Below are 60,948 nucleotides of genomic sequence, written 5' to 3' on the forward strand. Positions count from 1 at the left end.
ATAAACCAGAGACTCCATCAGGAGAACTAGATGGTGCCTGGCTACCACCAATTACCACCCTGAAGGGAAACAAAACAGGGAGTCCCTGATGGAGCCAGACAAATGTGGGGTGCAGAACTCAAATTCTAATAAAAAGACCAGACTTAATGGTCTGGCTGAGGCTGGAGGGACCCTGGAAGACATGGCCTCTGAACTCTCTGTTAGCCCAAAACGAAAAACATTCTGGAAGCCAACTCTTCAGACAAAGATTAAACTGGACTGGAAGACATACAATGATATTCATGAAGAGTGTGCTTCTTAGTTCATACAAGAGACTAAATGGGTAGCTTCTGTTCGGAGGTGAGACGAGAAGGCAGAAATGAAAAAATAGAAAAGAGTTTTGGAGAAATAAATCATGGATGAGAATGAAGTGTTCAGGAGCAGTGGAATCCTGGAAGCTCGGGGTGACTTCACTAATAATGTGATATTTGAAGACCATGAGTTAGTTATATACACATCTGAAAAAGAGCGTTCCAAGCTAAGGGAATATTCAGTACAAAGGCCCTGAGGCAGAAGCATCTCTAGTATATTTAAATAATAGCAAAAAGTCATTGTAACAGTACCAGCACAAGTAAGGGGAAAAGCAGTAGGAGAATAGGCCAGGCAGCAAGTTGAGTGGGGAGCAGGGAGGTTATCAAGAGCCTTTTAGGTCATTACAAGGATTCTGGATTTTTTTTTTTTTTTCTGAGTACAGTAAGAAGCCAAGCAGAGAGTAAAATAAGGATTAATTTCGGAGTTTTAAATATTCTGTAGAAAGTATCTTCTTAAAGGAAATGGAGGAAAACTCAAGACATATTAAGATACGTTAAAAATATTCTCAATCCCTGGTGGCCCACTGGTTCAGAATTCAGTTGTTGACCAAAAGGCCAGCAGTTTGAATCCACCAGTCTCTCCTTGGAGACTCTATGGGGTCGCTCTAAGTCAGAATCTACTCCATGATGACAGGTAATAATATTCCACATCAGAGAATATTATGGCTTGGAATAGGCTATTAGTACTGGATGTGTTGAGAAGTGGCCATATTCGAGATATATATTGAAGATAAGGCAAAAAAAAATTATCTGAGTGATTGGATATGAGGAATAGAGCAAAACTAGTCAATGACGTCCCAAATTCTTTGTCATGAACAGCTGGAAGAATGACGTTGCAGTTAAATGAGATAGGGATCAATATGGTTAGAAGAGTTTCAGAGGACAGATATGAATTCCACTCTGGGATATGTTAAGTTGCTTATTGTAAGACTTCTAAAAGTAAATATCCAGTAGACTAAGAGACACGCAAAGCCACTCAAATAAAGACCATGTAAAATATAAACCATGAGATGATGAGCTTAGCCAGGGAATTACAATAAAGAAGAAAAGAGGTCTAAGGATTGAACCCTGGAATATTCCAATGTTTACCCAAAAACCAAAGACATCTTTGGAGCAAAATGGGCAATGTCATGTTCCTCTTTAAAACAGTCACTTCTTTTTTACTCACCACATTCAGACTAAAATCTAACCTCCATACTGTGAAGGGCCCTCCCTAACCTCCCTGTTCCTGCACCTATTATTCTATTTACTTTCTCTGTCCACTCTTATTGAAACCTAAAATTGAAGCTTCCCACACTCCACTTACTCTCTGTTCCCTATTTGTCCAAGGCCAGAATCCCCCCTCCATTCAATGGCTCTTCAACCACCACACTTTTTAAAAATCAACTGAAGTGTATATAGGTTAGCCACCAATTTCCCCAGCAAGTCCTGATCATTAAGACTTCAATGATGTCGCTTTGTGCTCCTGTGAGAAAATCCTGTGGTTTTTATCTGTCATTCTATTCAGCAATTTTATTGTAATGGAATTACTGTGGGAAAATTTGTCATAATGATCAGTTGAGGTACCCCTTCCCTCCTTCTAGTCTACCATGTTCCTAAGGACATCAGGTACTTCTAGTGACCAGCATGGGATTGGGCTGCTCAATAATTTCTTTAAAATAAATGTTGAACCAAATTGTTGAGAAAGGTTAACAAACAAACATATGTGTTAAATGTAGTTGCTGTTTATCCTGCTGATCTGATCTCAAAATGAAGAGTATGAGGCTGGAGGCTGTGCTAGTGAGAAACATGTTTTTCCCATGTTTACCCACAATTTTTCCATGAGGTATGTGACCTTTCTCAGAGTCTTAGAAGCTTCTCTCTTTCTTCATGAGTTTCTAATTCTATGGGAAAGCACATTTTCGCAGCTGAGCATCTTTAACCAGACTCAGCCTTATGAAAATTTAATTTTGGAACCTAGTAGACAGCAGATTTTTTCCAATTCCGGTTGTGAGGACAGTGACTTAACACAGTTGAGATGGAATGAATAACAAAGAAGAGTCTTTTTTTTTTTTGAAGTAACAAGACTTCTCTGAAAACATAAAACGGGGCGAACCAAAGACCAAGTACAGGAATGTGGACTCGTAAAAACAACAACAACAAAATATGAACAAAAACCCGAAAAGCTGTCCTGAGGACGGAAGGAGAGAGCGAGGAGAGAGAGTGGGGAGATTTTTATTTTTTTCCCCCTTCTTCCCATTTCCTTAAAAAACCAACACAAGAAAACACACACACACACACACACAACCAACGTTTGTTCCCCAGTAGAAACATAAATAGGGCAGAATCGAACACTTTTAAAAGAAAAGGGAACGCGGGGTGGTGGCTGCGCCCGGGCGGAAACCTGGGTCGGCAGCGGTGTACAAAGAGGCCGGCCGGGGCTCGAGGGTTTGTGCAACACTCTCTGCCACTCGCGGGGCACAGAGGCAGCTCGAGGGCGAGGAGTCATGCGCTCGCTCTCCGGGGGCGGGTGATCAAGCTTATCGACCCCTGAGCGCCCTCTCCAAGTCCTGGGCACCCTAGGAGATCCGGGGGTCCGCGCCCTCTCCAAGTCCCGGGAGCCCCCTCAGAGTCCGGTGCGCCCTCTGGGGCTCCTAGGGCCCGCGCCCACGACCACCCCGGAAACCCACCCCTCGGGGTTGGGGCCAGCCCATGTGTTCCGGTCACAGGCTCAGTACGCCGGCACCTGGTGCTGGGACAGCAGCTGGCAGCCGCTGTTGACGTGACTGAGGACCTTCTGCTGGAGCTGCGCTACCTGCTAGCGCAGCAGACTGGCTGTGGACGCCAGCTCTGCGTTCTGGCTCTTAAGTGTCTTCACTTTCTCCTCTCGGCGCGAGATGCAGCCCAGCTTGCGCTTGCGGCACTTGGAGGCAACGTTTCGATTGAGCAGCAGTTTGCATTCTGCCTTGATGCCCTCCTGCGTGTCCCAGTCGTTGACGACTGCGGCGGGCTGTCGCCAAAGCTCTATACCACCGGCACCGTCTGCGGATAGTCCTCGAGCGCTGACTGGCTCGGCGGCGGCCCCAGTGCGCTGGGGGAGGGGGCGGCGGCGGGAAGGGCAGGGGCTCCGTGGCTAAAGCCACTGTGGTGTCGCCACCCTCCGCGCCCGCGCAGCCAGCGTGGGTGCTCGAGTTTACACGTTCCAGAGCAGGAAATATTACTGATACAGAACGGAGGAGTTCATTTGACTTCTTATAGATTCACTTGCCACAGATTCCACTTCCGTGAGGTACCCACCACTCCCTCGACCTTTGCTTGGCAAGTAACCGGGCACAGACCTACACCCACACCCTCTGTCCCTCGGTCTCTCCTGCTAGTGCCCAGGCACAAAAGGCAGAAGGCACCCTGAGCCCAGCCCTTTTGTCTTAGTTCCTAAAGGATCAAGTTCAGTCACCTGAAGTTGAAGATCACAGAGTCTTACACAGACAGAGAAATCAGCTTAGAACTTTTCAAGAAATTTCTTGGAACTTGATCGAAATTTCCCTACCTGGTGCTTGAGAAGGAATTGGGACCCTGCAAGAAGCATTTGCTTGGCTATGACTTATCTTGTTCTAATACTCTTAGTTCTAAGAATCGGAAAGTGTGAGGGAAAAAAACGCTCCCCAACGGTGAAAACGTTCTGAAGAAAAGCACAAATTTCAGATTAATCAACTTTAAGACGGAATATTACCTTTTTAAACAAGTTTCCGTAGTGTAGAGGTTATCACGTTCGCCCACCACGCGAAAGGTTACCGGTTCGAAACTGGAAGGAAACTAACTGAGCATTATTTTTGTGAGTTCTGAATTTCACTGCAGAAACTCTTAATCCGAACATTCGTCAACCAAGCCCCTAACCTTCGCTTTCTTTTTGTAGCACCTGACTTTAAATTCAAAGAATAATGTACTTGACTTGCTTCCTCGCCCGCCCCCGGAGCTTGTCAGGTTTTCCATTTCCCATTTGGTTAGAAAAGTTTCTGCACCCGCTAGAAAAGCGAGGTCGCCATCGTTCTCCGGCACAGGATTCAAAGTGAAGAGTCCTGAGAAAAGAGAGTGGCTGCTGTATACAAAAAAAAAAAAAAAAAAAAGTTGCCCTCGAGTCAATTGCGACTCACAGAGATACTATGGGACTCAGCATATCGGCCCCATTAATTTTCCTAGAGCAGCGCATGGATTTTAACTGCTGACATTTCGGATAACAACCAAGCTCTTAAGCAAATCGCGACCAAGGATCTGGACATGAAATAAGCCAAAAATAAAAAAAAAAATTTTTTTAAACCGTTTGCCACGGAATCAATTCTGACTCTTAGCAACCCCACACAACAAGGTAGAACTGCCCCACAGGGTTTCCAGGAGCGCTTGGTGGATCCGAACTGTCAACCCTTTGCTTAGCAGTCATAGCACCTTACTACACCACCAGGTTTCCGGACATGAAATAAGGGATCTTAAAGGTATGTATGTGCTTGGCCAAAAGTAGTGAGGCTGAAGCAGGCCACATAGACTAAAATCTATTTTTATTTACAAGTTCAGTAAGCGGTCATAGTTAATGCTGGAAACCACTGTGTGTGACTGTTAAAATCATTATGGCAAGTTCCGGAAAGAAATAAGAGTACAAGCTGAACTCATTATTTCATTGTTCCCTTACCTAGGGGTGGACTGTTCCATAAAGGGTACTGTATCTTAACCAACAAAGAACTGCACCACAGGGAAGTTATACTCTCACAAAGGAGCTTATTATAATTTCCTTTTGACTGACCTGAGAACCTGCTAAAAGTCACCAAACCAAGAACAGATGTTGCCAGGCTGTTCCCAAGGAAATGGAATCTAGCCAACAAAGATTCCTTAAATCAATCATGTATTCCCATAGGTGATGTTTCCCACCTTTGGCAATAATGTAACTTTTCTTAATTTACTTCCCTCTGTAACAATATATTGGAGACTCCCTGATTGTGATTCAGTGGATTCTGCTAGTCTCTTGTGCCCAGCACACACTGGCAAAATCCTCGTGGCAATGATCATCTTTGTCCTTGTTTAATAAAAATCTCTTTTGATTAAATTTGACTCTGGGGTCATTTTCTCCTATGACAGACAAGATGGTGGCTGTCAAGGGAGTGAGAAATAGTCAGTCTGGATATATTCTGAAGATAGAAGAAAAATTCCTGACAAACTTGATGTGAGGTATGAGAGAAAGAGTGAAAAAACAATGACTTAGAGGGTTTTTTTTTTGTCTCAAAGACTAGAAGAACTGAGCTGTCATTAACTGAAATGGTGAAGCTTGGATGTAGTAGGATTATTAGAGAAAAGTGGGAGTTCAGTTTTAGACTTGCTAACTTTTAGATGCCTAGTACAAAACATCCAAGTGGCAATGCCAAGGAATCAGTTGTATATAGAAGACACAAGGTTAATGGAGTGGTCTAGACTGCAGATACAAATTTGTGAGTTGCATACATATAAACCAAAAAGCCAAAACCATTTTGATCAAGAAGTTAAGGGCTCAGCTGCTAGCCGAAAGGTCACCAGTTCAAACCCACCACCCACTCCATGAGTGAAAGATGTGGCAGTCTGCTTCTCTAAAGATCATAGCCTTGGAAACCCTATGGGGCAGCTCTACTCAGTCCTATAAGGTTACTAGGAGATGATGTAGGCATACAGATGATTTCAACTATGAGAATGGGTGAGATTCCCAGGGAGTGAGTGTATATAGATTACAGGTTCAAGGACCAATCTGTGGGACTTTCTAATATAGAATGGGAGAGGAGAGGCAAAAGAAACACAGGATATTGAGAAGGGTGAGCCAGAGAAGTAGAAAGATGGGACAGTACTGTCTTGGAAGCCAAATTAAAAAGAAAAAAACTTTTAAGACAGTAAGTATGTTTATTGAGAATGAGAAGTTGTCTTAATTTCTTAGTGCTGCTGTAACAGAAATACCACAAGTGGTTGTCTTTAAGGACTAGAAATTCAGTTCCTCACAGTTTAAGAAGCTGGAAGTCCAAATTCAGGGCACTACTGTAGGGGAATGCTCTCTCCCTCTTAGCCCTGGGAAAAAATCTTTCTCTTGGTTTCTATAACCCCAGAGTTCCTGGTTCCTCAGTAATCATCAAGTGTGTTTCTGTCTTCCTCAGTTATGCTCTCTTATCTCAGTGCCAGCCTGCTCTTTTTGTATCTCAAAAGTTATTAAATTTAAGACATACCCTACACTGATACAGCCTCATTAACATAAAAAAGAAAACTGATTCCAAAATGGGATTAAATCTCCAGGTATGGAGGTTTGGATTCTATGACATATTTTGGGGGGACATAACTGAATCCATAACTGAAGGCAAGGAAGATAAGGTCTTGAAATGTGAGAAGAATTCATTAGTAATCTTGACAAGAAGTTTCCATGAATTGATGGTGTTAAAAAAAAAAAAAAAAAAAACAAACCAAACAGAATGTAGTGGATTTGAAAACACAAGGAGAGAAACTGGAGACAGTAAATCTGGATAACCCTTCAGAAGTGATTTTTATAAGGCCATCTGAGAAACAGGGTAGTACCTAGAGGGGTATGTTGGGTCAAGACAAACCCTTTTAAGGTAGGAGACAAATGGCATATTTGAATATTCACGGGAATAATACAATAGGCACAAATTGAGAGATTTCACACATTTAATCTGACTTTGGCACAATTCTAGGCAATGGTGATCCAGAAAAAAAAAATCTGACTTGGAGGACAAATATTATGCTGAAGGTCAACTGGTAGATGAAATTTTAAAAAAGGAAAATATTCATTATGTATGACTGCGGTTATTTTAACAACTAAAAGTATCAAGTTCGACATTATGAAAGGGCAAAGCAAGTGATGAGTTGTGAATCAGGTAGAGGACATAATCAGATAGAGAAAGTGCTTGAGGGCCACATGGTAGACAGTGCGCTGGACACTGAAAAAGGGACAAGGAGAATGGGACGCTCTTATGCACAGCGGCCATCAGGCGCACACTCAAGACCATCCTCACTCCTAGCCTGGTTTTCTTCACTAAGATTTCTATATTAAGGCTTGATGTCACTTGTTCCAAAAAGTTGTTTTTTCTCCCCTCCCCCTCTTTAGAGGGGAGCAAAGGGGGTATAGTCGCCATTACTGTGGATTAAGGAAATAAAGCCCACGTTTGATCCACAACGGGTGTCACAGAGGTTATTTTCAAACTGCAGCTAGGTATACCGCAAGATTTTTTAAATCAAAAACGAACTCCTTTCCTTGGCCCGTACGGGGATCGAACCCGCGACCTTGGCGTTATTAGCACCACGTTCTAACCAACTGAGATAACCGGCCGCTTGCGCAAAGTATCCCGTCATATTCCCAAAGTTTGAAGATTGCTCACTCCCTCGTCGTTGATCCAAAGGATACTCTCCTTTACACGATGTTAACTATGACCAAATGGCACTGTGTTCAAGCTTCTCTTTAGGTTTTCCGTTTTCCCTTTCTTCACTCCCGCAAAAAGAAAAAGGAACAAAAACTCTACCTCCAGCAGAAATGAATTCCTCCTCCTATGGAAAATAAGACGTTCTGGAGCTCGTGGATTTCGTCCCGAGAGAAACATTGGCTGGAGAGGGCTCCCCCATCCTACACCAGGAAGCCTTTGAAAAGGATGCAGACACCTCCGGGAGGGATCTGGTGGATTTGGTCGCCGCTCAGGGCTTGAGGATTTCTTTCCACACGGGAAGAAACATCCCGCGTTGGATCTGACCAGCGTCTTCCTATACCCTGGGGTGTTGCACCTTTGTGTTCTGTGAAAACGCCCTGCCACGTGGATCTCTGTTGGTCCAATTTGCGATTTTATTGTCATTAACTGCTTATGTTCTTCTTTCCTTTCCTTGAGGACGACGACTGTGTCGTGGCATTCTTTCGTCCTCTGGTAGCCCCTGTGCCCTCACAGCACGATGGTTGACTCAATAATTGAAGTTCACGAACGGGAAAAAGCGTACAGAAAATCATGTTTGCTGATGATCAAGTCCTAGAAAAATTAAAACAGCTCTAGATTTTGCTAACCTGAAAATACATTCTTTCAGTCATTACCTGCAATATTCAAACAGTGGAGTTCAAGATGCTCAGATTATTTCGGAGGTGTCAAGCTGCTCTCTCTGTCCCAGGCACCCCCAGAAAAAAAGGGACGCTGAGATGAAGAAGCACAGACATCACCACCATCTCCCACTGCTCTGGGGACAACTGCCATCTCTAAACTCAACCAAGGTGTGTGGGTCTGCCGTGCCAAGTGATGCTTAAGGAAGAACCTGGAAAAAGGCACCTAGCTTCTAGCTAACCAAAAGAAGAAAAGAAATGTTAGGGGAAGATAGTGAAAAGGGAGGGTACAAGAAAGAAAAGAAAAATATATCAGAGTTTTCATTCTCCCCCAGTAAATCAAATAACTGGTACAAGAAAATTGCAGACACAATTCAAAGAATTAGGCATGTGTGAGGCAAAATCTAAGGAAGTTTGTCGTCCCAGAGATAGACGATAAAAAGTCCAGTCTAGGAAACCACCCCAACCCCATGTATCTGGCCCTGAAGCTTGACATTCTGAGGTCATATCCCCCCAGCTGCCCAGCCCCAAGTGAGGACCCACAGACCTCCAGAGTTCAGTCCTGAGGACCTTGAGCCCTGGTTCCTAAAGGCTCATTTTCTTTCACTAGAAAACATACACAAGAGAAACTGCCAAGGGACAATATTGAGGAGTTTCTTGAAATCAAATCCTTCGCTCTTGCCAGCCTGCCTGTGTTTGTAAAGGAATTGGGGACTTGAGTGAAGACTTTGACTGTTATGATTTACGGCATTTGGTTGTTAATTTTAATACACAAATAGTATCAGTGAAAGAAATGTACTGTCACCGCGACAATTTCCTTGAGGAAAAGACGGTTTCAAGATTATTCAGCCCGGGGTATCTAGAAAAACTCTATTTTATCCTGTCAAGGCAACTTGTGACTGAAGACAAATTTCATGGTAGATGAGGTTATTCCCTTTGCTCAATGCAGGAAAGGCCTTGCTTTGAAAGCAAGTGGGAAAATGTCTGTTTTTTCAGTTAGAATTGAATTGATTTTGTATAGGAGATTTTCCCCCCTACCCCCATATAAAAGAGTGAGTATATTTTGACCAACATTCAAAAAAGCTCATGCAGTCCCTGCACTCCTGGGCATGAAAGCATGGCTTTGTTTCCCTAGAGGCCTTGACACCTGCATGTTCGCCCCACCTCCATTGTGGGCTAGCCCCTCCCCTCCCCCATTTCTCTTTGTTTCTGTGTATTTCAAGTGGGTGGAGGCAGGTGTCAATGGAATGAGGTGCCTGCCCCTTAAACCCCAGTCTGCAAGGTAAAGTGGATCAGGCTCCCTTCAGAATCCAGGGAGTGGGATTTACTGCTTTCTGGAAAGTGAAGATTTCATATTCTAGAAGGAAAGGGCTCCTCTTCCAAACTTAACACTAGGACCTTCAGGGTCAAGACAAATGTCATTAGGATTCTCCATCAATTTTTCTTTTCTTGGCAAATGTCTTGTTCATTTGGTCTAATTAATATGATGTTATTAATTAAGTGAGAAAGACGTCTGGTGCATTATATAATAGAATGATGTCTCTGTATTTAGAGTGAGAAATTCAGTAGTAACTGCAGCATAGTGCAATGGGGAGAGTCCTAGGAGAAAAGGTCAGAGAGGAAAATGAGTGGGGAGCAGGGAGATTGTGTAGAGATTTGCAGGTCATTACAAGAATTTTGAGTTTTTCTTTCTTTTTTATTTTTTTGAGTGCAGTAATGAGCTATTGCTGGATTTTAAGCAGTGAATACAATAAGGAGTCCTCTTGGGTTTTTAAAAAGGACCCATTATGCTAAAGGAAATGGAGGAAACCTCAAAACATATTAAGAGACACCAGTAATACTCCACATCAGAGAGTATTATGGATTGGGGAATGTCAGTAAGAGTTAAAGTGAGGAAAAGTGGCCAAATTCCAGATATATTTTAAAGATAAAGCAATGAAAGTTTTCTGAGTGATTGGATGGGGGAATAGAGCAAAAATGGAGTCAGTGAAGATGCCAAATTCTTAGTCCTAAACAGCTGGAGGAATAGAGCTGCAGTTAAGTGAGACAGGGATCAGTATGGTTGGATCAGTTTCAGAGGATACATATGAATTCCAGTTTGGGATATGTTAACCATAAAATGTTTATTGTGAGACTTCAAAGAGGAGATATCCAGTAGGCTAGAGGCACACAGTGGTACTCAGATGAAGACCATGTAAAATGTAAACCATTAGATGTTGCCTCGCCAGGTGATTAGAATCAATAGAGAAGAGAAGAGGCCTAAGAACTGAACTCTGAGAGATGTTCCAGTGTTCATGCAAAGGCCAAAGCCGTCTTTGGATCAAAACGGGCAATGTCATGTTCCTCTTTAAAACAGTCACTTCTTCCCTACTCACCACATTCAGGTAAAAATTTTACCTCCCTACTGTCGAGAACCCTCCCTGACCTCCCTGATCCTGGGCATATTATCCCACTTACCTTCCCTCTCTGCACAGTCTGACTGAAACCTCCAAGTGCAGCTCCCCACACTCCACTTCCTCTCTACTCCATTTTCACCCAAGGCCAGAATCCCCCTCCATTCAACTGCTCTTCAACAACTTTACTTATTTTTTTAATCAAATAAAGTATAGATTAGCCACCAATTTCCCCAGCAAGTTGGGATCCTCAGGACTGGTGTTGATGCCTCTTTTCTGTGCTTCTGTGAGGGAACCTGGAGATTTTTATGTGTCTTTCTACTCAGCAATTTTATTATAACTAAACTACTGTGAGAACATTTGTCATAATGATCAGTTGAGGGGCACTTCCCTCTTTCTAGTTTGCCATTTCCCTAAGGACATCAGGTACTTCCAGTGACCACCATGAGATTGGACTGCTCAATAGTTTCTTTGAAATAAATATTAAAGCAAATTTTTGAGAAAAGTTAACAAACTAATGTATGTGTTAAATGGGATCTCTGTTTATCCTGCTGATCTTACCTCAAAACAAAAGAGAGTCAGGGTTGAGACGGTCCTAATAAGAAAGAAACATGCTTTTCCCCTCCTTTACCCACAATATTTTCATCAGTTTGTGCCACAGATGGAGACATTAAGTGACCTTTCTCAGAGGCTGAGAAATGTCTCTTGTCAACAGTTTCTAATACTTCCCGGACAAGCATATATTCACTGGCCAGCACTTTCGCCAGGACTCTGCCTTGGGAAAGTTTCATTTAGAATCTAGTAGAAAGCCCATTGTTTCCAATAGCGACAGTTAGTGATTTAAGACAGTTAAAATGGAATGAAGAACAAAGAAGAGTCAGGTACATCATGAAGGTCATTTACCCGCTGTAAAACAGTTTGAAAGGTATTGGCAAACACCGAGCTTATCGGATATGAGTGATACAGAACTGAAGAAAACTTCATTTGACCTCTAATAGACTCACTAGCCACAGGTTTCACTTCCACGAAGTCCACACCACGCCCACGACACAGAACTGGGCACAGCTTGAGACCCATACCCCCTGGCCCTCAATCGCTTCCGCTACTATCGGGGCACAAAGTGCGGAAGCCCTACTGAGTTCAGATGGTTCCTACTAGTTCCTAAAGGTTCAAGTTCGGTCACCTGGAGATGAAGATGATTGCATCTTGCACCGCCAGAGAAATGAGCCTAGAACTTATCAAGAAACTCCTTGGAACTCGCCCGAGATTTTTCTCCCTGGTGCTTGTGAAGTAATTGGGTCCCTGGGAGTAGCATTTGCTTGGCTATGATTTATCTTGTTTTGATATTGTTGATTGTAAGAATCGCAAAGTGTAATAGGAAAAAAAAAATGCTGTTCATCCACGAACACATCCTGGAAAAAAGGCACAGATTTCAGATGAAGCATCTCTGAAGCCCAAAAGCATTATCACAAAGAAGTTTCCTATGTATAGTGGTTATCACATAGTGTCGTGGTTATCACGTGGTGTCGTGGTTATCACGTAGTGTAGTGGTTATCAAGACAGCCTAACACCGGAAAGATTCCCAGCTGAAAAAAGGGCGGAAAAACACTGGTCGTTCTTTTCGAGAATTCTGGATTTGCTCCAGAAACTCTTCATCTTGTATCCTCTTACGTTTCAACCAAGCCCCTAACCTTCCCGTTGCCTTTGCAGTCCCAGACTTTAAATTCTCAGAATAGCGTAGCCAACTTGCCTCCTTGTCCACCACAACAGGTTGTCAGGTCCTCGGTTTTCTACTGGGTTAGAAAATATCTTACACCAGCTGCAGTAGCTAGCCATAGGAGGAGGAGAGAACCCCATTAGTTCTCAGTACAGCATTCAGAGTGAAGCGTGAGACTGCAGTGTGGCTGCTGTATACAAGGAGGATCAAGACGCCAATTGTAACTGCAGCAGAGTGAGCAAGGTGCACAGAGAACTGTTGTTGTTGTTGTTAGGTGCCGTCAAGTGGGTTCTGACTCATAGCGACCCTATGCACAACAGAAAGAAACACTGCCTGGTCTTGCGCCATCCTCACAATCCTTATACTTGAGCTCATTCTTGCAGCCACTGTGTCAACCCACCTCCTGAGGGTCTTCCTCTTTTCCGTCACCATGTACTCTGCCAAACATAATGTCCTTCTCTAGGGATTCATCCCTCCTGACAACATGTCCAAAGTATGTAAGACGCAGTCTCGCCATCCTTGCCTCTAAGGACCATACTGTCTGCACTTCTTCCAAGACAGATTTGTTCCTTCTTTTGGCAGTCCATGGTATATTCAATATTCTTCGCCAACACCACAATTCAAAGGTGTCAACTCTTCTTCGGTCTTCCTTATTCATTGTCCAGCTTTCACATGCATATGATATGATTGAAAATACCATGGCTTGGGTCAGACGAACCTTTGCTCTTCAACACTTTGATGAAGTCCTTTGCAGCAGATTTGCCCAATGCAACGCGTCTTTTGATTTCTTGACTGCTGCTTCCATGGCTGTTGTTTGTGGATCCAAGTAAAATGAAACCCTTGACAACTTCAATCTTTTCTCCATTTATCATGATGTTGCTCATTGGTCCAGTTGTGAGGATTTTTGTTTTCTTTATATTGAGGTGTAATCCATACTGAAGGCTGTGGCCTTTGATCTTCCTTAGTAAGTGCTTCAAGTTCTCTTCACTTTCAGCACGCAAGGTTGTGTCATCTGCATAATGTAGGTTGTTAATGAGTCTTGCTCCAATCCTGATGTCCCGTTCTTCTTCGTATAGTCCAGCTTGTCATATTATTTGTTCAGCATACAGGTTAAATAGGTATGGTGAAAGAATAGCACCCTGACACACACCTTTCCTGACTTTAAACCAATCAGTATCCCCTTGTTCTGTCTGAACAACTGCCTCTTGATCCAGGTAAAGGTTGCTCATAAGCACAATTAAGTGCTCTGGAATTGCCATTCTTCACGGCGTTATCCATAGATTGCTATGTTCCACACAGTCGAATGCCTTTGCATAGTCAATAAAACACAGGTAAATATCCCTCTGGTATTCTCTGCTTTCAGCCAGGATCCATCTGACATCAGCAATTATAGCCCTGGTTCCACGTCCTCTTCTGAATCCAGCCTGAATTTCTGGCAGTTCTCTGTCGATATACTGCTGCAGCCGTTTTTGAATGATCTTCAGCAAACTTTTGCTTGCATGTGATATTAACAATATTGTTCTATAATCTCCGCATTCAGATGGATCACCCTTCTTGGGAATAGGCATAAATATGGATCTCTTCCAGTCAGTTGGCCAGGAAGCTGTCTTCCATATTTCTTGGCATAGATGAGTGAGCACCTCCAGCGCTGCATCGGTTTGTTGAAACATCTCAATTGATATTCCATCAATTCCTGGAGCCTTGTTTTTCCCCAATGCCTTCTGAGCAGTTTGGGCTTCTTCCTTCAGTACCATCGGTTCCTGATCATATGCCATCTCTTGAAATGGTTGAATATCGACTAATTCTTTTTAGTATAATGACTCTGTGCATTCCTTCCATCTTCTTTTGATGTTTCCTGCATCCTTTAATATTTTCCCCATGAAATCCTTCACTATTGCAACTCGAGGCTTGAATTTTTTCTTCAGTTCTTTCACCTTGAGAAATGCTGAGTGAGTTCTTCCCTTTTGGTTTTCCATCTCCAGCTCTTTGCATATGCCATTATAATACTTTACTTTGTCTTCTCAAGCCACCCTTTGAAATCTTCTGTTCAGTTGTTTTACTTCATCAATTCTTCCTTTTGCTTTAGCTGCTCGATGCTCAAGAGCAAGTTTCAGAGTCTCCTCTGACATCCATCTTGGTCTTTTCTTTCTTTCCTGTCTTTTCAGTGATCTCTTGCTTTCTTCATGGATGATGTCCTTGATGTCATTCCACAACTCGTGTGGTCTGTGGTCACTAGTGTTTAATGCGTCTAATCTATTCTTGAGGTGGTCTCTAAATTCAGGTGGGATATACTTAAAGCCATGTTTTGGCTCTAGTGGACTTGCTCTGATTTTCTTCAGTTTCAGCTTGAACCTGCATATGAGCAATTGATGGTCTGTTCCACAGTCAGCCCCTGGCCTTGTTATGACTGATGATATTGAGCTTTTCCATTGTCTCTTTCGACAGATGTCATCAATTTGATTTTGGTGTGTTCCATCTGTCAAGGTGCACGTGCATAGTCACCATTTATGTTGGTGAAAGAAGGTATTTGTGATGAAGAAGTCGTTGGTCTTGCAAAATTGTATCATTCAATCTCTGGCATTGTTTCTGTCCCCAAGGCCATATTTCCAAATACTGATCCTTCTCCTTTGTTTCTAATTTTTGCAGTCCAATCCCCAGTAATTATCAATGAATCTTGATTGCATATTCGATCAATTTCAGAGTGTAGCAGCTGATAAAAATATTCTACTTTTTCATCTTTGGCTCTAGTTGTTGGTGCGTAAATTTGAATAACAGTCGTATTAACTGGTCTTCCTTGTAGGCGTATGGATATTATCCTATTACTGACAGCATTGTACTTCAGGATAGGTTTTGAAACGTTCTTCTTGACGATGAATGTCTTTCCCAGAGTAGTAGACTATATGATTGTCTGATTCAAAATGGCCAATACCAGTCCATTTCAGCTCATTCCTGCCCAGGATATCGATGTTTATGCATTCCATTTCATTTTTGATGATTTCCAATTTCGCTAGATTCATACTTCATACATTCCAGGTTCTGATTATTAATGAATGTTTGCAGCTGTTTCTTCTCATTTTGAGTCGTCCAACATCAGCAAATGAAGGTTCCGGAAGCTTTACTCCATCCACGTCATTAAGGTCGACTCTACTTTGAGGAGGCAGCTCTTCCCCAGTCATCTTTTAAGTGCCTTCCAACCTAGGGGGCTCATCTTCCAGCAGTATATCAGACAATGTTCTGCTGCTATTCATAAGGTTTTCTCTGGCTAATGCTTTTCAGAAGTAGACTGCTGGGTCCTTCTTCCTAGTCTCTCTTAGTCTGGAAGCTCAGCTTAAACCTGTTCTCCATGAGTGACCCTGCTGGTATCTGAATACCAGTGGCATAGCTTCCAGTATCACAGCAACACACAAGCCCCCACAGTAGAACAAACTGACAGACATGTGGGGGGAGAGAGTAGTAGGAGCAAACAAATCGAGTGGAGGATTGTTAGGCCTGTCAAAGTGTAAAAATAAGGAAAATTTTCTAAGAAGAGAAATGATAGTTGCATTGCAAAGTGGATAACAAAAACAACAACCCAAGCTGGGATATCATTGGGAAGTGCTCCAAATTCTGAAGAAGAGAAGTGTTTTTATGCATCAGGGCTAGAGACCACACATGGGATACTAAACCTCTTGTTGTCAATTTGATTCAGACTCATGGTGACCCTATAGGACAGAGTAGAACTGCCCCATAGGATTTCCAAGGAGGGGGCTGGTGGAATTCTAAGTGCTGACCTTTTGGCTAGCAGCAGAGTTCTTAACTACTGCGCCACACAACTCCATCAGATACATATGAAGTCCGAATAAAACTTTCATGTCAGTTAATGATCACAGATTTTGAGGGGACAAATGGCATACATAAACATTTTTCGGTGAATATTCTCACCTTTCCCTTTATGGAACATTCTTATCACATGCTTATGCATAAGCCATAACGTTGTCATACATCAGTAACAAGTCTTCTTTCTGAGACCAATAATATTTTTGTCATAATATCACTACATAGTTGTTCACTTAAGGTGGGGCTCACATATTTTGAAAGCAGAAGAAAAAAGGGATAAAGCGCAAAGGGAAGTTTCAGTTCAAACCTGTGACCGTCACAGTCATGGCGGTAACCTCAGTTTTAAGGTGATCTTTCGCATATGCCCCTTCTGATGATGGATCTTCACAGACGTTTCCTGACACCATTATAAGAGTGCTTTCTTTTCCCTGGAGGCCTGGTGGTGCAGTGGTTAAGAGTTGGGCTGCTAACTACATGATCAGCAGTTCCAATCCAACAGCTGCTCCTTGGAAACCCCTTCGGGCAGTTGTACTCTGTTCATAGGGTTGCTATGGCTTGGAATTCACTGAACAGCAACGGGTTTGGGTGTTTTTTGTTTTCTTTTGCATGGATGTACTCTATGGATATTTACTTCTGTACTTATAATATCCTGTACAGACCCCCTGCTTTACCATGCCGTAACTCATATACTCTGCTTCTGTGATCTTCTGGTTGGGGGCACATACAGAGTAAGGCCACATTTGGAGGAATAACTTGACATTTCAAAACATTAACTCCAGGTTTGAAACTAGATTTCCCTACAAATTTGTTTAGGAAATTTTTTTTTTACATTGGTGGGCAAATAGGAGTTGGATTACAAACATTAAAAAAGTAGTGTATATGATTAAGATAATTAACCCAACCAGTAAGAAAGAACACAACTAGGTAACTAAAAAAAATGAAGAAAAGGAATATCAGGCATAGGAGGCACTGAATGAAGTTAAGTAGCTTTTTCGTGAAATTTTTGATATGTTGTTGCATTTCTCCCTGTAGTGTTTACCTAGTCATAATAAGAAATATTCGCAATTGCATGGGCTAATACTAAACAAAATCCTTAAAATTCAGTAACGTGCATGAGGTCTCATTCCTTGATCTTGGGAGGAGTTGTCAGGTTCAGGCAGAGTCTCCTTCTGGCCACTGAGGCCCTTGGATATAATCTTTAAGGCCCCAGAAGGATGGTGTACCCAAAGAGATGTTTTTGGCTTTCTTAAATTGAGATAAAGAGATCCAAGGTTTAATTTTTAGAGTTTGGTTGTACATGGAATGGTGAGGAGAACTAATTATGGTCCTTTTCATAAGTACAACGTGGTAAAATATATCGAAATATTATGTTCAAGCATTTTCAGGGAATTAGCAAAGTAAAATTTACTTGCAAATGACAAACTTCAAAATGGCTATGGATGACTTTAATAATAATTCTAAAAAGTGATGGACACGATGGAAATTAAGTATATAACTAATATAGAATTAAACAATGTCAATTCAAAACAATCTTTAGATGAAAATATTGTTAAATGTAATGAATCACCTGAATTTCAAAGAGCTTTAGATATATAATCATCTTGGAACATAATATTAGATAATTAGGCTATACCAAGATTACTAAGTTTTTTAACATCTGAATAGTCACAAAAAATTTCCTGGATAAACAATGTGAATTTCTCAGTAAAAACCCTTTCATGACATGTGGGATAGAACCAGTCCATAAATATTTTAAGGATCTCAGGTTACTTGGGAGGGTACTTTTCCCACTGAAAGTATTTGCTGCCCTCCAGTGGGGGCTTGATTAATGTTGAAAATATGAAAGAAAAGTTCTTTGGCGAACATTCACTACAGTAGGAGGCTTAGGTAAGAGGCAGTTCTACCACAAAGTGGGATTGGGTCATACTTCCTGGCTTTTGTACAGCTTCATAAGTCTTCCAAGAACATTTACGGCCTTTTTTGGTCAGCTTTAGAGCGTCTTGGCAGCTTTAGATTTTGCGTGTGTGTCATATTTGATAAACCAATGCAACCAAAAGGACTTTTCTCATTTTTGAAAAGTGTTACTTTTGGGGACATGTGTTACTCACAAATGATGCATCAAAATTTGTAATTCAAAACCTATATTCAGAAAGCCTTCTTGATTCAACATGCCTTCCACTACTGAAAACACAAGGCATCAAAATTTTTTCCAAAGGTTAAAGTAACAGGGTCTTGATGATATAAGATTTAAAAGAAGCAATAACTGTAACGAAGTCAGAAATTGAAATTATAAAATTATGACATAAACTTTAACTCAGGTCAAATGTGGTAACATTCTCAGTATGACAATATATTTCATGTAATTCATAACATATTTCATAAAATTCTTAAGCATTTTTCTCTATGAAATGGAAACAAATCTTTTCTGGCTTTCTATGAGATTTGAAAATAGTCAGGATATTCAAATTACCATATTCAGGAATTTATTGTGTTACAACTCTTGCTTTTAAGGCAGATTGTGCAAGAAGAAAATTAAATCTACAACCTAGTAAACAAGGAAAATTTTGTTTTTTTAACAACGAGAAACTCGTTTCTTTCTTTTCTATGTTATTTGATATTCAATTCTTTTTTTTAATTCTCATGGGGAGGCGGGGCCAAGATGGCTGACTAAGTAGACGCTACCTTGGAGCCCTCTTGCAACAAAGACTCAAAAAATAAGTGAATCGATCACATACATGACAATCAAACACAGATCTAAAGAGTTGACCTGAGTGACAGAGACTGAGAACTAACAACCAAGGGGAAGCAGCTACCATTTTCGGAGCGTGGAGCCAGCGTCCCAGTCAGGAAACCTTGGGGCCGGGCTTTGGACTGGGAGCGGAGGAAGTAACTGCGGCTTCTGAGACAGTGCAAGCACGGGCGGGCCTGACCCTCGGGGACAATCTCTACCCACCCAGCTGCAAACAGTCCACGCGCCCCTAGGGAATCTCAGATAAAACAGTCATCCCAAGCAAGATAAGTAACTTTGTCTATGTTCTGGGGTGCTACTCTCTCCTGTTTCTCTGAACCCTCCCCTCCCCTTCCCAGGTGGCTTCATTAACATTGGAATTTCCTGAGCCAGAGGGAGAACTGCTCCACTGTTTTTCTTTTCCTTTTTTTTTTTTTTGGTCTTTTCCTAACCCATTCTTCTGGCCTTAGAGAAGCAAACAAAAAAAGCCAGGGACCAAAAATTCTTCCCTAATTGGACTAAAAACACAGAACCAGCTCTAGCCAAGCATATGTGATCCACAGTCTTGGGCTTTCATCCCTACAGGGAACAAGGTGGCTATTATAATGCAAAGGCATTTCTGCTAGGGATATGACTGCATTTGTTTTAGCGGATTTACTGGAAAGACAAGTTTCCCAGGTCTGATATCTCTGCGTATTCAACAGAACCCTCACTGACCCACAACAGGGAACTGAGGGCTGAAGCTCCCCCCAGACAAGCTAGCCTCCTGCCTTAGGGGTCTAAGGAGGGTGACACCTACCAATCTGTAGAGGTACTTGCATTGGGGACCTAAGGTCTGGTGCACACAACTATCACCACTGCTTCTCTAAAAAAAAAAAAAAAAAAAAAAAATTTTTTTTTTGACCCAAAATCAGATTCTACCTAAGAATAGTGAATGGATTCAGGCTTATATATCTGGTAACAGCCCAAACCAGCTGGTAACAGGACAGTGAGTCAAGGGCTACAACAATCAAGACAGCTCAATCTAGTAGCCCATCTACGTATATTGAAAGAAAACAAAACAAGAGAAGACTCAGTGAGCAAATATAGAATAAATCACTACAATATCTTAGTGATGGCTCAGAGACAGCAGTCGATATCAAACCACATAAAGAAGCAGACCATGACTGCTTCTACAACTCTCCAAACTAATGAATCAAAATCTTTCCCAAATGAAGATACAATCCTGGAATTGCCACATACAGAATATAAAACACTAATTTACACAATGCTTCAAGACATCAGGAATGACCTCAAAAATGAAATAAGGCAATCTACAGAAAAAACCAAGGAACACACTGATAAAGCAGTTGAAGAACTCAAAAAGATTATTCAAGAACATAGTGGAAAAATTAATAAGTTGCAAAAATCCATAGAGAGACAGCATTCAGAAATCCAAAAGATTAACAATAAAATTACAGAATTAGACAATGCAATAGGAAGTCAGAGGAGCAGACTCAAGCAATTAGAATGCAGAGTGGGAGATCTGGAGGAGCAGGGAATTAACACCAATATAGCTGAAAAAAAATCAGATGAAAGAATTGAAAAAACTGAAGTAACCCTAAGAATCATGTGGGACTCTATCAAGAAGAATAACTTGCTTGTGATTGGAGTCCCAGAACAGGGAGGGACAACAGAAAACACAGAGAGAATAGTTGAAGATCTGTTGGCAGAAAAGTTCCCTGACATCATGAAAGACGAAAGGATATCTATCGAAGATGCTCATCGAACCACATTTAAGATTGATCCAAAAAGAAAATCACCAAGACATATTACCATCAAATCTGCCAAAATCAAAGATAAAGAGAACATTTTAAAAGCAGCCAGGGATAAAACAAAGGTCTCCTACAAGGGAGAATCAATAAGAATAAGTTCAGACTACTCAGCAGAAACCATGCAGGCAAGAAGGCAACGGGATGACATATACAGAGCACTGAAGGAGAAAAACTGCCAGCCCAGGATCATATATCCAGCAAAACTCTCTCTGAAATATGAAGGCGAAATTAAGACATTTACAGAAAAACACAAGCTTAGAGAATTTGCAAAAACCAAACCAAAGCTACAAGAAATACTAAAGGAAATTGTTTGGTCAGAAAACCAATAATATCATACCAGCACAACACAAGGTCACAGAACAGAGCATCCTGATATCAACTCAAATAGGGAAATCACAAAAACAAATTAAGATTAAAAAAAAAAAAAAAAAGCTCAAAACAGGAAATCATTGAAGTCAATATGTAAAAGATCACAATAATTAAAAAGAGGGACTAAATACAGGTGGCACAGAACTGCCATATGGAGAGGGATACAAGGCGATATAGGACAATACAAGTTAGGTTTTACTTATAAAAATAGAGGTAAATATTAAGGTAACCACAAAGAGGTATAACAGCTCCATAACTCAAAATAAAAAGCAAGAAAAACGTAACAACTCAGCAAACATTAAGTCAAATACTATGAAAATGAGGAACACACAATTTACAAAGAAAAACGTCTCAGCACAAAAAAGTAAATGGAAAAATGAAATTGTCAACAACACACATAAAAAGGCATCAAAATGACAGCACTAAACACATACTTATCTATAATTACACTGAACGTAAATGGACTGAACGCACCCATAAAGAGACAGAGAGTCTCAGACTGGATAAAGAAACACGATCCGTCTATATGCTGCCTACAAGAGACACACCTTAGACTTAGAGACACAAACAAACCAAAACTCAAAGGATGGAAAAAATATATCAAGCAAACAATAAGCAAAAAAGAAGAGGAGTAGCAATATGAATTTCTGACAAAATAGACCTTAAAATTAAATCCACCACAAAGGATAAAGAAGGACACTACATAATGATAAAAGGGACAATTGACCAGGAAGATATAACCATATTAAATATTTATGCCCCCAATGACAGGGCTGCAAGATACATAAAACAAATTCTAACACAACTGAAAAGTGAAATAGACACCTCCACAATTATAGTAGGAAACTTCAACACACCACTTCCGGAGAAGGACAGGACATCCAGTAAGAAGCTCAATAAGAGACACGGAAGACCTAATTACTACAATCAACCAACTTAACCTCATTGACTTGTACAGAACTCTCCACCCAACTGCTGCAAAGTATACTTTTTTTTCCAGCGCACATGGAACATTCTCTAGGATAGACCACATATTAGGTCATAAAACAAATCTTTGCAGAATCCAAAACATCGAAATATTACAAAGCATCTTCTCAGACCACAAGGCCATAAAAGTGGAAATCAATAACAGGAAAATTAGGGAAAAGAAATCAAACACTTGGAAACTGAACAATACCCTGCTGAAAAAAGACTGGGTTATAGAAGACATTAAGGAGGGAATAAAGAAATTCATAGAATGCAACGAGAATGAAAATAGTTCCTATCAAAACCTCTGGGACGCAGCAAAAGCAGTGCTCAGAGGCCAATTCATATAGATAAATACACACATACAAAAAGACGAAAGAGCCAAAATCAGAGAACTGCCCCTACAACTTGAACAAATAGAAAGTGAAAAACAAAAGAATCCATCAGGCACCAGAAGAAAACAAATAATAAAGATGAGAGCTGAACTAAATGAATTAGAGAACAGAGAAACAATTGAAAGAATTAACAAAGCCAAAAGCTGGTTCTTTGAAAAAATTAACAAAATTGATAAACCATTGGCTAGACTGACTGAAGAAATACAGGAAAGGAAACAAATAACCCGCAAAAGAAACGAGATGGGCCACATCACAACAGGCCCAACTAAAATAAAAGAATCATATCAGATTGTTACGAAAAATTGTACTCTAAGAAATTTGCAAACCTAAAAGAAATGGATGAATTCCTGGAAAAACACTACCTACCTAAACTAACACAATCAGAAGTAGAACAACTAAATAGACCCATAATAACAAAAAGAGATTGAAACGGTAATCCAAAAACAACAAAAAAAAGCCCTGGCCCGGATGGCTTTCCTGCAGAGTTCTACCAAACTTTCAGAGAAGAGTTAACACCACTACTACTAAAGGTATTTCAAAGCATAGAAAATGACGGAATACTGCCTAACTCATTCTATGAAGCCACCATATCCCTGATACCAAAACCAAGGAAAGACATCACAGAAAAAGAAAATTACAGACCTATATCCCTCATGAACATAGATGCAAAAATCCTCAACAAAATTCTAGCCAATAGAATTCAACAACATATCAAAAAAATAATCAACCAAGACCAAGTGGGATTTCTACCAGGTATGCAAGGCTGGTTTTATATTAGAAAAACCATTAATGTAATCCACCATGTAAATAAAACAAAAGACAAAAACCACATAATCTTATCAATTGATGCAGAAAAGGCATTTGACAAAGTCCAACACCCATTTATGATAAAAACTCTCAGCAAAATAGGAATTGAAGGAAAATTCCTCAACATAACAAAGGGCAAGCCAACATCACTCTAAATGGAGAGAGCCTGAAAGCATTTCCCTTGAGAACAGGAACCAGACAAGGATGCCCTTTATCACCGCTCTTATTCAACATTGTGCTAGAGGACCTAGCCAGAGCAATTAGGCTAGACAAAGAAATAAAGGGCATCGGGATTGGCAAGGAAGAAGTAAAATTATCTCTATTTGCAGATGACATGATCTTATACATAGAAAACCCTAAGGAATCCTCCAGAAAACTACTGAAACTAATAGAAGAGCTTGGCAGAGTCTCAGGTTATAAGATAAACATACAAAAATCATTTGGATTCCTCTACATCAACAAAAAGAACATCGAAGAGGAAATAACCAAATCAATACCATTCACAGTAGCCCCCAAGAAGATAAAGTACTTAGGAATAAATCTTACCAAAGATGTAAAAGACCCATGTAAAGAAAATTACAAAGTACTACAACAAGAAACTAAAAAGGACCTACTTAAGTGGAAAAACGTACCTTGCTCATGGATAGGAAGACTTAACATAGTAAAAATGTCTATTCTACCAAAAGCCATCTATACATACAATGCACTTCCGATCCAAATTCCAATGACATTTTTTAATGTGATGGAGAAACAAATCACCAACTTCATATGGAAGGGAAAGAAACCTCGGATAAGTAAAGCATTACTGAAAAAGAAGAAGAAAGTGGGAGGCCTCACTCTACCTGATTTCAGAACCTATTATACAGCCACAGTAGTCAAAACAGCCTGGTACTGGTACAACAGCAGGCACATAGACCAATGCAACAGAATTGAGAACCCAGATATAAATCCATCCATATATGAGCAGCTCATATTTGACAAAGGCCCAGTGTCAGTTAATTGGGGAAAAGACAGTCTTTTTAACAAATGGTGCTGGCATAACTGGATATCCATTTGCAAAAACATGAAACAGGACCCATACCTCACACCAAGCACAACAACTAACTCCAAGTGGACCAAAGACCTAAACATAAAGACTAAAACAATAAAGATCATGGAAGAAAAAATAAGGACAAAGTTAGGAGCCCTAATACAAGGCATAAACAGAATACAAAACATTACCAAAAATGATGAAGAGAAACCAGATAACCGGGAGCTCCTAAAAATCAAACACCTATGCTCATCTAAAGACTTTGCCAAAAGGGTAAAAAGACCACCTATAGATTGGGAAAAAAATTTCAGCTATGACATCTCTGACTAGCACCTGATCTCTGAAATCTATTTAATTCTGTTAAAACTCAACCACAAAAAGACAAACAACCCAATCAAGAAATGAGCAAAGGATATGAACACGCACTTCACTAAAGAAGATATTCAGACAGCTAACAGATACATGAGAAAATGCTTTCGATCATTAGCCATTAGAGAAATGCAAGTTAAAACTACGATGAGATTCCATCTCACTCCAACAAGGCTGGCATTAATCCAAAAAACACAAAATAACAAATGTTGGAGAGGCTGCGGAGAGACTGGACCTCTTATACACTGCTGGTGGGAATGTAAAATGGTACAACCACTTTGGAAATCTATCTAGCGTTTTCTTAAAAAGTTAGAAATAGAACTACCATACAACCCAGAAATCCCACTCCTCGGAATATACCCTAGAGAAATAAGAGCCTTCACACAAACAGATATATGCACACCCATGTTTATTGCAGCTCTGTTTACAATAGCAAAAAGCTGGAAGCAACCAAGGTGTCCATCAACCGATGAATGGTTAAATAAATTGTGGTATGTTCACACAATGGAATACTACACATCAATAAAGAACAGTGACTAATCGGTGAAACATTTCATGACATGGAGGAACCTGGAAGGCATTATGCTGAGTGAAATTAGTCAGAGGCAAAAGGACAAATATTGTATATGACCACTATTATAAGATCTTGAGAAATAGTATAAACTGAGAAGAACACATACTTTTGTGGTTATGGTGAGGGAGGGAGGTAGGGTGGGTTATTTACCGATTAGTTAGTAGATAAGAACTACTTTAGGTGAAGGGAAGGAAAATAATCAATGCAGGGAAGGTCAGCTCAACTGGACTGGACCGAAAGCAAAGAAGTTTCCAGGATAAACCGAATGCTCCAAAGGTCAGCGGAGCAATGGCGGGGGTTTGGGGACTATAGCTTAAGGGGACTTCTAAGTCAATTTCCAAAATAATTCTATTATGAAAACATTCTGCATCCCACTTTGAAATGTGGCATCTGGGGTCCTAAATGCTAACAAGCGGCCATTTAAGATGCATCAATTGGTCTCAACCCACCTGGATTAAAGGAGAATGAAGAACACCAAGGTCACATGATAACTATGAACCCAAGAGACAGAAAGGGTCACATGAACCAGAGACTTACATCATCCTGAGACCAGAAGAACTAGATGGTGCCCGGCCACAACCGATGACTGCCCTGACAGGGAGCACAACAGAGAACCCCTGAGGGAGCAGGAGATCAGTGGGATGCAGTCCCCAAATTCTCATAAAAAGACCATACTTAATGGTCTGACTGAGACTAGAGGAATCCAGGCGGTCATGGTCCCCAAACCTTCTGTTGGCCCAGGACAGGAACCATTCCTGAAGACAACTCATCAGTCATGGAAGGGACTGGACAACGGGTAGGAGAGAGATGATGATGAAGAGTGAGCTACTTGTATCAGGTGGACACTTGAGACTGTGTTGGCATCTCCTGTCTGCAGGGCAAATGGGAGGGTAGAGAGGGTTAGAAACTGGCAAAATTGTCACGAAAGGAGAGACTGGAAGGGCTGACTCATTACTCATTAGGGGGAGAGTAAGTGGGAGTAAGGTGTATATAAGCTAATATGTGTCAGACTGACTTGATTTGAAAACATTCACTTAAAGCTCAATAAAAATTATAATAAAAAAAAGAAAGAAAATACGAGGGGGAAAAAAATTCTCATGGATTAACTCATCAAACTTTAGCTACAGCAGTATAAAAACCCAGACTACATCAAACAAATTCCTTCTTTAAGAAAACTTTCAAATTTCTTGCCTTTGGGATGTATTTCTCATTTTATAATCCTTCAGTACACAAACACAAACCCTCAATACACCTAAATACATACTTTTTTCTGTGGCATACTAGCTTTCTATTTGACCTTCTTGCAACATTCTATAACGCTGAATAATCATCTAAATTCTTTTTCCATCCTTACCTCTTTTTCATCTCGGTAATTTTCTACACCTTCCCTCTAGCCTTCTACAACTTTCTATATGCATCCAAATTCTTTTACTAAAACACATTTCATATATTTAATCTAGCCTTCGTTACTTAAGGAAATGTTGGAAACTGCTTTTAAATTCACATATGACAAAACGTAAAAGATTCTGCAGAGCAAGTTCCTTTTCATTAATTCTTGGGACTATTAAAAATATTAGGATTACTCAATTTGTGTAGATGCTTATTTATCATCAAACCAATCACAGTAAGTTCTTTGAAGAAACATTATAATGTAATTTAGTAATATCATATGGAGGTTGGAAATTATTGTATTTTCATAATGTTGTCTTTGGCATGCAGTGTAGGATCTTTACAGAAATAATTTGTCCTTTTTTAAGACTGCTACACCAATTAAAATAACTTATTTTATTTTCAGGTGTGTTTTTAAACAGAGCCATTGATACCAAAGTTTCTCAGGATAGTTATTAAAAGCCGAGATTATGAAACAGGAGTAAGAGAGAAATGAGCTGAAATTTTAGAAAGCCCTCTGAAAAATCTTTAAAGTGTTCAAAAGGAAACATGTCACTTTGAAGACTAAGGTGCACCTGACTGAAGCCATGTTCTTTTCAATTGCCTCATATGCATGTTTAGTTGGATGGATTTTATTCAGATATTTTGACTAAAGCTGAAAATTAAACAAAAGGTTGCCCAGAGGAAAGAAAAGACAATTGCAAGTAGGAACTCGTTTTCCCAAAGTGATCCCTGAAATTCTCAATTAGTGTATTAGGACGGATTTTAAAAGGCACTTGAAAGAGAGGTTTGTTGCCTAGTTTCATTGAAAAGAAAGTAAGTTCAATCAGCTTTCTTATCAGAATCAAAAGGAGGAGCAGCTGGCAATTCAACAGAGGGGAGTAGGAGTTGAAATTTAACTCTTCAATTTTTTATTTTGTTTAGTAACTTACAGACAGTGTCTTGCAAGAAAGTAAAACCAAAAAACAAAAACTGTCTAGAGGGAGCTCAAATAAAAATCCAAATACAAACTTTGACTTGCAAGAATCAAAACAACAAGAACAAAAAACTAAACAAGAACCCAACAAACAATAAAAACTTCAAGAACCAGAGGAAACCTATACTAAAACTCAAAAAATTTTGATGTAAGAAAGCAGAGCTCATTTTCAAGAAGTTATTAAGCAGACTCTGAGAAATCATGGCATTGGAGACCAGGGTCTGGGTCCTCAGCATTTCAGTTGCCTAAAAGATAATGCACCATCAAATCCCACTTGTGACACCAGATAAGTAAAAGTGCAAGCTAACAAGAGCTCTGTAAGGAGAGAAATGATAGATTTTACTGTAGAATAGAAAATAACCAATGCAACAGCCCAGTTTGGAGGCAGCACTGAGAAGTGCCCCCATGTTGCAGTAGCACTGGGAGGTGCTCCAAACTCTGAAAAGGGAGGAAGGTTTTTATATCTGAGGGCTGGGTGTTACACATGTGTCACATATGTGTCACAAGTAAAGTTTTCACAAGCTCAGTTAATCATCATAGACTTTCTGTGAGCATACTGTGTCCATAAACAACTTTCTAGGGAGCATATGGACATTACCTTCCTGGAACATTCTATTGCTTGCTTATTCATGAACTACGACTTTGTCATACATCAGTTACAAGTGTTCTTTCTGAGAACAAAACAAATTTATCATAGTATGACTACATAGGTCTTCACTCAAGAGGTGGAGGGTACACATATGCTGAAAGAAGAGGACAAAGGGGACATAAGACAAAGGGAAGTTTGGATTCAAATCTGCATCAGTTACACTCTGCCTTCTCCACCTTGGGTTCCCTATTGCCAGCTTTCCTGTCCCCTCCTGCCTTCTAGTCTTTGCCTCTGTGCTGTTGTGCCCCTTTAGTCTTATTTTGTTTCATGGGCCTGTCTAATCTTTGGCTGACGGGTGAACCTCAGGCATGACTGCATTACTGAGCAGAAAGGATTTCAGGGGGCCATACTCTCAGGGTTTCTCCAGCCTCTGTCAGACCTGTAAGTCTGGTCTTTTTTGTGATTTACGATTTTGTTCTACATTTTTCTTCAGCTCTATCCCAGACCCTCTATTGTGATCCCTGTCAGAACAGTCAGTGGTGGTAGCCAGGCATCATCTAGCTGTACTGGACTCAGTCTGGTGGTAGATGTGGTCCGTTAGTCCTTGGGGCTAATCGGTCCTGTTTTAGTCTTCTTCATTCTTCCTTGCTCCCAAAGGGGAGAGACCTGCGGTGTATCTTAGATGGCTGCTCACAGGCTTTTAAGACCCCAGATGCTAATACCCAAAGTAGAACATAGAAGATTTTCTTTATAAACTATGTTATGCCAGTTTAGCTAGATGTTCCCCGAGACCATGGCTCCCACAGCCCTCAGCCCAGCAATTCAGTCCCTCAGGGAGTTTGGATTTGTATGGAGCTTCCATGACCTTTTTACATGCCATTTTTTAAGGCCACTTTTATTCTGGCAAAATGAGTGGATGATGGGTTTTAAGCAGTGAAGTAACTCCATGTGATTATGTTTTTTAAAGCGTCCCTTTTGCCAGTTCTGTGGAGAATGTTTTTTACAGGGTTTTTTACAGAGAGAAGAATAAATACTGGAGATTTGTTAAGTCCCTTTCCTCGTGCTACATGTAAGAAATGACAATGACATGAATGTGACATCCCCCCCCCAAAAAAAGTCAAACTCATTGCTATGGAGTTGACTCAGCCAAGTAGCGACCCTATACGACAGAGCAGAACTGCCCCTACACAGAGTTTCCCAGGAGTGTTGGTGGATTCAAATTGCCAACCTTTTGGTTAGCAGCCATAGCTCTTAACCACTGCTCCACCAGGGTTCTGGGCATGACCTAGGGAGCCTTAAATTTATATAGGTGTCTTGCCAGAAGTAGCGAGGCTGAATAAAGTCGAAGGGCTAGAGTCTATTTTTATACAAAAGTTTCTTAAGGGGTAGTAGTTAATGCTGGAATCCATTTTGTGTGAACATTTAAAATCATTATGAAAAGTTCCAGAAAGAAATGAGAGACAGTACACACAGAAACTCATTGTTTCATCGTTTCCCATACGTAGGGGAGGGATGTTCCACCAAAGGTACTTTATCTTAGCCTACGAAGAGGATATGCTATAGGGAAATTATGCTCTCACAAAGCAGTGTATTGCAACTTCCTCGTGACTGACCTGAGAACCCATTCCAAGTCACTAAAGCAAGAGTGGATGTTCCCAGGTTGTTCCCAATGAAACATTCCCCTAGTAACTAAATGGTTATAAAGCCAAGGAAGACTCCTTAAGCCAATCATGTATTCCCATATGATACGTTTCTGACCTTTGACAATAATGTAATTTTTCTTAATTTACTTCCTTCTGTAGTAGTATATTAGAGACTCCCTGACTGTGATTCAGTGGATTCTGTTAGTCTCTTGTGTCTGGTGCAAACTGGCACATCTCTCATTGCAACGATCACCTTTGTATTTGTTTAAGAAATATCTCTTTTCATCAAATTTGATTCTGGGGTCTTTTTCTCCAACTCCAGACAAGATGGTGGCTGTCAAGGGTAGTAAGAAGTAGTCAGAGTCTGGATATATTTTGAAGGTAGAGAGAAGAGAAATTCCTGACACACTGGATGTGAGATATGAGAGAGAGAATAAAATAAATGATGACTTCAAGGTCTTTTAGCCTGAAAGAGTGAAAAAACTGAGTTGAAACTAACGGAAATATGGAAGACTGTATATAGTAGGATTATTAGAGAAAAATGGGAGTTCAGTTTTACACATGCTAACTTTTAAATGCCTAGTATAAAACATCCAAGTGGTAATGTCAAAGAATCAGTTGTATATACAAGATGTGAGGTTCATGGAGTGGTCTAGAATACAGATACACATTTGTGAGTTGTAGGCATATAAACCAAAAAACCAAACACATTTTCATCAAGTGGTTAAGGGTTTGTCTACTAGCCAAAGGGTCACCAGTTCAAACCCACCAGTCACTCCATGGGAGAAAGATGTGGCAGTCTGCTTCCAGAAAGATGATAACCTTGGAAACCCTATGGGGCAGCTCTACTGTGTTGATGATTGAAAGCATGAGAATGGGTGAGATTACCAGGGAGGGAGTACGTATAGAGAAAATGTTCAAGGACCAATCTGTGGGACATTCTCCTATAGAATGGGTGAGGAGAGGTGACACCAGCGAAAACTATTGAGAAGAATGAGCCAGTGAGGTAGAAAGGCAGTCAGGACAGCAGTGTCTTGGAAGTCAGAATAAAAAAAAAAAAGCTTTAAGTTAGTGTTTACTGACATTGAGAAGTTGTCTTATTTCCTTTGGGCTATTTTTTTTTTTTTTACTGTTACAGGAATACCACAACTGTTTTCTTTAAGAAGCAGAAGTGTATTTTCTCACAGTGTAGGAGTCTGGAAGTCCAAATTCAGGGCACAGTTCTAGGGGAATTCTTTCTTTCTGTTGGCCCTGGGGGAAGATTCTTGCCTCAGTTTCCATAGCCTCAGAGTTCCTGGGGTCCTTGTTGATCCTCACATGTGCTTCTGTCTTCCTCAGTTTGTCCTCCCTTGTTTTGTCACAGGGCCTAATCTGTTCTTTTTGTATCTCAAAAGTCATTACACTTAAGACATACCCTACACTGATTATGGCCTCATTAACAGAACAAAGAAAACTGGTTTCCCAATGGGAATAAATTCCCAGGTATAGGGGTTTGGATTTCAACACAAATTTTAGGGGGACACAATTGAATCCTTAACAGAAGTCAAGGAAGAGAAGTTCTTGAAAAAGTGAGAAGTCATTGCTAATCTTGACAGGAAGTTTCCGTGAACTGGTGGTGTCAAAAACCGGAAAGTAGTGGATTTCAAAACTGGAGCTAGGAAATCTGGATAATTCTGTAGGGGATGTTATAAAGCCATCTGAGAAACAGGGTAGTAGCTAGAGGAATATGTTGGGTCAAGAGAAACCTTGTTAAGTTAGGAGACAGCACATGTGAATATTCATGGAAATAACATAATAGTCAGGAGACTACCCAGACGTTTCCCGTGTTCACCTGACTTTGGCACCGTTCTAGATCGTGGAGATACAGAAAAAGAAAAAAAAAATCTGTCTTCATGGACATAAATTGTATCATGGACAGAAGCCAACTTGGAGATTAAAAAAATGGAAATATGCATTATATTTGACTGTCCTTATTTAATAAGTAGAAACACCATGTTCAAGAGTAGGAAAGCGCATTATAAGGGATGAATAAACACTCAGGTAGAGGAGATAATCAGGTAGAGAAAGTGCTTGACGGCGACACAGAGTCAGAGTGAGCTGGACCCTGAGAAAGGCACAAGGAAAATGAGATGCTGAGATGCACAGCGGCCATCAGAGGCACACCTCATCTCCAAAACCATCCCCACTCTTACCCTGGTTTTCTTCACTAAAATTTCTGTCTAAAGGCTTTATATCACTTGTTTCAAAAAACTGGCCCCCCCCCCGCCCGCCCGCCCGCCGTTAGAGGGGGAACAAAGAGTGTATAGGTGTTACTACTGAGGATTAGGGAAATAAAGTCGACAATTGATCTAGATTTGATATCACAGAGGTTATTTTCAACGTGCAGCTGGGTGTACAGTGAGGATAGCAAGATATTTTTTTTTAATCAGAAAACTTTTCCCCTTGGCCAGTACGGGGATTGAACCCGCGACCTTGGCGTTATTAGCACCACGCTCTAACCAACTGAGCTAACCGGCCACCTCAGGGATAAGACTTTTTTATGTTCAGACACTAGGAAGATTTTTCACACCTTCTTCACTCATCCAACGATACTTGCGTTTACATAATCTTAACTATGAATAAATGACACTCCTTTTTCAAGCTTCTCTGTATGTTTTTTATTTCCTCTTTCCTCACTCCCGCAGAAAGAGACACAAAATCTCTACCTCCAGCAGAGATGAATTCGCTTCTCCTATGGAAAATAAGAAATTCTGGAGCCGTCGATTTCATCCCAACAGAAACATTACTAGAGAGGGCTCCTTCAGCCTACCCCAGGAAGCAAACCTTTGAGAACGATTCAGACACCTCAGGAGAAGGACCTGGTTGATTTGGTCCCTGCTGACGTCCTGAGAATTCCCCTCCTGACAGGAAGGAACGTCCCGGTGGATCTTCCTTGCCTGTTCCGAAATCCTGGGCAGATGACCCTTCTCTGTATTAGAGAAAACGCCCTGCAGCGTGGATCTCTGTGGGTCCTTTTTTTTGTTGTTGTTGTCATTCACCGCTCATGTCCCTCTTTCCTTTCTCTAAGGACGAGGACTGTGTTGTCTCGTTCTTTACTCCTCTAGGGTCCCGGGTGCCTGCACAGCATGGTGGGTTGGTCAATAATTTCAGTTCAAGAATTGGAAAAAGCGTACAGAATATCATCTTGGCTGATAATCAGGTTTTGGAAAAATAAATAAAGGCTCTAGATTTTGCTAACTGGCCAATACATTCTTTTAATCATTGCCTGCAATATTCAAAAAGTGTAGATCTTGACGCTCAGATTATTTCGGAGGTTTCAAGCTGCTCTTTTCTAGCCACCCCCATAAAACATGGACGCTGGAATGGAGAAGCGCAGATACCACCATCTTCTCCCTACTGATCTGGAGGCAACTGCCATCTCTACACTAGGTACTGAGTGTGTGGGTCCGCTATACTAAGCGATGCTTAAGGCAAAACCTGGAAAAAGGCGACTCCCTTTACATAAGCAAAAAAGGGAATGTTAAGGGAAGGTAGTGAAAACGGCAGGAAGAAGAAGTAAAGAAAAACATATCACAGTTTTCATTTTCCTCCAGTAAATCAAGTAAATGCAACAAGAAACTGTAGACTAACTTAAAAGAACTAGGCATGTGTGAAGCCTAATATAAAGATGTGTGATGTCCCAGGGATGAACAATATAGAGTCCAGTCTTGCAAATCACCCCTCCCCTGTATCTGGCCTGCAGCTTAACATTCCGGGGTCATATCCCTGCAGGTAGCTGCCCGGCCCCTAGTGCGGACTCACGGGCTTCCAGAGTTCGGTCCTGAGGGTCTGGTGCTCCGGTTCCTAAAGGGTAATTTCTTTCCCTAGAGGGGCATACACAAGAGTAATTTCCATGGGACAATACTGAGGAGTTTCTTAATATTAAATGCTCCTTTCCTGTCGCCAGCATGCCTGTGTTGTAAAGGAATCGGGTCTATAAGGGAAGACTGTTGTGAATAGTGGAGTTTACTTGGTCGTCTTAATAGGCAAAAAGTATGAGTGAAAGAAGTGTACCGTCACTAGGAGAATTTCCTGGAGGAAAAGACGACTTTGAGATTATCCAGCCTGGGGCATCTAGAAAAACTCTATTCTGTAGAGGGAACTTGAGACTGAAGGCCAGTTTCATCATAATTGCGGTGATTGGGTTCGCACAATACAGGAAAGGCCTTGCTTGCTATGAAACACGGTGGGAAAACATCTGTTTTCTGAGCTTAGAAATGAACTAATTTTGTACCGGAGATCCTTCCTCCTTACCGAACATACAAAAAGCAACCACCCATTGCCATTAACCGAACACAGAAGAGCGTATATATTGTGACCAAGGCAAGAACTCTCCTGCCCTCTGTGTTGGCCTGGGCTTGAAAGCAGTACCTCATGTCCCTAGAGGCGCTGACACTCAGGTCTTCGCCCAGCCATAGCTGGTGCAGCGCCTCCCCTGCCCCGTTCCTCTCTGTTTCTGTGGTTTCCAAGAGGGTGGAGGCAGGTCTCAAGAGAAGGCCCCTGCCCCAAAGATCCCCGTCTGCGTGGAGCCGGTGGTCCTGGCTCCCTTCAGATTCAGAGCGTGGAATGTACAGGTTTTCTGTCAAGTCAGGACCTCAAAAGCTTACCGGCTTTGAAATCGACCCCTAGGGACTTCTGGTGTCAAGTCAAATGTCATCAGCAGTCTCCATCAATTTTTTTCTTCATTCCAAAGGTCTTGTTCATTTGGTTTAATCAACATGGTGTCATTAATATGTTGAGAATTCTTAAAAGTGAAAGACTTTAGGGGAATTATTTGTATAACTAATGTAAGGCTAAATAAAGCAAATTTTAAAGTATTTTTAAACATAATGATTACCATTAATTTCAAAGAGCTTTCAACAGAACATCTAATAATCTTGGAATATTAAATAGTTAGGACATACCAAGAATACATCAAGATTATTAAGTTTTTTCTAACTTCTGAATAGTAATGAAAAATTTCATGGGTAAACAATGTGAATTTCCCAGTTAAAACTCTTTCATGAAACGTTGGAAAGAAAGTGTCCACAAACATTTTTGGGATCTTAGGATTCTTACTCTGTCCTATAGGGTCGCTACGAGTCAGAATTGACTCCATGGCAATGGGTTTGGTTTTTTGTTTTTGGTTAGGATTCTTGGAAGGGGATTCTTCCACTGAAAGTATTTGCTGCCCTCCAGTGGGTGTCGGTGTAATGTTGAAAAATAAAAGTTCTTTGGGGAATATTAGCTTAAGTATTAGGCAATGCTCCCAGGAAGTCTGGTTGGGTCAAACTTTTGTCTTTTTTGGCTGTTGTACAGCAGGATAAGTCTTATAAGCACATTTACGATTCCTGGGTCATAGTTAGAGAGGCCTGGTGGCTTTGGGTTGTGCATGTTTGTGTGTGTATGTTTGGGTGGGGGGACGTGGAGTATTTGAGAAATCAATGCAACCAAATAGATTTAGCAGCATGTTTGAAAAGTTTTATGTTTTTTGGAATATGTGTTGCCCACAAATTATGTATCAAAATGTTTCAAAATTTGTTATTTTAAGGCAGGAGACAAATGGCATATATGAATATTTATGGAAGTAACTTGAAAGTCAGGAGAAAATTAACAGATTTTATACATGCACTCTGGCTTTGGCATCATTCTAGGTCTTGGAGATCCAGAAAAGGAAAAAAGAAAAAAAAATCTCTCTTCATGGACAGAAATTAGAGTGGAAGTCAATTGATACCTTAAAAAAAAAAAAGAAAGAAGGAAGGAAAATATGCATTGTGTCTGACTGTGATTACTATAAATCTATAGGGATTAGTTTCAGTGGTAAGAAAGAGCAGTGCAAGGGCTGAGGTGACAATCAGGTAGCAGAGATAATCAGGTAGAGAAAGTACTTGACAGTCCCATGGAAACACAGCGCATTGGACCCTGGAAAAGGGACGAGAACAAGATGTCAGATGGACAACGGCCTCCATGCACACCGCCCATCCCCAAGGCCATCCCCACTCCTAGCCTCCTTTTCTTTACTAAAATTTCTATCTTATGGCTTTGTGTCACTTGTTTCAAAAATCTCTTTGTTTCTTCTCTTTATGATGCCCATTTTTGAGGGGGAGCAAAGAGGGTAGGTGTCACTACTGAGGATTATTAAAGACATACAGTTGACATTTGAACTAGATTTTATATCAGAGTGCCTATTTTCTCAGTTTAGCTGGGTGTGAATTGAGTGCAAAGGTATTTGTGTATTTATTTTTAATCAACAGAAATCTTGTTTTCCTGGCTCAAACAAAGCTGGGAACTTGGCATTGTTAACACCACACTCTAAACAAACAAGCTAACCAGACAACTGTTTAAAAAAAAAAAAAGTACTCTTTTACATTCTGATAGATCTGTCCTTGTTGTCCTCCTCTTCACTCATCCAAAGGAGACTGTCATATGCATAATCTTAACTATGACTAGATGACACTATTTTTTCAAGCTTCTCTTTATGCTTTCTATTTCCCCTTTCTGCACTCCTGCAAAAAGAAAAGAAACTCAAAAACTACCTCCAGCAGAAATGAACTTCGCTCCTGCATTGGAAAATAAGACATTCTGGAGCTTGTCTATTTCTTCCCTAGAGAAACATTGACTAGAGAGTGCTCCTTCATTCTTCCCCAGGAAGCCTTTGAGAAGGGTACTGCAACCCCTGGAAAGGATCAGGTGGATCAGGGCGTGAGGATTCCCTTCCAGACAGGAAAGAGGATCCCCGTTGGATCCGCCCCGTGCGTTCCTATATCCTGGAGAGACGGCCTCTTCTTTGTGCTCCCTCAAAGGCTAAAGTTGATTAATTTCCAATTTAGGGCAAAACATAATAGGCAGAGTACCTCTGTGAAAGCACCTAAAGAGACTTTTTATCTCCTGAGCCTTGTATGGTCCATGGATATTTAGATTCTCAGGGCACTTGTAGGGGATAACATTGGTTCACTATATTAATGACATATGATTCATTGCCATATGAATAGAGAATGATCCAGCTCCAAAATCCCATTCAATGTATGGTTTCTTGACCACTCCTGGCACAAGCTGTATTCATGTGGATTAGATATTTGTGTGCAGGAAGTTTATTAGGGAATGATATGGGAACAACACCTGTAAAGGAGTGAGGGAAGCAGGGTTAAAGGGGGAAAGTCGACAGGCAGGAAGAGAGGCCTGAGCTGATCCCATGAGGAGCCTTGAAAATGGGATGGCCCTTCAGAGTTAAGGCAAGAGAGTCAGACCTTTATAGGTATGTATTGAGTGTTCATTACTGTGGGCTGTTCAGAGAGGGAACATGGCCTTGACTGAGGCAGTTCCTTTCAGCTGAGGGCAATTCCTAGAGAGGGCCTCAACTTTGTGCCATGAGGGAGCAACACTTGTGGCAGCTGGGGAAATGAATGCCTTGTTCCTGAAAGGAGGGAACCTGGGTGTCACAACCCAGCACACAACACAGAGAACAAGGTTGGAGGCAGGCTTAGCAGGCAGCTGCTAAGCAGCAGTAGGAAGGTTGTTAGGTTACTGCAGTAATTCAGGCAAGAGATGCAGGTAGTTTGGGCCAGATTGGTAGCAGTTCAGAAGCTGAGAATTTTGTATCATGTCCCAGGAGCACCAACAGGACATCCCAACAGGAGGAAATGTTGTGATGCCTAGGTAAGAAGTGCATTTCATTATCCAGCTTTTGATTTTAGAGGACACTTGAGTCATGAAACAATATTATATCCAATTTATGAATAATAGGCACATGAACCTTCATACTAAAAAGAAATGGAAACAAAATTAGAAATTCTACCATTGATCCAATTCTTGAAAAGCTCATAGGTAATAAAAATGGAAAAACATAATAGCTAAAATTATAATCATGCTATGACTATTTCTTTTATTTAGAATTTTAAAATATGGAAGTTATTACTAGCTTAAGGTAATAATTTCAGATGAATATGGGATTAGATTAATTGATTACTTTGCTAATGGCTTGCTCTCATTTAAAATGGTAAAGATTAACTTATATTTTTTTAAATGGCTTCTTTTCCCACAAGGAAGAATTAGTAATCTTTTATCAGGACCAGTGGTGCCGAGGAAATCCATGTGACTGTGGATGAAATCAATTTTGAAGACAGTGTCTAAAGCAGAATCTCTCCTAACAGGCTGTAGAACTCTGTGTCCCTAATGAACTATTTTAAAAATATTTTAAAGAATAAAACAAAGAAAAATATTGACCAAATTATGCTAGTACTATTTTTTATGCCCTAAAATATTTATTTTAGAAAATGAAATCAACTTCTATAAATGAAAAGTAGGAATGGATTTTTTCCCCAAAGTTATTTAGCTAGTGAGAGCGAAGCATAGAATCTTGTCATTCATAGCCAAGTGGTGCTTTCCAATTCATAGCGACCCTTTTCAGAAAAATACCCAGGCAAACCAAGACAAAAAGGATAGCTTTTCAATAATTAGTGCTGGGACAATTGGATATCCACAAACAAAAAGAAGAATTTAGAGCCTTCCCTCAAACCATACACAAACGTTAACTTAGAATCCATCATAGACCGAAATGTAAGACCTCAAATTATGAAAGTTTTAGGTGAAAACACTGAAGAAAATCTTTGTGACCTTGGACACCAAAAGCACTATCCATAAAGAAAAAAACTGAATAACAGGACTAAATCAGAATTAAAATCTTTTGCACTTCGAAAGACACCATTAGGAAAATGAAAAGACAAACCATTGGCTGGGAGAAAATATCCCTGAATCAAATATCTCATGAAGGACTTGAATCCAGAATATGTAAAGAAATCTTATAAATCAATAACACTAAGATAATGAACCAAATTTAAACGCACAGAACATTTGAATAGACATTTGTCCAAATAAGACATGCAAATGGCTAATGAGCACATGTAAAGATGTTCAACATCATAGTTATAAAACCAAAAAAGAAAAAAGCCCAAACTCTTTGCTGTCGAGTTCTAACACATAACCACCATATAGGAAAGTAGAAGTGCTACATAAGGTTTCCAAAGACCAGCTGGTAGATTTGAATTGCAAACCTTTACTTAGCCGCTGTAGTACTTAACCACTATACAACCAGTACTACTCACAGTCATCATGGATGTATAAATTAAACCACATTGACATAGCACTTCACACTTACTCTGTGCCTATACCAGAAAACATAGATGATAACCTGTGTTACTGATGATGTGGACACATTTGAACTCTCATACAGTGCTGGTGGGAATGCAAAATGACACAGCCACTTTAGAAAACAGTTTGACTGTTTTTAAAAAGGTTAATAATAATTTTAACATATTGTTGTTACACGTTGAATTGAATCCTCCAGAAATATGTGTTGAAAAATTTAACCCCTATATCTCTGGACGAAATCCCATTTGGCAATAGGATTTCTTTGTTCTATCAGTGAGGCCGTATCGCTGTAGAATGTGTCCTAAACCTACTAACACTTGAGATGAAAACATCAGGTTAGAGTCAAAGAGAAGGGAGCACACGCTGGGTGGAAGACAGGTGCTACCAGAAAACAGACGCAGGTGAATCTACTTAGAAGCACATAAAGCAGCACAGGAAGTAGGATTGCAGGCTGCTAAAAGGTTAAGTTGGCTCCACTGGGGATTGAACCCAGGATCTTCTGCGTGTAAAGCAGATGTGCTAACCACTACACCATGGAACCACTATAAGTATAGTCCCATGGACATCCAGAAGAACTAACAAATCTGTATTGGAAGAAGTCCAGCCAGAATGCTCACTAGAAGTGAGGATGGCAAGACTTCCTCTCACATATGACGTGATATCACAAGGGATCAGCCCTTTGAAAAGGACATTCTGCTTGGTAAATGAGAGGGTCAGTGAAAAACAGAAAGACCTTCAATGAAATGGACTGACACAGCACTGCTACAATGGCCTCAAGCATAACAATGGTTGTGGGGATGGCACAAGAGCTGGCAGCGTTTTGTTTTCTTGTAGGGTCTGCTGTGAGTCAGAACCAGCTCCATGGCACCGAAAAACAACAAAATCAAAAAGTTGAACTAGACGAGAAAGAACTTCCTCCCAGAGACACATACTGAAGTTGGCCTTCTAGCCTCCTGATCTGTGAAAAAGAAAGAAAGAAAGAAAAAATCCTATTCTTTAAGCCACCCAAAGGACTGGTCCCTCCTGATAACATGTGGAAAGCATTTAAGAGGAGGCCTCACCATCCTCGCTTCTAATGAGCATTCTGCTTGTACTTCTTCCAAGACATTTTGTTAGTTTTTCTGGTAGTCCATAGGACTGTACTTGTTGTGGTTCCATGGTGTAGAGATTAGCATATCAGCTTTACATGCACAAGGTCATGGGTTTGATCCCCAGTGGAGCCAGTGGTATTTCAGTCACAGCAGCACTAAGAAACTAAGACATCATTATGTCAGGGACCACATCTGTTTTGCTACCTTTGTATTATCGGGGACTGGCACAAAATAGTACATCAATACTTGTTGCCATCAAGCCAATTCACTCTTCCATAGGGTTTCAGTGGAGCAGCTGCTAACACTTTAGTTAGCAGCTGAGCTCTTAACCTCAATGCCACCAGGGCCTTTCTGTATCAATGTATCTGCTACATTTGGGAGAAATCCTTCAGCTGTCTTGGGGAGGTGAGGCAGGCACAGAATTTTAGTATGATGTGAGGCCCATGGAGCTATGGCTAGTCTAAAGGTTAAATCTTTACTTCGGGAGCAATTCTCGTGGGGCCAAGCATTGTCCAATATTCTCTCAGAATCAGTTCCTCACTGATTTGAAAGTCCATTGAACTAAACATGTCTTTGGTCTGGGATAGTGACAACTAGACCAATGACCAACATAATGATAAATGGAGAAAAGATCGAAGTTGTCAAGGATTTCATTTTACTTGGATCCACAATCAATAGCACTGGAAGGAGCAGTCAGGAAATCAAAAGATCCATTGCATTGGGTAAATCTGCTGCAAAGGACCTCTTCAAAGTGTTGAAAAGCAAAGATGTCACCTTGAAGACTAAGGTGTGCTGACCCAAGACATGGTGTTTTCAATCGCATGATACGCATGTGAAAGCTGGACAATGAATAACGAAGACTGAAGAAGAATTGATGCCTTTGAATTGTGGTGTTGGTGAAGAATATTGAATATACCATGGATTGTCAAAAGAAAGAACAAATCTGTCTTAGAAGAAGCACAGCCAGAATGCTCCTTAGAGGCAAGGATGGCGAAACAGCGTCTTACATACTTTGGACGTGTTGTCAGGAAGAATCAGTCCCTGGAGAAGGACATCATGCTTGGCAGAGTACAGGGTCAGCGGGAAAAGAGGAAGACCCTCAATGAGGCGGGTTGACACAGTGGCTGCAACAATGAACTAAAGCATAACAACGATTGTAAGGATAGCTCAGGACCAGGCAGTGCTTCGTTCTGTTGTGCATAGGGTCGGTATGAGTCACAACCAACTCAACAGCAAGTAACAACAACAGTGACATTACCCCAAAAGTATGAAGGATAAGTAGTTAAGTTGTTGGGTTGAAAAACCAGCAGCATCTCAGTGGACTTATGTTTTTATATGGCTATTTATCTAATCTGGAAATGCAGAAATAAATCCTTCATACTGAATTGTTGTGAAACACAAACCTTTCAGAAGGATAGTGGGCCATCCCAAGTTTTGTATTGAGTTCCTGTGCTAATCAGGCCTCTTTATCCTCATTCACCTCTGAAATGAGCTCAATCTGTTCAAACTGTATTTCCAGCAGCCTGAAAACTTTGACACTTTTATTGTGTAATTTTAGGTCAAAGAATCTGTGAGCTCCCGATGTACAGGGTGCTAATTCAGCCTAGCCTCCCCACATAGTAGAGCCTTCATGTTCAGAAATGCTGGCTGTGATATGATGAAGTTGTTACACATGATAGCTGCTGATGGGAAAGCTGACCCCAAACAGTGTGAAGGTTAAAACAAGTTCAAACTCTCGTTCTGATAATAGAAACTAACATGGAAGTGAGGGATGTCCTGGGCTGAAATCATCATAAAGTTATAATAAAGCAAGAAGAAAGAGTCTATTCCGCAAAGGTTCAAAGAGGCAAAAATGGAAAACAGACAAGCAAACTGCCAGATCCATGTCTGCCCGAGTTCAAGGAATATTACAGAATCCAGTATATATTAACATTACAAATGGGTAATATCATTAAAAGTTTCACCTTTTCAAACTGGCTAAAAACTGCTAAATATACATGATTCTACATTTTGATTTGTCTTTCTTCATAAGCATTGGTTCAGATTTGAGTAATGGCAGTCAGGAAGGTCTTCACTGGTTCAACACATCTTACTATTTACTAAATGCTAAAAGACAAAGAAAAGAGTGGAAAATACGTGGATCTTTTGTGCTCTGTTTAAGATTTGTTTATATGAAATTTTCCCTAAAGGATGCTTTCCAGGTTTTCCTAGCTATGGTTTTTATACTTCAGGACCCAGTTGATGTGTCCTTGTGAGTTCAGCTCCAGCTAGGTCACTTTATACTCACGGACGGGGAATAATGGCCCCAATTTGAACTCCTGGGTCACGAGGACCGTGTCCCTTCACCTCTTTGGCCAACACACTTATTGGAGGTCAATAACCTTGGTATAGTAGAAGGAACCCGAGGTATGACATCCAGTCACATCTGTTTCCATATAATATTTATTACATTGTTACAGAAAAGGGAAAATCATTGATCTTTCAAATCTCATTTTCATCATTTGCTAGTTGAAAAAGTAAGCCAGAATACTCCTCAGAAGGGAAGATGTTGAGACTTTGTCTTATATGTTTGAACATGTTATCAGGCGGCACCAATCCCTGGAGAAGGTCACATGCTAGGTAGAGAGTCAGCAAAAAAGAGGAAGACCCTCAATGACATGGATTGACACAGTGGCTGCAACAATGAGCTCAAACATAGCAATGATTGTGAGGATTGTGCAGGACCGAGCAGTGTCTCATTCTGTTGTACATGGAGTCACTATAAGACTGCACCTAACAGCAACAACTACACTCTGTGCCAGACACGGTTCTAGTAACAAATGCTACAGTAGTAAACAAACAAAAAAAGCCTTTTGAGTTTTCCCTCAATGTAGAACAAAACCGGCATTCCTAACCAAGACCAGATTTACTGAACTGATAGAGACTAGAGGAATCCCTGAGACTATTGCCCTAAGACACCCTTTTAACTTGGAACTGAAGTCACCTCCAGAGGCCTCCTTTCAGTCAAATAATAGATTGGCTTAGAAAATAAATATCACCTGTGAGGAATGTGCTCCCTTAAAAAATCAAGTATACAAGACCAAATGGTCAACATTTACCCAAACACGAGAAGGCAAAAATGGGTAGGGAAGCTAGATAAATGGACATGGAACAAACAGAATGGAAATAATGAGAATGCTGACACCTTGCAAAAACTGTAGCCAATGTTGTGGAAAATTTGTACAAAAATTGTAAAATGGGAACCTAATTTGCTGTGTAAAATTTCACCTAAAACACAATAAACATTTTTAAAAACACCAGAAAAAGTCTTTTCCCTCATAGACCTTACATTCCAGTGGTAAAGAAAGGCAGAATGCAAAATGATTATGTAAATTACATAGTGTATTAGATGTACACAAATATATTGACAAAAAAATCAGGAATGAGTATAAAGTGTTCAGGAATAGTGCAACTCTGGAAGTCCACGGTGGATTCACTAATAATGTGATATTTGAAGAAGATGAGTTAGTGCACGTATCTGGAATAGAGTGTTGAAAGCAAAGGCAGTGGTTAGTGCGAATGTCCTGAGGCAGAAAGATGTCTAATGTATTTAAAGTACAACAAGAAGGTCAATAATAACTTTACCAGAGTGAGCAAGGGGGAGAGCGGTAGGAGAAAAGGTCAGAGAGGAAATTGATTAGGGAGCAGGGACATTATGTAGAGCCTTGTGGATTATTCTAAGGATTTTGGCTTTTTTTTTTCTGAGTACAGTAAGGATCCAATGATGCATTTTTAGTAGAGAACAATAAGGAGCCATTGTCGGGTGTTAAATATTCTGTAGAAAGTATCTTGTTAAAGGCAATGGAAGCAAACTCAAGACATAATAAGAGATACTGATAATATTCTGGACCCCTGGTGGTGCAAGGTTAAGAGCTTGTTGGCTGCTAACCAAGCGGTCAGCAGTTAGAATCCACCAGCTACTTGGAAACCCGATGGGGCAGTTCAACTCTGTTCTATAGAATTACCCTGAGTTGGAATCAACTCCATGGCAACAGGTAATAATATTCGACATTAGAGAATATTATGGCTAGAGCCAAGCTAATAGTAATGGAAGTATCTGAGAACTTGCCATATTCCAGATATATTTTGAAGATAAAGCAAGGACAATTTTCAGAGTGACTGCATATGCTGAATAGAGCAAAAATGGAGTCAGTGAAGGTCCCAAATTCTTAGTCCTAAACAGCTGGAAGGATGGAGTTGCAGTTAAATGAGATAGAGATCAATATGTTTGGAACAGTTTCAGAGGATAGATATGAATTCCAATTTGGGATATGTTCAGGTTAAGATGCTTACTGTAAGACTTCTAAGAGGAGATAATCAGTTGGCTAGAGATACACAATGGTACTCCAATGAAGACCATGGAAGATGTAACCATGAGATGATGAGCTTAGCCAGGGAAGGACAACAAAAACAGAAGAGGCCTGAGGATTGAGCTCTGAGACTTTACAGTGTTTACCCAAAAGCCAAAGAGGTCAGATAAGGAGATAATCAGGTAGAGAAAGTGCTTGACAGTCATATGGATATAGTGCACTGGACCCTGAAAAAGGGACAGGGAGAACAAGATGTCAGATGCACAGTGGCCATCAGACGCACAAACCACTTCCAAGGCCATCCCCACTCCCAGCATCATTTTCTTCACTGAAATTTCTATCTTAAGGCTTTATGTCACTTGTTTCAAAAACCTCTTTCTTCTTCTCCTCACCCACCCCTTTAGAGGGAGAGCAAAGAGGGTAGGAGTCACTACCTAGGATTAAAGAAATAAAGTTGACATTTGATCTAGGTTTTATGTCAAAGAGGCTCTTTCAAACAGTTCAGCTGGGTGTGAAGTGAGTACAGCAACGTCTTCTGTTGACCCAGCATGGGCATCAAACCAGGTACCTTGTCTTTATTAGCATCGCCTAACCAGCTAAACTAACCTGCCACCAGTAAAAAAATTATTTTACATTTAGAAACTGCTAAGTGTGTTGACTCCCTCATCACTCATCAAAAGAACCCTATCATTTACCCAATCTTGACTATTACTAAATGACACTAGGTTTTCGAGTTTCTCTTTCTGTTTCCTATTTCCCTTTTCCACACTCCTGCAAAAAGAAGAAGAAACACAAAATCTGTCCCTCCAGCAAAAACGAACTTCGCTCCTCCGTCGCAAAATAAGACGTTCTGGAGCTCATGGAATTCATCTGAGAGAAACTTTCACTATAGAGGCTTCCTTCATCCTACCCCAAGAAGCCTTTGAGAAAGATTCAGAGACCCCTGGGAAGGATTTGTTCGATTTGGCCCCAGCTCAGGACATGAGGATTCCTCTCCAGAATGTCCCAGGTGGATCAGTCCCACCTGCTACTAAATCCTGGGGAGATGTCCCTTTTCTGTGTTCCGGGAAGGCTAAAGTTGATTAATTACAATTTAGGGCAAAATGTAATAGGCAAAATACCTCTGTAAAAGTATCTAAAGAGACTTTTATCTCATGAGCCTTATATTGTCCATGGCTAGTAAGACTGTCTGGACATTTGTATAGGATACCATGTGTTCACTATATTAATTGCCACAGGAATACAGAGCTATCCAGCTTCAAAATCCCATTTACTGTATGGTTTCTTGGACCACTCCTGGCACAAACTCTATGCAAATGGGTTAGATATTTGTACACAGGAAGTTTATTAGGGGATGATATGGGAACAACACCTGTGAGGGAGTGAGGGAAGCAGGATTACAAGGGGAAAAGTTGACAGGCAGCAACAGAGGCCTGAGCTGATCCCTTGAGGAGCTCTGAAGATAGGATGGCCCTTCAGAGTTGACGCAAGAGAGTCAGACATTTATAGGCATGTATTGAGGAGTCATTAGTGTGGACTGCTTTCAGAGAGGGGACATGACCTTGATAGAGGCAGTTCCTTTCACCTGTGGGCAATTCCTAGAGCAGGCTTCAGATTTGTTCCATGAGGGAGCAACACTAATGGCAGCTGAGGAAATGAATGCCTTGCTCCTGAAAGGAGGAAACCTGAGTGGCACAACACATCACAGAGAACAAGGTTGGAGGCAGGCTTAGCAGGCAGCTGATAACAAGCAGGAGGGAGGTTGTTAGGCTACTGCAATAATTCAGACAAGACATGCAGGTAGTATGGGCCAAATTCATAGCACTTCAGTAGTCGAGAATGTTGTATCATTTTGAAGAAGCGCCAACAGGACACCCTGACAGGAAGAAAGGTTGTGATGCCCATGTGAGAAGTGTATTTCTTTTGATTTTTGATTTTACAGAATACATGAGTCATAAAAGAATATATCCAGTTTATGATGAATATGCACATGAACCTTAATACTCAGAAATAATGGAAATGAAATTAGAAATTCTACACATTGATCCAATTCTTGAAATGCTCAGAAGTAATGAAAATAGAAAAATATAATCCCTAAGAATATAACCATGCTATGACTATTTCTTTATGTAGAATGTCGAAATATGGACGTTATTTACTATATTAAGATAATGATTTTAGGTGCACGTCATAGTAGATGAATTGACTATGGTGCAATTGGCTTCTTTGCATATAAAATGCTGAGATAATAAGCTGATTAATCACAAGATAATGACCTTAGCTTTTATGATATTAGAATAAATAGAGAAGAGGAGAAGTCTAAGGACTGAGTTCTGAGGCTGTCCAATGTTTACCCAAAAGCCAAAGAAGCCTTGGGATCCAAATGGGCAACGCTGTGTTCCTCTTTAAAGCAGTCACTTCTTTCCTGCTCATCATATTCAGATTAAAATCTAACCTCCGTACTGTACAGGACCTTCCCTGACCTCCCTGTTCTTGCACCTGTTATTCCACTTACCTTCTCTTCTCTGAGGGCTCTGATTCAAACCTACGCCTGAAGCTCTCTGTACACCACTTACTCTCTATCCTATTCACCCAAGATCAGAATCTCCCCTCCATTCAACTGCTCTTCAACCAACTCATTTTTTTTTTTTTTCAATTAACTGAAGTGTTGTTTAGCCACCAATGTCGTGATCATTAGCACTGGGGGTGATGCCCCTTTTCTGTCCTCCTCTGAGAAAACCCTGTGATTTTTATCAGTTGTTCTACTCACCAATTTTACTGTAACTAAATTACTATGGGAAAATTTGTCATAATGATCACTTTAGGTGCCTCTTTCCTCCCTCTAGCATTTCATTTCCCTAAGGACATCTGGTACTTCTATTCGTCAGCATGAGACTGGGCTGCTCAATAATTTCTTCAAAATAAGTATTAAGGCAAATTTTTGAGAAAGGTTAACGAACAAACATAGGTGTTGAATGGAATCGCTGTCTAACCTGCCGATCTGATCTCAAAATACTGTCAAGCTTGACATTGTGCTAGTAAGAAACATGCTTTTCGCCTCCTTTACCCCCAGTATTTTCATCAGGTCGTTTTTTAGCTGCCAAAGAAGGAGACATAAAGTGATCTTTCTCAGAGACTGAGAAATCTCTCTAGTCAAAAAATTTTAATCCTTGGGGACAAGCACATTTTCGCTGCTGAACACCTTGACCTAGACTCGACCTTTGGAAAGTTTAATTTTAGAGCCCTGGTGGTGTTTTTTTTTTTTTTTTTTTTTGGTGGTGTAGTGCTTTGGCCGGGGCTGCTAATCAAAAAGGTTAGCAGTTCAAATCCACCAGGCGCTCCTTGGAAACTCTATGGGGGCAGTTCTACTCTGTCCTATAGGGTCTCTATGAGTCGGAATCTACTCGACAGCAAGCGGTTTGCCTTTTTCGTTTGGTGGTGTAGTGGTTAAGAGCTCAGCTGCAGACCAAAAACTCCGCAGTTCGAATCCACCAGCGGCTCCTTGGAAACCCTATGGGACAGTTCTACTCTGTCCTATAGCGTCCATGTGAGTCAGAAACGACAGGGCGGCACCTGACAGGAACAACAGAAGGCAGATTGCTTCCAGTCTCCAAGGGAAGGACAGTGATTTAAGACAGCTGAGATGAAATGAATAACAAATAAGAGTCAGGTACATCACAATGGTCATCTTCCTGCTATACAACAGATTAAAGGGTTTCGGACACAGAATTTACATGTTCCAGAACACAAAATATGAGTGAGACAGAATAGAACTTCGTTTGATGCTCAGAATAGAACTTCATTTGACGTCTAATAGACTCACTCGCCACAGATTACACTTCCATAGATCCAGACCACCTTCACGAGCCTCGGTTAGCAGAAAACTGGGCACAGCCCGACACCCACACCCTCTGCTCCTCGGTCTTTCTCGCTAGTGCCGAGGCACAAATTGCCGAGGGCCTACTGAAACCAGCCCTTTCATCCTGTTTCCTAAGGGTTCATGTTCAGTCATCGGGAGATGAAGATCATTGCGTCTTGCACCATCAGAGAAATGAGATCAGAATTTATCAAGAAATTTCTTGAAACTTGCCGGTGATTTTCCTGGTGCTTGTAAAGGAATTGGGACCCTGGGAGTAGCATTTGCTTGACTATCATTTCTCGAGTTTTGGTACTGCTGATTATAAGAATGGAGAAGTACAAGGGGAAAAAATGTTTCTCAACCTGAAAATATCCTGAAGGAAAGCACACATTTCCTATCAATCAATTACAAACGGGAAAGAAAAGAAGACATGAGAGTTTCCGTAGTGTAGTGGTTATCACGTTCGCCTAACACGCGAAAGGTCCCCGGTTCGAAACCGGGCGGAAACAACCTGGGCATTGTTTTTGTGAGTTCTGAATTTCACCGCAGAAACTCTTAATCCGAACATGCTTCAACGAACCCCTTAACCTTTGCTTCCCTTTTGTATCACCTGACTTTAAATTAAAAGAATAATGTACTTGACTTGCCTCCCCTCCCGCCCCCGGACGCTTGTCAGGTTTTCCATTTCCCATTGGGTTACAGAAGTTTCTGCACCCGGTAGAAAGGCGAGATCTCCATCGTTCTCTGGCACAGGATTCAAAGTGGAGAGTCCTGAGACAATAGAGTGGCTGCTACACACACACACACACACACACACACACACACACACACACACAAATTTGCCGCAGGTGACTTACGACTCACGGAGACGCTATGGGACTCAGCCTAACGGCCCCATTAATTTTCCTACAGTAGCTCTTAGATTCAAACTTCTGACCTTTAGGATAACAACCAAGCTGTTAAGCAAATCGCCACCAAGGCTATGGACATGAAATAAACCAAAAATAAAACAAATTAAAAAAAAATTGCCATGGAATCAATTTTGACACACAGCAACCGCATACATCACGGTAGAACTGCCCCACAGAGTTTCCAAGGAGCGCTTGGTGGATTCGAACTGCCAACCCTCTGCTTAGCAGCCATAGCACCTTACTACACCACCAGGTTTTCCGGACATGAACTAGGGGATCTTAAAGGTATGTACGTACTTGGCCAAAAGTAGTGAGGCTGAAGCAGACTAAAATCTATTTTTATTTTCAAGTTTGGTAAGCGGTCATAGTTAATACTGGAAACCACTATGTGTGAGTGTTTGTTAAAATCAGTATGGAAAGTTCCAGAAAGGAATAACACTACAAGCTGAAACTCATTATTTTCATTGTTTCCCTACCTAGGGGTGGACTGTTCCATGAAGGGTACTGTATCTTAACCAATAAAGAACTGCGCCACAGGGAAGTTATGCTCTCACAAAGGAGCTTATTGTAATTTCCTTTTGCCTGCCCTGAGAACCTGTTGAAAGTCACCCAACCAAGAACAGATGTTGCCAGGCTGTTCCCAAGGAAATGGACTCTAGCCAACAAAGATTCCTTAAATCAATCATGTATTCCCATAGGTGATGTTTCCCACCTTTGACAATCATGTAACTTTTCTTAATTTACTTCCTTCTGTAGTAGTATTTGGAGACTCCCTGATTGTGATTCAGTGGATTCTGCTAGTCTCTTGAGCTCAGCGCACACTGGCAAAATCCTCGTTGCAATGATCATCGTTGTCCTTGCTTAATAAAAATCTCTTTTCTTTAAATTTGACTCTGGGGTCATCTTCTCCTATGACAGACAAGATGGTGGCTGTCAAGGAAGCCAGAAATAGTCACAGTCTGGATATATTTTGAAGATAGAAGAAAAATTTCTGACATACTGGGTGTAAGGTATGAGAGAAAGAGTAAAATAAATGATGACTTCGAGAGTTTTTTTGCCTCAAAGACTAGAAGAACTGAGATGTCATTAACTGAAATGGTGAAGCTTGGATATAGTAGGATTATTAGAGAAAGGTGGGAGTTCAGTTTTAGACTTGCTAACTTTTAGATGCCTGGTACAAAACATCCAAGTGGCAATGCCAAGAAATCAGTTGTATATAGGAGACACAAGGTTAATGGAGAGGTCTAGACTGCAGATACAAATTTGTGAGTTGCAGACATATAAACCAATAAGCCAAACCCATTTTGATGAAGAAGTTAAGGGCTCAGCTGCTAGCCAAAAGGTCACCAGTTCAAACCCACCACCCACTCCTAAGTGAAAGATGTGGCAGTCTGCTTCTGTAAAGATCATAGCCTTGGAAACCCTATGGGCAGCTCTACTCTGTCCTGTAAGGTTACTAGGAGATGATGTAGGCATACAGATGATTTAAAATGAGAAAGGGTGAGATTTCCAGGGATTGTGTGTATATAAATTACAGGCTCAAGGACCAATCCGTGGGACTTTCTAATATAGAATGGGTGAGGAGAGGCAAAAGAAATAAAGGATAATGAGGAGGTTGAGCCAGCGAGGTAGAAAGATAGTCAGGACAGTAGTGTTTTGGAAGGCAAAGTAAAAAAAAGGAAAAAACTTTTAAGACTGTAAGTATGTTTGTTGACACTTAGAAGTTGTCTTAATTTCTTAGTGCTGCTGTAACAGAAATACCACACGTGGTTTTCTTTAAGGAATAGAAATTTATTTTCTCACAGTTTAAGAAGCTGGAAGTCCAAATTCAGGGCACTACTGTAGGGGAATGCTATCTCCCTCTTAGCCCTCGGAAAAAATCTTCCTCTTGGTTTCTATACCCCCAGAGTTCCTGGTTCCTTAGTAATCATCAGGTGTGTTCCTGTCTTCCTCAGTTATGCTCTCTTATCTCAGTGCCAGTCTCTTCTTTTTGTATCTCAAAAGTTATTAAATTTAAGACATACCCTACACTGATACAGCCTCATTAACATAAAAGAGAAAACTGATTCCAAAATGGGATTAAATCTCCAGGTATGGAGGTTTGGATTCTATCACATATTTTAGGGGGACATAATTGAATCCATAACTGAAGTCAAGGAAGATAAGGTCTTGAAATGTGAGAAGAATTCATTAGTAATCTTGACAAGGACATTCCATTAAATGATGGCGTTAAAAAAAAAAAAAACAAACCAGAATGTAGTGGATTTAAAAACACAAGGAGAGAAACTGGAGACAGTAAATCTGGATAACCCTTTAGAAGTGATTTTTATAAGGCCATCTGAAAAACAGGGTAGTATGTAGAGGAGTATGTTGGGTCAAGACAAACCCTTTTAAGACAGGAGAAAAATAAATAGCATATTTGAATGTTCATGGGAATAATACAATAGGCACAAATTGAGAGGTTTCACACATTTAATCTGACTTTGGCACAATTCTAGGTAATGGTAATCCAGAAAAAAAAAATCTGACTTTGTGGACAAATATTGTGGTGAAGGCCGACTGGTAAACAAAATTTTGAAAAAGAAAAATATGCATATGTCTGACTCCGATTATTTTAACAACTGAAAGTATCAATTTCAACATTATGAAAGGGCAGTGCAAGGGATGAGTTGTGAGTCAGGTAGAGGACATAATCAGATAGAGAAAGTGCTTGAGGGCTACATGGTAGACAGTGCGCTGGACACTGAAAAAGGGACAAGGAGAATGCGATGCTCTTATGCACAGCGGCCATCAGGCGCACACCCCATCCCCAAGACCATCCTCACTTCTAGCCTGGTTTTCTTCACCAAGATTTCTATCATAAGGCTTAAGGTCACTTGTTCCAGAAAACTGTTTTTTCTCCCCCCCGCCTTTGGAGGGGGGCAAAAGTGGTATAGTCGTCATTACCGTGGATTAAGGAAATAAAGTCGAAGTTGGATCCCTAATTGGTGTCACAGAGGTTATTTTCAAACTGTAGCTAGGTATACCGCAAGATTTTTTCAAATCAAAACTTAACTCCTCCGCTTGGCCCGTACAGGGATCGAACCCACAACCTTAGCGTTATTAGCACCACGCTCTAACCAACTGAGCTAACCAGCCACTTAATCAAAAGATCCTTTCATACTCATAAAGTTTGAAGATTGCTCACTCCCTCGTCATTCTTCCAAAGGTTACTCTTTTTTTTTTTACACAATGTTAGCTATGACCAAATGGCACTGTGTTCAAGCTTCTCTTTAGGTTTTCCGTTTTCCCTTTCCTCACTCCCGCAAACAGAAAAAGAAACAAAAACTCTACCTTCAGCAGAAATGAATTCCTCCTCCTATGGAAAATAAGACGTTCTGGAGCTCGTCGATTTCGTCCCGACAGAAACATTCCCTAGAGACGGCTGCCCCATCCTGCCCCAGGAAGCCTTTGAAAAGGATGCAGACACCTCCGGGAGGGATCTGGTGGATTTGGTCCCCGCTCAGGGCGTGAGGATTTCTTTCCACACGGAAAGGAACATCCCCCGTTGGATCTGACCAGCGTCTTCCTATACCCTGGGGTGATGCCCCTTCTTTGTGTTTTGTGAAAACGCCCTGCCACGTGGATCTGTGTTGGTCCATTTTGCGATTTTATTGTCATTAACTGCCTGTGTTCCTCTTTCCTTTCCTTGAGGACTGTGTCTTCTCATTCTTTCGTCCTCTGGTAGCCCCTGTGCCCGCACAGCACGGTGGTTGACTCAATAATTGAAGTTCACGAACGGGAAAAAGCGTACAGAAAATCATGTTTGCTGATGATCAAGTCCTAGAAAAATTAAAACAGCTCTAGATTTTGCTAATCTGAAAATATATTGTTTCGATCATTACCTGCGATATTCAAACAGTGGAGTTCAAGACGCTCAGATTATTTCGGAGGTGTCAAGCTGCTCTCTCTGTCCCAGGCACCCCCAGAAAAAAAGGGACTCTGAGATGAAGCAGCACAGACATCACCACCATCTCCCACTGCTCTGGGGACAACTGCCATCTCTAAACTCATCGCAAAGTGTGTGGGTCCTCCATGCCAAGTGATGCTTAAGGAAGAACCTGGAAAAAGGCAGCTAGCTTCTAGCTAACCAAAAGAAGAAAAGAACTCTTAGGGGAAGGTAGAGGAAAAGGGAGATTACAAAAAAAAAAAGAAAAATATATCAGAGTTTTCATTCTCCCCCAGTAAATCAAATAAGTGGTACAGGGAAACTGCAGACACAATTCAAAGAATTAGGCAGGTGTGGGGCAAAATCTAAGGATGTTTGTCATCCCAGACATGGACCATATACAGTCCAGACTAGGAAATGCCCCCAACCCCATGTATCTGGCCCTGAAGCTTGACATTCCGAAGTCATATCCCTCCAGCTGCCCAGCCCAGGTGTGGACCCACAGACCTCCAGAGTTCAGTCCTGAGGACCTTGAGCCCTGCTTCCTAAAGGGTCATTTTCTTTCACTAGAAAACATACACAAGAGAAACTGACAAGGGACAGTATTGAGGAGTTTCTTGAAACCAAATCCTTCGCTCTTGCCAGCCTGCCTGTGTTTGTAAAGGAATTGGGAACTTGAGTGAAGACTTTGACTGTTTTGAATAATGGCTTCTGGTTGTTAATTTTAATATACAAATAGTATCAGTGAAAGAAACGTACCATCACCACGACAGTTTCCTTGAGGAAAAGACGGCTTCAAGATTATCCAGCCCGGGGTATCTAGAAAAACTCTGTTTTATCTTGTGGAGGCAACTTGTGACTGAAGACAAGTTTCATTGTAGATGAAGTTATCACCTTTGCCCAATGCAGGAAAGGCCTTGCTTTGAAAGCAGGTGGGAAAATGTCTGTTTTTTCAAAGTTAGAATTGAATTGATTTCGTATGGGAGATTTTCCCTCCTAACCCAACATACACCCAAAATATAAGAGTGAAAATATTTTGACCAACATTCAAAAAAGCTCATGCCCTCCGTGCACTCCTGTGCTTGAAATCATGGCTTTGTTTCCCTAGAGGCCTTGACATCTGGGTGTTCGCCCCACCTCCAGTGTGGGCCAGCCCTTCCCCTCCCCCATTTCTCTTTGTTTCTGTGTACTTCAAGTGGGTGGAGGCAGGTGTCAATGGAATGAGGTGCCTGCCCCTTAAACCCCAGTCTGCAAGGTAAAGTGGATCAGGCTCCCTTCAGAATCCAGGGAGTGGGATTTACTGATTTCTGGGAAGTGAAGATTTCAAATGCTAGAAGGAAAGGGCTCCTCTTCTAAACCGAACACTAGGATCTTCAGCGTCAAGACAAATGTCATTAGGAGTCTCCATCAATTTTTCTTTTCTTGCCAAACGTCTTGTTCATTTGGTCTAATTAATATGATGTTATTAATTAAGTGAGAAAGATGTCTGGTGCATTATATAATAGAATGATGTCTGTGTATTTAAAGTAGAGCAAGAAATTCAACAGTAACTGCAGCATTATGCAATGGGGAGAGTCCTAGGAGAAAAGGTCAGAGAGGAAAATGAGTGGGGAGCAGGGAGATTGTGTAGAGATTTGCAGGTCATTACAAGAATTTTGAGTTTTTCTTTCTTTTTTATTTTTTTGAGTGCAGTAATGAGCCATTGCTGGATTTTAAGCAGTGAATACAATAAGGGACTCCTTATGGGTTTTTAAAAAGGACCCATTATGCTAAAGGAAATGGAGGAAACCTCAAAACATATTAAGAGACACCAGTAATACTGCACATCAGAAAATATTATGGATTGGGGAATGTTAGTAAGAGTTAAAGTGTGGAGAAGTGGCCAAATTCCAGATATATTTTAAAGATAAAGCAACGAAAGTTTTCTGAGTGATTGGATGGGGGAATAGAGCAAAAATGGAGTCAGTGAAGATGCCAAATTCTTAGTCCTAAACAGCTGGAGGAAGAGAGCTGCAGCTAAGTGAGACAGGGATCAATACGGTTGGATCAGTTTCAGAGGATACATATGAATTCCAGTTCGGGATATGTTAACTATACAATGTTTATTGTGAGACTTCAAAGAGGAGATTTCCAGTAGGCTAGGGGCACACAGTGGTCCTCAGATGAAGACCATGTAAAATGTAAACCATTAGATGTTGCCTCGCCAGGTGATTAGAATCAATAGAGAAGAGAAGAGGCCTAAGAATCGAACTCTGAGAGATGTTCCAGTGTTCATGCAAAGGCCAAAGCCGTCTTTGGATCAAAACAGGCAATGTCATGTTCCTCTTTAAAACACTCACTTCTTCCCTACTCACCACATTCAGATCAAAATTTAACCCCCCTATTTCTCTTTTTTACTGTCCAGAACCCTCCCTGACCTCCCTGATTCTGGGCATATTATCCCACTTACCTTCCCTCTCTGCACAGTCTGACTGAAACCTCCAAGTGCAGCTCCCCACACTCCACTTCCTCTCTATTCCATTTTCACCCAAGGCCAGAATCCCCCCTCCGTTCAACTGCTCTTCAACCACTTTACTTATTTTTTTAATCAAATAAAGTATAGATTAGCCACCAATTTCCCCAGCAAGTCGGGATCCTTAGGACTGGTGTTGATGCCTCTTTTCTGTGCTTCTCTGAGGGAACCCCGAGATTTTTATGTGTCATTCTACTCAGCAATTTTATTATAACTAAACTACTGTGAGAACATTTGTCATAATGATCAGTTGAGGTGCACTTCCCTCTTTCTAGTTTGCCATTTCCCTAAGGACATCAGGTACTTCCAGTGACCACCATGAGATTGGGCTGCTCAATAGTTTCTTTGAAATAAATATTAAAGCAAATTTGCGATAAAATTTAACAAACTAATGTATGTGTTAAATGGGATCTCTGTTTATCCTGCTGATCTTACCTGAAAACAAAAGAGAGTCAGGGTTGAGACGGTCCTAATAAGAAAGAAACATGCTTTTCCCCTCCTTTACCCACAATATTTTCATCAGTTCGTGCTTTAGCTGCCACAGAAGGAGACATTAAGTGACCTTTCTCAGGGGCTGAGAAATGACTCTTGTCAAGAGTTTCTAATACTTCCCGGACAAGCACATATTCACTGGCCAGCACTTTCACCAGGACTCTGCCTTGGGAAAGTTTCATTTAGAATCTAGTAGAAAGCCCTTTGTTTCCAATAGCGGCAGTTAGACAGTGATTTAAGACAGTTAAAATGGAATGAAGAACAAAGAAGAGTCAGGTACATCATGAAGGTCATTTACCCGCTGTAAAACAGTTTGAAAGGTATCGGCGGACACCGAGTTTATCGGATATGAGTGATACAGAACTGAAGAAAAGTTCATTTGACGTCTAATAGACTAACTCGCCTCAGGTTTCACTTCCACAAAGTCCACACCACGCCCACAACACAGAACTGGGCACAGCCTGACACCCTTACCCTGTGGCCCTCAATCGCTCCCACTACTATCGGAGCACAAAGTGCGGAAGCCCTCCTGAGCTCAGATGGTTCTTACTAGTTCCGAAAGTTTCAAGTTCGGTCACCTGGAGATGAAGATGATTGCGTCTTGCACCGCCAGAGAAATGAGCCTAGAACTTCTCAAGAAATTCCTTGGAACTCGCCCGAGATTTTTCTACCTTGTGCTTGTGAAGGAATTCGGTCCCTGGGAGTAGTATATGCTTGGCTATGATTTATCTTGTTTCGATGTTCTTGATTGTAAGAATCGGAAAGTGTAAGTGGGGAAAAAAAAAATGCTCTTCATCCATGAACAGATCCTGGAAAAAAGGCACAGATTTCAGATGAAGCATCTCCGAAGCCCAAAGGCATTATCACAAAGAAGTTTCCTTAGTGTAGTGGTTATCACGTGGTGTAGTCCTTATCAAGTCCGCTTAACACCTTAAAGATTCCCGGTTCGAAACCGAACGGAAACAAACTGGTCGTTCTTTTCGTGAATTCCGGATTTGCTCTAGAAACTTTTCACCTGTATACGCTTACGTTTCAAGCAAGCCCTTAACCTTCCCGTTGCCTTTGCAACCCCAGACTTTGAATTATCAGAATAGCATAGCTGACTTGCCTCCTTATCCACCACAGCAGGTTGTCAGGTCCTCGGTTATCCATTGGGTTAGAAAATATCTTACACCCGCTGCAGTAGCTAGCCATAGGAGGAGGTGCGGACCCCATCAGTTCTCAGCACAGCATTTGGAGTTAAGGGTCCTGAGACTGCAGTGTGGCTGCTGTATGCAAGGAGGATCAAGAAGTCAATTGTAACTGCAGCAGAGTGAGCAACGTGGAGAGAGTGGTAGGAGCAAACAAATTGAGTGGAGGCTTGTTAGGCCTGTCAAAGTGTAAAAATAATGAGAGTTTTCTAAGAAGAGAAATGATAGTTGCATTGCAGAGTAGGTAAGAAAAACAACAACCCAGGTGAGGTTATCATTGGGAGGTGCTGTAAATTCTGAAAGAAGAGAAGTATTTTTATGCATGAGGGCTGGGGACCACAGATGAGATACTGAACCTCTTGTTGTCCAGTTGATTCAGACTCATAGTGACCCTATAGGACAGAATAGAACTACCCCATAGCATTTCCAAGGACAGGACTGGTGGATTCTAACTACTGACCTTTTGGCTAGCAGCAGAGTTCTTAACTACTGCGCCACCCAGGCTCCGCCGGATACATATGAGGTGCGAATAAACCTTACATCATGTCAGTTAATGACCACAGATTTTTGGGGGGCAAATGGCATACATAAACATCTTTTCGGTGAATATTCTTGCCTTTTAGTTTATGGAACATTCTTTTTTTTTTTAGATAATTTTTATTGTGCTTTAAGTGGCACTGGGTAGGTTTAAGTGAAAGTTTACAAATCAAGTCAGTCTCTCACCTAAAAACCCATATACACCTTGCTACATACTCCCAATTACTCTCCCCCTAATGAGACAGCCTGCTCTCTCCCTCCACTCTCTCTTTTAGTGTTCTTTTCGCCAGCTTCTACCCCCTTCCACCCTCTCATCTCCCCTCCAGGCAGGAGATGCCAACATAGTCTCAAGTGTCCACCTGATCCAAGAAGCTCACTCCTCACCAGCATCCCTCTCCAACCCGTTGTCCAGTCCAATCCATGTCTGAAGAGTTGGCTTCTGGAATGGTTCCTGTCCTGGGCCAAAAGAAGGTCTGGGGGCCATGACCACCGGGGTCCTTCCAGTCTCAGTCAGACCATTAAGTCTGGTCTTATGAGAATTTGGGGTCTGCATCCCACTGCTCTCCTGCTCCCTCAGGGGTTCTCTGTTGTGTATGGAACCTTCTTATCACTTGCTTATGCATAACCCATAACTTTGTCATACATCAATTACAAGTGTTCTTTCTGAGACCAATAATATTTTTGTCATAATATGACTACATAGTTGTTCACGTAAGGTGGAGCTCACATATTTTAAAAGCAGAACAAAAAAGGGATAAAGCACAAAGGAAAGTTTCAATTTAAACCTGTGTCAGTCACAGTCATGGCAGTAACCTCAGTTTTAAGGTGCTCTTTCGCATATGCCACTTCTAATGATGGATCTTCACAGACGTTTCTTGACCCCATTACAAGAGTGCTTTCTTTTCCCTGGAGCCCTGGTGGTGCAGTGCTTAAGAGTTTGGCTGCTAACTACATCATCAGCAGTACCAATCCAACAGCTGCTCCTTGGAAACCCCATCGGGCAGTTGTACTCTGTTTATAGGGTTGCTATGGGCTGGAATCGACTCAACAGCAATGGGTTTGCGTGTTTTTTGTTTTCTTTTCTTTTGCATGGATGTACTCTATGGATGTTTTCCTTTTGTACTTATAATATCATATACAGACCCCCTGCTTTACCATGCCATAACTCATATACTCTGCTTCTGTGATCTTCTGATTGGGGGCACATACAGAGTAAGACCACATTTGGAGGAATAACTTGACATTTCCAAAACAGTAATTGAAGAGTTGAAACTAGAGTTCCCTACAAATTTGTTTTTTGTTTAGGAAAATTTTTTATGCACTGCTGGGAAAATAGTAGTTGGATTACAAACATTAAAAAATACTCTATATGATTCAGATAATTAAACCCACCAGTAAGAAAGAACGCAACTAAAAGCCAATATTATTAGGTAACTAAAAAAATATTAAGAAAAGGAATATCAGGCATAGAAGGCATTGAATGAAGTTAAGTAGCTTTTTGGTGAATTTTTCTGATATGTTGTTGTCTTTCTTCCTGTAGTATTTACCTAGTCATAATAAGAAGTATTAGCGATGACATAAACAAACACTAAACAAAATCCTTAAAATTCAGTGACATGCATGACGTCTCATTCCTTGATCTTGGGAGGAGTTGTCTACTTCAGATATAGTCTGCTTCTGGCCACTGGAGCCTTTGGATATAATCTTTAAGTCCCCAGAAAGATGGCGTGTCCAAAGAAACGTTTTTGGCTTTCTTAAATTGAGATAAAGAGATCAAAGGTTTAATTTTTGGAGCTTGGTTGTACATGGAATGGTGAGGAGAACTAATTATGGTCCTTTTCATAAGTACAATATGGTAGAATATATTGAAATATTGTAGTCAAGCATTTTCAGGGAATTAGCAAAGTAAAATTTGCTTTCAAATGACAAACTTCAAAATGGCTAGGGTAACTTATAATAATAATTCTGAAAAGTGATGGACATGATGGAAATTAAGTATATAACTAATGTAGAGTTAAACAAAGTCAATTCAAAAAAAACCTTCAGATGAAAATGTTGTTATGTGTAATGAACTATCTTAATTTCAAAGAGCTTTTGATATAACATATCATCTTCTTGGAACATAATATTAAATAGTTAGGATATATGAATGATATACCAAGATTACTAAGTTTTTTTTAACATCTGAATAGTAACAAAAAATTTCCTGGCTAAACAATCTGAATTTCCCCATTACAACCCTTTCATGACATGTGGGATGCAACATGTCCAGAAATATTTTCAGGATCTCAGGTTTCTCGGGAGGGTACTTTTCCCACTGAAAGTATTTGCTGCCCTCCAGTGGGGGCTTGAGTAATGTTGAAAATATGAAAGAGAAGTTCTTTGGCGAATATTCACTAAGGTAGGAGGCACTGCTACCACAAAGTGTGATTGGGTCACACTTCCCGGCTTTTGTATAGCATCGTAAGTCTTCTAAGAATATTTATGGCCTTTTTTTTTTTGTCAGTTTTAGAGCATCTTGGCAGCTTTAGATATTGCGTGTGTGTCATATTTGAAAAACCAATTCAACCAAATGGACTTTTCCCATTTTTGAAAAGTTTTACATTTTTTGGGACAGGTGTTACTCACAAATTATGTATCAAAACTTGTAATTCAAAATGTAAATTCAGAAGGACTTCTTGATTCAAAATGCCTTCCATTACTGAAAACACATAACATCAAAATTCATTCCAAAGGATAAAGTAATAGCATCTTGATGATATTAGATTTAAAAGAAGCAATAACTGTAACTAAGTCAGAAATGGAAATAATAAAATTATGACATAAATTTTAACTCAGATAAAATGTGGTAATGTTCTCAATATGACAATATATTTCATGTAATTCATAACATATTTCATAAAATTCTTAAGCATTTTTTT

The 60,948-nt window shown here is 40.7% G+C and overlaps 5 non-coding genes across 5 annotated transcripts; 1 reads left to right on the forward strand and 4 right to left on the reverse strand.

The window, feature by feature from the left end:
* Positions 1–7,597: 7,597 nt before the first annotated feature.
* On the reverse strand, positions 7,598–7,671 carry TRNAI-AAU (transfer RNA isoleucine (anticodon AAU)). Its single transcript has one exon. It is a non-coding gene; the product is annotated as a tRNA-Ile (tRNA).
* Positions 7,672–32,436: 24,765 nt separating this feature from the next.
* TRNAI-AAU (transfer RNA isoleucine (anticodon AAU)) lies at positions 32,437–32,510 on the reverse strand. The gene has a single exon. It is a non-coding gene; the product is annotated as a tRNA-Ile (tRNA).
* Positions 32,511–39,626: 7,116 nt separating this feature from the next.
* Positions 39,627–39,699, reverse strand: TRNAV-UAC (transfer RNA valine (anticodon UAC)). The gene has a single exon. It is a non-coding gene; the product is annotated as a tRNA-Val (tRNA).
* Positions 39,700–48,893: 9,194 nt separating this feature from the next.
* On the forward strand, positions 48,894–48,966 carry TRNAV-AAC (transfer RNA valine (anticodon AAC)). Its single transcript has one exon. It is a non-coding gene; the product is annotated as a tRNA-Val (tRNA).
* A 3,466-nt stretch (positions 48,967–52,432) lies between these two features.
* Positions 52,433–52,506, reverse strand: TRNAI-AAU (transfer RNA isoleucine (anticodon AAU)). The gene has a single exon. It is a non-coding gene; the product is annotated as a tRNA-Ile (tRNA).
* Positions 52,507–60,948: the final 8,442 nt, after the last annotated feature.

The sequence above is a fragment of the Loxodonta africana genome, chromosome 1 (genome assembly GCF_030014295.1).
Source record: "Loxodonta africana isolate mLoxAfr1 chromosome 1, mLoxAfr1.hap2, whole genome shotgun sequence".
NCBI lineage: Eukaryota > Metazoa > Chordata > Mammalia > Proboscidea > Elephantidae > Loxodonta > Loxodonta africana.